This window comes from Crassostrea angulata, chromosome 4, assembly GCF_025612915.1.
Source record: "Crassostrea angulata isolate pt1a10 chromosome 4, ASM2561291v2, whole genome shotgun sequence".
In the NCBI taxonomy this organism is placed as follows: Eukaryota; Metazoa; Mollusca; class Bivalvia; order Ostreida; family Ostreidae; genus Magallana; species Magallana angulata.
The window spans coordinates 7781928-7854016 of NC_069114.1; the positions used below are offsets into that span (position 1 = coordinate 7781928).

Genomic DNA, 72089 nt, shown 5'->3' on the forward strand with positions numbered 1-72089 from the left:
GTTCATTCCTTATAATTTAATTTTCTGGAATTTGCTGTACAAATTGAGTCCGTTTTACTTTTAAAAATGATATAAATCTGTTCAAAATTCAAACGTAACGTCAAGTGAATTAGTACGTTGGTGCATTGTGACGTGTCTTGTGACGTGCAAACCAGGTTATAAAAATTAACTAAATTTTTCTATCCAATCAAATGCCGCGTTACAACCAGAATTAAATTATACAAATTTATCTAAATGTTTCTATCCAATCAAATGCGTTACAACCAGAATTAAATAATTGACATGACTGTATTAGAATACGGTAAATGAATAAAGAACAAGTGCACTTAAGCTATAGAGAATGGGCCCTTTTTCAGTGCCGTTTATATGTAGAAAATATCATCAAATTGCTTTTTTCTCATAATAGTTAAGCACTCATGGATACTTCTGATTTATATGCACGCTTAAATTTACCAAAATTAGAATACAATTTAAAAAATTGAGGATTTTTAAATGCCTATAAATAATCTAAATCCGGAAAAATCGAACCGAACCTACTTGAATTGTGTCTATTTAAATCAGAGGGAGGAGACATTTAAATCAACATTGCTCTGTTGGTGGATCGATTGGCGCGTTTGCTGAATTATACTTTATGCATTATTTTACGTCTGAAAAAAAAATCGAATGAAGCTTTGAAGTTGCATATTACCATAGTGACAAACAAATATTCCTGACCATACAAAGATGAAGGAAAGCGATCTAAAACGTGTCAATGTTTGACAGTGAGCACATTTGACAAACGTTTACCTGGATAGAAACCACGTGATTGTTTGAAATAATTTATTCCATGCGTGAGTTCAAACATGGGTCACGCAGGTAATAGATTTCACTTGCTATAGGAAAAACCTTGAAATTTTCATACGTTTTTCATTTTTTAGGTACCAGCCTAACCGAGTACAAACTTCTTACTTTCACAGGAGTTTACTAAATGTATAATGCGTATATTGTCTTTTCCACAAGTTTGTACTCGGTTAGGCTGACAGGAAACAAAGGCTTTAAAATGAATGCCTGTCCTCGATTTACTATACAAAATCACGAATGTCTGCTGACCCCTACTATGTTTTAAAGCTTCGTGCTTTTCATAAACAATAATTTCAGCGCTAAAACTTGTTAATTCTTATGGAATAGATATCAATAGATAATGTTAAGGAAAAAAATATGCTTAATTTGATTCTTCATTTTTTCACTTTTCACCGGGGCCCATAAGTGCACTCGTCCTTTAGATAAATAAAAGAATTTTAAAATTTTGTTAACGCAACCTTTTTTGTGGTTTGACAAGTCTCAAAAGACTTTTTAAACAACAGGTAGTCCCCAGTTATCGTTCCTGTACAGTTCATAGTATCATCGCCAATGTAAAGATCGCTGGCAATGAAATCCGGGTACTTTTTGCGCAGTTCCGGTAGGTAAACCGTTATATTCCATGCATTGTTCAGGCAAGCTGCATTTGTAATGTTTTCTAACGCAATTCCTAAAATGAATAAAATTAGGTCATTCGTTTGTTAATTTTTATAATGATTTCTTTATTAGGTTTTATTTGTTCGTTTATTTGGGTATATGAGTTTTTGGCGTTGCTGACGCTCACATTACTCTTTTCAGATATAATACATGTAATAAACAATTATTGTTTTTTATTGTTGTTGTTGGGGTTTTTTTTGGTTTTTTTTTAAATAAAAAGGATAATTATCTTTTCAAATTAAAGATGGTTTGGTTAAAGCAAGCATCAAGATGGTTTTTAAAAAACCAAAAAATATGAGTATGCGTTTCAACATAATAAAGCCAAGTGCAAAACAAATTTCCATAAAATGTTGCGGACCAATTAGTAGTATTAAAGTACAATCTCCACCCTAACACTGTAAACTGTACATACTAACCAGTGAACGTTTCACACTGTTCACAAGCATAGTCATCTAGACAACTACACGTGTAGTTATCATAGGGCGTGTTCCTGGTCACGTGATCCTCCGTTCAAACAGGGGTGATCAGGACAGCCAATCACTGGAGTCGTTAGTTCTGGACCTGGAAAAAACAACTTTTATCTAGAAGAAAAAGGCAATTATTTATATAGTTTTATGGATTTTGATTCATTATTTTTTAACTGTAATAGTCATAAACGTTTTCAGAAATTTCCTTTAACTCTAACTTGCTTGTTTGTTTATGATAATCAGTACACGTTGATCCCATAACATGTCAACAATACTGTGGAATCTAATTCGTGGGGGCCAAATTTCGTGGATTATGTGGTTTTGTTTATTCGGGGGTGATGTAATGTCGTGGATCCGTCGGTTTTCAGTTTCAGTAAGAAATCTTACTCTTTCAAAATTTGTGTTTCGTCGAGGATGTAAATTTGTGGAGGATGGCTACGAATACAACAAAAATTGAACCACCTCGAATTCCAATGACTTTATTAGAAGAGATAGTGAGTTTATGTGGAGGTTTATGATGTTGAAACATGTTGAAATAATTTGACAATAGATAATTTGAAATTGTTTTCCAAAATAGATATGGTCTTTCATATTCTAAAATATATTTTATTGCAAAATTTTAAGATAACTAAATATATAATTCTTACTGACGGTATAAATATTTGTGAAGAATTATAAATATGGGACAAAGTGTCTTCATAAAAGACAGACAAAGGAACTGTACTGTAACAGTTGAGTAAGTAAATGTAAGTAAAAATTTTGTTTAAACGATTAAAGTCTGTGTTGCAGCAAGAACTTATTGCAAGAGCAGAGTCACTTGAGAATGCACTCCATACAAATGCCAATGTTTTCACAAATTGTATGTCGAGTTTTATATGTGAATATATTGCACTAACCCTTGCAATGAATTACTACGACGTCAATGCAGATATCAGACCTGAAGAAACATGACGACAGCAACGCAGACACACACAGGAAACTCGCTGTCCGGTACCGGTCGTACGAAAACGATCGGCACCTAAATATAACCTCTCTCTCTCTCTCTCTCTCTCTCTCTCTCTCTCTCTCTCTCTCTCTCTCTCTCTCTCTCAGAACGTTTATCAATATTGTAAGAGACAAAATGGTAGTTAAGATTTTATGAAAAACGCAAATGATGCAATTTTAATGTATATCATTTTCAAAACATTACCATGATTTTAAATTCATTAAACAATTTTTTAATACATTACTATAACTTTAAATTCATGAACCTTGAATATGAATCATAATGTAGCCCCTTAGATCGACACAGAATCTCCCCAGCTCCTTTTGCAAATGTGACATAACAAATATCTACCCCCTTGACATGTCCTCCAAGTGGAAAGGCGAAAAATATGTCACGTACACCTGCAATCAATGCTATTTTATGTATGATCGTGTCCACTGAATAGGATATTGTAAATGAAGAATTAAAAGAAAATCAATACAGTTGAATATTCTTACTAGTTATATTTGCTATTCTGGACACGTGGTTTATATTGCCTTGCAATTGCGCATGAGTAGAAATATCTATAATCATAAAATTTTAAAAAGTAAGTGTGTTCAAAAATTAAGAATTAAAGTGAACGTTATTTAGAACTTCAACAAGATTATTCCTGCTCTAAACAAACTTGTGCTAAGGCACGGTGAATAATAAGTAGGTCCATGGCCAATATTTTAGCTTATAGCTGTTGTTTATCAAGCTAAACTGCTATGCATGTTACTGCTACTTCGAAAGCAAACAATACATTACATAATTTGATATATATATACAAGTTGACTAAATTATCTACAAAGCACTGTAACAAAAATTAAATCGTTCGAAATTGTATGTGTATTAAACAAAATGAAAAAGCTTTGAAGCTATACAAGCAAAGGGCACATTATATTTTAAAGGCTTAAGTGATTCTTTTTTTTTAATAGAATCTCTCTCTCTCTCTCTCTCTCTCTCTCTCTCTCTCTCTCTCTCTCTCTCTCTCTCTCTCTCTCTCCAATTTAAAGCGAAGAAAAGAGTATTTGTGATAAGGAAACTTAGTTGATACAGAGTGGTTCAGCATCTTGATAAAATAATGATAAGTTCAGGGTGAATAAAAGTTGACAGCGACTCCAAAAGCACTGACATTCATCCAGCATATGTAGGCCATAGGCGCAGGACCGTAACAAGTCTTTAACATACCTTGTTCTTTGCATTTGATAACGATTTAACATCTACAATACAACCTTCATATTTTTCTCTCTCAAAAGTTCTCATAATTATAAATGGACTTGATAAAATTAGAACTAGGCATACAATAAAACAACATCTTTTAAAAAAGGCTTAATAATGAGAACATTGAATAACAAAAACGATAGAATAACAATAACAGCAGCAACAACAATTATTTATAACAGAAACAACAACAATAAAAACAACAACGACAACAGAATAAACCAAGCCATAAAACTTAGATGAGTTTACTTTTGATCTCAGTTTCACTTTTACAAAAGGAATGTATGGTGGAAAAGTGAGACTGAGATCAAAAGTGAGCTCGTCTAAGTTTTATGGTCCCGGGGCCTGTTTGAACTTACACGCGCCGTCACAGTAAAGGTAAACCACGTGGGAGCAGGGACGTTGGTGCCCGGATACGTTGCAGTGCTGAACATCGGGAGCTGAGCACGTGATGTCCAGTGTACTGAGACTAGGCGTATGCAGTCTGTCTCTGAAAGCAAGATAAGTATATCATCAAAACAAAAAGGAAAGAATAAAGTTGTAATTTAAAAGGAATCTAAAAGGTACTTTTTTTGCCTGCCCAAAATGTTAAAATATGCATCAGCATCATTATCAATCAAACTTACTTATTTTTAGATAAATGTCAATAACATTATATCAAAAATCAAAACATTAAATATACATTTTTGTTTTAATCAACAACTCAAAAGTATTTTTCAATGTATATTTGTATTCATCTCTCCATAATTAGTATACGCACAGTACTCACTTTCCGATCACCCCGACCTTTAACCCCTTTGTCCCACAAAGCGCCTCTGATGTTACACCATCAGGACTTGAGTCGTCCGAGCAGATCTTCCGGTGGTGTATCCTAACACGGCCGTAGTTCCCGTACGGAAAATCCACGTCAGATTCCAGGAATCCACCTGGAGAACATTTTTTTTTTGGTTTTTTTTTTTTTTTTTTTTGGTTTATTTGTTTATTTTATTTATTTGGAAGGGGGAGCGGGTCAGGTATAGGAAAATTGAAATTTCGTGAACAAGGGTACCTTATGATTGCATTATTTCTGTATCGTTTCCTCCCACTCTTTTATATTGTAATTAATTCTATGAGTTGATTTGGGAAAATGAAAAAAGGGCGATATCGGGGTTTGTTTTTTAGCATCAATGGATGAAAAATTGAATTTCACCCACATGACCTAATTAATGATAAAAGGGAGAGAAGCAGTCACAAATGTCTTTCTATAGATGTGTATTATTTGCATCATGCATGTGTAAGTCGCCATGAAGAACGCGAGGAATCGCATGTATTTCATCCCAGTATGGACGATCCACACGCCAATGGTTTAAAATGCACTCTCATATAAGATGTAACGAACACCTGCTGAAGGTGCGTTTTATCATCCCTGTTTACAACACTAATCCTCCAAGGTTTTAAAGGAAATATTAAAACTCTATGTGCGCACCCGTGTTACTAACAATGACATGGCATTTGTGTTAATTGACCTTCATCTCACTGCTTATTGAATACGGGTCTCTATGGCCATATACTGTAAACTAATTTTTGTTCGCGGCGACTTTATTTCGCAATAAACTGCCGACAAACTGGTTTGCGATGACTTATGTTCGCGACAAAGCCATATCCAGACCTGTATTGTTATAAAAAAAACTATACACAAAGGATTGTTCGCAGCGAGAAATATTCGCGACGACAAGGGTCTGGCTAACCTCGCGAAAATTTATCGCACGCGAATAAAAGTTGATTACAGTACTAGTCATAGTTATAACTTTATTAACAGTAGATGGTTATTGATAAAATAATTATATCTCTTTGAGGGCGTAATTAATATCTGAATTGAATTGATGAATTCATCTACTTACTAAATTATATTTTATTTTTATATTTTTATATCAATGTGGAGAGTTTTAAATCATTTTACGATAAGATTATTTTAAACTTACTGAATTGTATTTCATTTTTATATTCAATGTAGAAAGTGTTTTTTATGATAATATAATCTTTATGAAATTAATAAAACTCGTATTAATTAACCAGTCTAGGTAAGTTCTATGATTGTCTGTGGACTTATTTTCTATAGATATCAAGTCAAGATGATATATTGACGGCCAATTGAAAGGTCACATGGGGTCAAAAAGCTTGTGCGATTTACTTCCTATATATAGGCCAAACATAAGTAGAACAAAGATAATTTTACCCTAAATAAATAAGAAATGATACAATATATTGAATATATATTAGATCATTGAATATGAGTCGAATAAATGTTTCTTGAAATACCTTAATTTTCCCTCTTTTCAACAAGCCTGCTTGCATTATGTTCTTTTTTAATGATTTTATAATAAGTAGAACTATTATTTTGAAACAGGTGTTTTAATATTATCAATACATGTACAGCTATTCAATTTTGCAATCAAATTTATTTTGAAATGTCGAGAGATTGTGAAAAAAATATTTATTAAAAAAAACCTACCGCTATTAAAACCAAGCGCACTCTCATTGTTGTATCGATGTTACACCTTTTTATCTGCGCATTCAACTTCGATGGATGATCAAATCTCAATCTCTCTCTCTCTCTCTCTCTCTCTCTCTCTCTCTCTCTCTCTCTCTCTCTCTCTCTCTCTCTCTCTCTCTCTCTCTCTATCTCTCTCTCTCTCTCTCTCTCTCTCTCTCTCTCTGTGGAATTTGTTTTGGACCAAGACCAAATAAACTAAAGAAATATTAAAATATTAATTTATCTTATTGTTGTTTTAGCTAGTAATGTAAACTCTAATCTTCATCTCTGTATACATGTAAAACCACTGTGTATGAGATTGTAATATCGGTTGTTAATGTAGCAGTGTACAGTAGCGGAGAAGACACTGCATTAACGCCTTTTTATTGATAAAACAACTACGTGTGTCCTACATTCGTACATGACACATGTACATTTATTATGTCTGTCCCCACATTAGGGTCGGACATGTTACAAGCAACATATATATAATCATTGTAATTGGAAAAAAAAAATACATCGTTAGAGCATAAAAAATTTACTCAGATATTAAAGTATCCAGTTGCTGCACTTTCTACAATTTCTACAAAAAGTAGATTTCGGTTTTTTTTTAAAACTTACATAATTTTTTTTAGGATTAAATAAAGTAATAATATACTAAATACGGAATTTTGAGACATGTACCTTGTCCTCAAAGAATGTAAGCAGACATACACATACTCGAGGATTTGGATAATAATAATGCACAAACCCCAAAGTGAAAATTTTAACACTAGGGAATGTTAACCTTTACTTCATCCTTTGTGAAATATAGATACCACGTAGATATGATACTGACAATAACACCTCATTTAGATCCGCACCTGGCAAAGATAACCCCCATTTGCGATGCACGCAACAGAGAGACCATGCAATGATATGTATGTACTTGTAAGAACATAACAAATATTAAGACTTAATGGCTTTGACTTTTTTAAAAATAACATATCGGTTTAATCAAGAAATGAATACGAATATATCTTAATATGTTTGTTTATAATTATAAACATCTGATCAACGATTTCATTTATTTACCCCAGCTACATTAATAAAACATATCATTTTCATAATACATGTATTATACCTTCGTATGTTAATAAATTGATGTATTTCAAAGAAGGTACGGTTTCCTGTATTATATCGGTGCATACATATTTATGCCACTTAATTCGAGAGCAGTTGTTACGTACAGGAATGAAAATAGCTGCAATAATGTAGCCCTCTCCCGATTTTTTTTTTTTGAGGGGGGGGGGGAAGAGAAAAAATCGGAGAGGGCTACATTATTGCAGCTAGAATGAAAATAACACACTTTTCATTGGAAACACCATAAAAAGTTCATTTCGTACGATTGCTGAGAACTTTTGCTTTTAGAAAAGGTTCTAAGCGTTTGTTAGTCAAAACAAAACACCATTTTTCTGAAAATCTAATGGATGACAATGTAAAATGTCTTAATTATCAGGTATTGTTCAAACAAGTAATCTCTTTGCATTTCCATGAATTTGTCATGAAACTTCAAAAAGTTCCCGAGCAAAACTCGCATTATTATACATGTCTGTCGAGAAGTCAGCCCGTACACGCGCGACAAAAAATCTGATCCATTATGACGTTACATACATTCAACGTCACAATCAAGATAACGTGACGTCGTCTTGGTTATATTGTAACAACATAGATGGCCGACAAAGGTGGCACAACGCGTCCGTTTTAGTAAAGTCTGTTTATCAATTTCGTGATGACAGCCCCTCTTGAAGAAACAGTTATTGCAGGAAAGAAACGGTAAGTCAGATATAAACGTTTCTGCATAAAACGAATACAGTGTATCTCTCCATATTTTACAATGTGAGTATATTCATTATAAAACAAACTTTGTATGTTGTTATTGATTACAATGTTTAAATGGTGCGATATCTATCATATAGATAATTAACCGGCCGAATTGTTTCTTTTTTCAATTCATGTTTAAATTTTCAAGTCAAAAGAAGTTTAATACATATTTACGACATGTTTGCATAATCAAGTTGTATTATGTAACCTTTTTGCACTCATAATTTCTATAAAATGCACGTCATTGACAAGTTAATTAACATTAATGTTTTACCTTTATGTATCAAGGTAAGAATGATATTTCCCAGCATCATATATCAAGAATCATCAATTAAATAAAAATGTATTTTACTTTGACAGTATAAAAAAAAACAAATTAAAGTCTGTCCCAAGATATCTTGGATTCACATTTTGCTTAATTGCTTGATATTTATAATCACCTCAGGGTTCAAACGATGTTCATTCAAAAGTAAAAAAAATTCCAAGATTTCTCAGTCGAAACGCCCCTGTTAGCTTATCAGGTTTCAATACAATGCTAAAAAATGTGATGTCTACGGAGATTTTGTATTGCAGCAAGCCCGGATGATAACGTTGAAAAATTGCGCGATGTATTCCGAGTGTATTCCGAATGGAGAAAATATGTAAACATTCCCCACTATAAATCTCCGTAAGGAATCTGTTTTCGTTCCTGTGAATTTTTCTGAGTGACAGTTGCAAATGTGTCAATGAAATTATCTTGGAAATTATCCCTTTCAACTATTACAATTGCACTTCTTTCACAGGTATGTGTATTTTTTTTTTTTAAATTGTCCAAATGTGCAGCATATATATTTTGGGACAGACTATAAGGTTGCATTTTCAGTCAAGAATTTACATGCAGATCTATACAATAATCCCTACCGTTATTTCTTTGTTTGCACATTGTGTTATGTTTAGATTGTAAGAAATGCATCTTACAATTTTTCTCCATTTGCTACGCAGCAGCCGTCTATCGCTTTTCCTCTGGATTAGCTTTTGAATTGAGGATTTTATTATGACAGTGATATGTCTTTACCATTGCGTAATCTAGTGATGTTACTTAATACATTTTGTCATTTTTACTAAACGTCTTGTGATCTTGTTTCCCTAATCAACTCCATCTCATCATTTATTTGATATTAATATAGTCCCCCCCCCCTTTTTTTTTTTTTTACATCGCCTCAAGTTACCATTGTCAACTCTTACTATAGTCTGTCCCAAGATATTTATGCAGCACATTTCCTTAAATTATTCGATATTTATAAATACCTCTTGGTTCAGACGATGTTAATTCAATAGTATGAAAAAATCCCAAGATTTGCCCTTTGAAACGCCCCCTCTAGCTTGTCGGGTATCAATACACGGCTAAAAATAAAAAGTCTACAGGGTTTTTCCATTGCCGAGGAGATGTAGACGCCCGGATGATAACGTTGAAAAATTGCGCGAGGCATCCCGAGTATTTCCGAATGGAGAAAAGATGTCAACATTCCCCATTATAAATCTCCGTAGGAAATCTGTTTTCGTTCCTGTGAATTTTTACGAAGGAAAAATGATAATGTGTGAATGAAGTTATCTTGGGAATTTTCCCTTTCATCGATTTTAATTGCACTTCTGTCACGAGTATGTGCAATTTTATGCAAAATCGTTCAAATATGCAGCATAAATATCTTGGGACAGACTATAAGTAACCTGTAAAGAGGGTGGTTTAAATAGGCAGAATACATAACTATAATGTTAAGTCACAGTCCAATCATTAATAATGTCAATATCGTTTAATTATAAAAAAGATTAAAGCAGTAGATTTGGTTTTGAGGACTGTTACACTCTTTGTACTTATTTTTTTCTGAAACTGAATCAAGGAGCACAAAAAGTACCTATTTCATCTGTACATTTATCATGACAAAACTTCATGCAAGAAGAACTAGTTCTTCGATCGTTTATTAAAAACGTTTTCATTAGATATTTGCCTTCTATCCCGATATTTTTAACACATTCATGGATAACTTTGAAACGTATGTATTATAGCCACCCTGGCCTTATATCAAACGGTCGTGATTTAGATTTTATATTGTTATAAAATAATGATTTGATAGATATATTGTAAAAATGGTCAACAACGTGACATGATTTTTCCTCCTAGTATTGTAAAACCAGAGCCCGGACCCCCCAAGTACAACCCAACAAACGCCATGGCGAGGCGGCTCTTTCAGATGAGAAAGACCGAGGGCATGTCCGAATACCAGGCCGTAAGTAGTCCACGCCTACGCAGTGGGTGTGTTGTGAGAATTTTAGGTTCGAACCATACATACAAACTCAAGACATTGTCCCGAATGAAAACGTGTTATCATTAATCATGAACAATATAGATCATCATACAAAGAAATCGAGCACTAATGATACAAAAGCAGTTTCAGAATTTACAGTTTTAATAAAGCAATACTTTACATTGTTATTGTAATGAAGGAGCATTGCACTCCAAATGAACACTATAGATATCTTAAGATTCTTTAAGATAAAAAAAAATGCACGTGTACAGTTTTGTGTTTAATTTCGTTTTTTCGAAATTATGTGATTTGTTTTGACAGGCGTACAGGAAGTACCCATTCCAGAAACCACGTGATTGCGTCAGGCCCACGTCCAAAAAGATCGAGACAGGAATGGCCTCCAGTCTGATGACAACTACCTACAAAAAGGACTTCGTCTACCACGAGGTCGGAAAATCTTTTATTTTGGAAAAGTTCAATCAAGTGTTACTTTCTTTTGTTGATTATATAATTTTTTATGAGCACAATAAATCAGTTTATCTTGCTGGACACGAGTGATATAATCAAAGAAATATAAGACTCGAGCTTTGTTTACATAACAATGTATTCTTACCTCTGTATCTCTCTTATAACTTGACTTGAAATATTCAAATAGTCGCATATCAATTTATATATAAATTATTTCTTTCTTTTTTAAAATCAATCTCAAATCGAGTGTAGGTCCCTTCAATATAGTATGGTGAAGTTCTACTTGTTATATTGTTAAGCGAAGGACGTTTGTAAAAAATAAAATACCGCTTTATTTGACTCACCTACCAGTTTATACATGTATTTTTTTGCCCTGCATACAGAGGCACAGCAATTATCCTGAAACTTACATTGGTTACAAATGGATTTTGTCGTCTACTAAAGATTGAAATAAACAGCATCGAATATTTGATATTCCTCTAACATGGAAAAATTATAAAAAAATCTTTCAGGATAAGGATGCTTTCAAGATGGACAGCTTCAAGCCACTGCAGGGTTACCGCCCGTCCAGTGCCAGACTGTCGGACCAGACCATCTACAGCCTCTCCTACCAGGTCATTGACAAAGAGGTGGCCAAGAAATGCCGACCCGCCATATCCAAGCCCCGGGAGGCCCCTCTCACCCAGTTCAAGCTGGTGCTGCCAGTGAGTTCTAGAAGATATTCTGTTTACCGATGGTTTGTGGCGTGCGAGGATTTTTTGCGATTTGTGCGATTTGCTTTCCTAATTCGCGAACATTTTTCGTGGCGAACCACCGCATCAAACCACAAGCAGCTGAAGTTATTTATTCGTAATAGAATATGTACCCCTATACACTTAACAAACTTCTAAGTATTACTCTGATAACAAGTGAATTTTTCAACATTTCGTAACCGATGGGTCTGTTTATAATTAGCACAAGACAATACCGATTGAAATCAATACCCTTGACGAAACATCATAACAAGAAATTACTATTTTTATGCGCGTGCTTAATGAAAATGATAACATTTTGCGATGGATATTAGTCTCTTAAGTAACATTTTAAAAGTAAAACAGTAAAAATGGGCACAATTACCATGCATTGAGGAAAGAGCCGTACGGACGTCGGTGTCTGGATTGTTTTTACAACAGATCGTACTCACGAACTCACACTAAGTCTACTATTTAATTCGCCTTCGACATTGTTTTGATCATAAAGCAGACCGAATAAAGAGTATTTTTGTTCATCTCTTTTATAAGTGTATCCTCATTGCTATCGGCAATCTAAAACAATCCGAAAGTTTCGGGCGAAATTCAACCAACCCGGTAGTGTTTGTGATATCCAGCAAAGGTTACGGTTTGGATCGCAACCAGAGGTCAAGATCGCTACGTAATGTTTAACTACTTGAAATTTAAGTGGAAAACAGTTACCTTAACGACAAGACAAAGAAATGTGTTTAGTTCAGTAAACTATTAATAACATATGCTAGTATTGGGTGAATACTTAGAACTTTGGTTCAGTGTATAAGAAGTACTTTCTGATGTTATTTAAGCATTGAATCATTATTTTTTGAAAGATCGATGTGGTCTCATAACTGCAACGGTGTGTGCATACAAATTGAATAACGCGCGCAAGCGCATTATAAAAATTTGTTTGCACACACCGTTGCAGTTATGAGACCACATCTTTCAAAAAATAATGATTCAATGCTTATATTTTAACATTTATTCTCTTTCCGAAAACATGATTTTTTACAAATATCTGCCTTATTCAACGAGTAATGTGAAATTAACGGAAGAGCCATTGGAACAGCCGAATCATGCTGACAAAAATAGTGCACAGAGATTTTATAACTTATAAGAGAATGTTATTTTCATTCTGTAATTTAATGAATTTACTTTTGGTATACTAAGAAATTAATCAATTGAATTCATTTTACTTTTAAAATATGTTTACATCAAGAAATATTAATCAGCGTAATAATATCAGGTCGTGATCTGGCTTGAAGTTGCGAGGAGAGTCAGTCAGGTTCTTCGAGAAATACTCGAGAAAGGCTGTATTCATATGCACCAGATTTGGTGATTGGGTCTTCTGTGTTATGCGTAAATATCACTCAAATAAATCAATGCAATTTGATAGGGGGAAAGAAAGTAAATGTAAATATTTATTTTTGAGTAATGAAAACATGTATATCCTACACCTATTTATAGACAAATAAATTTAATTACGAGAGAAATAAATAATGTCAGATGCTTGTGCACCAAACTTGAGTCAAACAAACGGACTCTTGAAACATTGCCATCGCGAACCTATTTTAAACAAGGGAGTTTTGTAAGAGGTGTATCTATATGAAAGAAAGATAACTCGATTGTATGGCATGCAATCTATTAGCAAAGAATGAATTGCATGCATAGTTTATATTGATTACATGTATTTATTGCCTAAGTACAAACCAAACTCTATTGTTCTTAACATGGTTACATCCAGAGCTGTACTGTTCATGCTAAAATAGTCAAATATACTAAATACAACTGTAAATGTTTTTATTACGTCAATGTTACATAATATTTTTTTAATATTACTTATCAGGAAAAGCCATCTGGAGGCGGTGATTCTAAATCGGCAGAAGAAGCACCCAAAACGGAAGTGGTAACTGAATCGAAGCCGTGCATCGAACAGACACCCGTTGTTGCAGAAGTTGCCGCGCCTGCTCCTGCTGACGTCACAGTACCGCAACCAACTTCCGGTCAGTGCTAATGTTAATAGTATCAACACAATAGTTTTCTTGTCAATGTTATACCATAAGAAGATACTATTTAGTACTTGTGATTATATAATTTTTATGTTCAACCAAATGGGTTTTGTTGCACTATTCTATACAGTCATGCACTTTTCTATGTAAAAGGGAATCTTCATTTTGTGAATTGAGAGCACTTCCTTGATCTAAAAATGCAAAGGTCATAGGTCATACTGATTTAGAAGAAGAAAAGTGTATTTGTTGTACATTACACGCTACCCAGTAATTCAATGTTAATATAAAAGATTTTATTCATCGTTAAATTAGATTCAACTGGAAATAAGTCAGCCTCCACGCATATCGTGATCCCGGGCCAGAAGCCCCAGAGGGCCCCTTTTAACGGCATGACCACTGCCATGGCAGATTTCGTGAGGCACCCGCTTACTGCCCGTCAGTCAATCTGTAAACCGCCCGCCTCCAGCACCCACTACGACCTGGGACCGTTTGATGGAAGAACTACCCAGAGCATGGCCTACCAAGCGTGGCCTGTGGCGCCCTTTGCAAAACCTTCTTGGGCAATAAAGCCTAAATATAAGAGGCCCAAGGGAGGGATGCCCTATGCTAGCACATACATGGTAAATATCTATGATTTTCCTAAACACTCAAGGTATTTACCTTTTTACTTATCTGTTTTTACGGTATTTTTCACTTTGGCTTTCTTTTAGACTGATTTTGTGAACCCCAAACACATCGTGGAGAGAGCCATGCCGATAAAACCCAAGCCCGGAAATGACATAATCAAACATGAGGGAGGGGACGGAAATCACCAGTCTTGTACCACATACCAGGGCCACTATGTGGCGTGGAAAGGCGCCCTTCCCGCGAAAACTTTCCAAATCAAGCAGCTCTATGTTCCAAACGCTGGCGAGATGGACTTTCAGTCCATTCAACGGCTCCACTTCAGAGGTACTTACTATTCAATCTATGGTCAAGATATTGATACCGCACATTTTCTTAAATTAGTATATATTCATCTACGTTCAAATGATGTTCATTCAATAGTATGAAAAAATCTCAAGATTTCCCATTTGAAACTTTCTCTCTAGCTTGTCCGGTTTTCAAAAGTCTGCGGTAATTTTCTATAGTTAAAGAAATGAACGTACCCGGATGATAACGTTGAAAAATTGTGCGAGGTGTTCAGAGTGACATTCCCATTATAAACCTCCTTTTGGTTTTTCTTCCTGTGAATTTTTCCGAGTAAAAAATAATTTATGATGTGTCAATGAAGATCTCTTGGAAATGTCCCCCTTCATTGATCTCAATTCCTTTTCTTTCACAGGATTGTGTATTTTTATTTTTTAAAAATCGTCAAAATGTCCTGCATAAATATCTTGGGACAGACTATTATACATGTAATAGTACTTTTACGAGAATTTGAACTAAATGCACTAGGCAGAACTAATATTATAACGATGTCGTTAAAAGGTGATAACAAGGCCGGCGATATCACAAGGCTCTGTTTCCGGTCAGATATATAAGATAATGGTAAAAGGTGTGGCACCATTAGTTAAGGTCGTAATGCAGACACCGAAACATAGTATTGTATGAAAACAATGAGTATTAGTTTAAGAAATATTTTATTCAAAAATATACATATAAGTATATACCGGTAAATGAATCTGGATTGAACAGCAGGCAAAAATAGCCTATATTAGTTCTCTCCATCTGAGATCAAGGTATAAATATTTATAATACTAATAGTATATACTTTCCAAATATTAAATGAGTATTGAAGGATAGACGTCCTTCATATTAACGTAAATACTACTTATCAACATTCTTGAAGCAATATAGGTATATGTAAGACAGGCATTCATAGATCGTTACAATGCAATCAACCAACTAACGGAAGATGAGCAACAGTGATGAGTTGGATATACTGTTTTTTTTCAGGCGTTCAAGCCGAGCGACCGAATCTATGTCACCAGTCGTCGGAGCACCGGAACCTTAACGACAATCCGAAGATGTACTTCAACACAACCTATCAAGACACCTTTGGAAGACCCAAAAGCTGCCCCGTTAATTAATCAACTAAAAATGATATCAATAAGTTATCTGACCCCAAGACCATAAATTGACTAAAGTCTTCAGTCAAAAGATTTGCCGTAAATTTTTCAAGTATTTTGAATAATTAAATGAAATTTAAGTTTTGGGTTAATATGTCTTATTTAACGAAACCATGTAATGACGTAATGTCATTTAAAATTAATCTATATCTAACATTCAATGTTATTTTAGGTTGAAGTCTTTTCTTAATTTATGGTCTTAGGGGTGGTTATTCTTAAGAATGATACTTTTCTATTCTTTTTTTTTTAAATATATTTTGAAAATCATTTTGAGCCTATTGCTTTTTATAACACATGATGTTTTGTAGAAGTATATATTTTTTAGAAGATTTTAGCTTTTATAAAAAGTTTACACAATAATATTGAATTATATTTATAGTTAAATCTGAAATTTATACAACATATGTATATACATAAGGTTTGAATTGTCAATAAAAATCTCAATCATATTTATTGTGTATTCATTTCTAGAAATTTCTGAAGCGGTAGGATTAAAATTTAAAGTAATAAAGTCATTGAAGTGAGTGTCTTGGTTCATTTTTTACGAAATGAAAGTTTTCATTGATTTTGACCTTTCCGTTTCAGTGAAAGATTTACACACCGGAAATATTCCGAATAAGGGGATTGGGGAATTAAAAACATATTTATTGAATCTATAGATAGATACAAATATAATTATCCATCGTACAGATATGCTGATATACAACACATTGGAAATAATGCGTGTATATTTAAATTATGAGTGTATTAATTATCCATTAAAAAATACCGTATCAGAATAAACACGAATATGTTTAAATCATTGTTCCTCTTCAACTAATGTTTAAAAAAGAAGATTCATTTTAATATGAAATGTTCAATTGACAATTGACAATTTCTTTATTCTCTAAACTGCACAATTACTACAGGTTTGAGAAAAACCCAACAAACAATAATACATATAATGCAATACATTGTGTGTAGAATATTATAATAAAGGTATGCATAAAACTCTCTTATCTTTAATTGTTATATCTGTACAATGAAATAAATAATGAAATTCGCCCCCTATCTCATTACAGTTACATATGTTACATACGAGGGTTGTTAGAAAAGTTCGCGGACAAGTTCGATTGTGAGCGGACTATTCGCACAATATCTCTTTAGATTTAAACTTAACGTATTTTCTAACAAATATGTAGAGATTTATGTTTTTTTTAAATGCACCATGAAAAAATGTACAGCTTAATTATTTTGATAAGATATGCTTCACTGAGCATGTCAGGTTTTTTTTTAATTATTGTTTTATATTTTGTACGCATTTTTCCTTATTAGAATCAAAGTACTGAAGTACTGAAAGCCGGGCTCTTTTGGTGTGTCTTTATGCATACTTTGTAAACTCTGTCCCGAGTTTTTGCTTCGACCACTTTTAGCTTGATATTTCGATAATCATAAATACTTTTATGCTCAAACTGCGTTAATCCACTAATATGAAAAATGTCCAGATTATCTCTTTTGAAACGCCCCCTCTACCGCTTCAGGTTTGAATAAACATCCCAAAATTGAAAGTCTACGGAGATTTTGCTTTGCATCAGCCATTAATAAGCCCGGATGATAACGTTAAAAAATTGTGCGATGTATTCCGAGTGTATTCCGAATGGAGAAAAGATGTAAATATTTTCCATTATAAATCTCCGTAAGAATTAAAATTGTTTTCGTTCCTGTGAAATTTTATGAGTGAAAAGGGATAATTGTTCAATGAAGATATCTTGGATATATTCCCTTTCATCGATTTCAACTGTATTTCTTTCGCGGGTATGTGTATTTTTATTAAAAATCATAAAAAAGTGTTGGAAGCAATAACTTGGGACAGACTATTTTTATAGCAAAGACTGAAAATCTCTCTCTCTCTCTCTCTCTCTCTCTCTCTCTCTCTCTCTCTCTCTCTCTCTCTCTCATGCTTTTAATATCGGCAAAGCGTCAGATAGCGACCAAATTTTGTAAGCGGCTATTAACAAAAATATGTTCAAGGCAGTTGCTGCCTTGAATTTTGCAACAAGCGTTATAAATTCAGTCCCCATTTAAATTCTCCTACGCGCAGCAAAGTAGTTAATTGAAATTCATGCGTTACGATATTGTATATGTCCAAAATGCATAGTCTCGTTTTTAAAACACGTAATTAATAAGAAAACTAAAAAAGATAGACAATTCTCTCAAAATTAAAAAAAATAGAAACAAAATGCCAACACTTTTGAAAAAACTGACTCTTTGTGTAACTATTTGGTATAGCGGAAGCTTTTACTTTGACGCTGTTTGGTTTTTTGTTTACTTTTGAAGTTGTGCTATTTATAGTAACATTGGCGATTTGCCTGCCTACAGCCAGGACTCTGCTTTCAGCAGAGCCCGGCTAAAAATGTACCGTTTTAGCGCATAAAAATGCACAATATTTCATACAGCATCACAATAATTTAGGATCGTTATTTTGTGAAAGTTTCAAATAAATTGAAGAATTTCTGACAGCTTTGTCGTCGAATATGGACGTCCAACGCTCGAAAATTGATTTAAAAACGTTAACGTCAATGGCACACCGGGTAGTTATTATTAATTTTGTGAGAAAGCCAGATAAATCTCCGATGGAGACCATAAGTTTGTTAGATGCTGCTGGAGATGGCCCACAAGTGTCTAGTAGGACAGAGGTTTAAAGATGGAGGGAGTGATATTTTGAGTTCTTGCTATGGGGGGGGGGGGGGGATATAGCCAAGATCTTGCACCTATGGATTTCGCTTTATTTCCTTATCTGAAGTCGAAACTGCGTGGATTGAAATTATTGGACCTATAATAAATGATCTACGATATGCCACAAAAGACATTATACAAAACCTTGACACATAATGGTATAAACTTGCATTTTATGAATGGGTTAAATGGCATGAAAAGTGTGTGAAACTGAAATTAAAGTGTTCACTTTGAGAAAGAGTGACAGGTTTGCCTTTCAATCGTTTGACGTCACCTGACGTCGTGGAAATATGAAATGGCGCTCCGTAACTCTAATATTCATACAAAGTAAAAATCGCTGTATATTGTGAAAAAAAAAATTATAAAAATCATATGATTTTTTGCATACTTATTTTCAATTGATAATCATTTAATAAAACGTAATTCTCCGTAAAACACTGTTTCTGCGAACTTTTTTAACAACTCTCGGTTTTCACGAGGTATACGATATGTACAATTTACCTCTTTCTGTATAAATGGTATAGGCAATTTAGCATTACCTGTTCTTAAAGAACAAACATATTCTGATATTTAATAGGCAGATCCAGTAAGTAATTTGCCTTTCAATATTTAAAAATAAATGTAAACCAGGGTATTTTCATTCTACCAGTTATTATTTTAAAAAAAATCAACTTTAAAATTCAGAAATGACGGAAAATAAAAATTCTATTATTTTATTTTTAGTAAGCGTAGTAATATGCTTATGATTTTTCAAACGCTCGTTCATTTCTTTTCTACAGTTAAATACCGGTAGAGCCTACTTCCTGTGTGGATGGTCATTGGATCAGTGGAGGTCTCGGCGGTGGTTGATGATTAAAGCCCTTCAGGCGAACAATCCTTTACCGGAGGTCACATCCCTTACATGGAAAAACCGCACGGGAAAACTCTATTTTTAGAATACTAGTAGTATATTTTGCTGTCAATACATCTTTATAAAGTAATGTGCACCTTTATGTTAATGAGATGAAAAAAATTAAATCTTTTCATAATAATATATCGAGATTTTTGTACAATGAATTACATATTATTATAATAACAAACCATTTTTTGACAGGGCGACCATCATGTAATTTTGCTTCAATCAGAGCCTCGTAAGAGGCATTTGTTATGTAGAATATTACATTTTTAATTTCAATATGACCTTAAAAAAATTTTACAATTTTTTATATATAAAAACATATTAAACCACAATAAGCTATATTGGGCGTTTTTCATGGTTTCTTTTATGAACATAGTGAGTCGGTGTAATACGGAATGGGATTAGAATGAGAGATCTAATTTCAAAAACCCTTAAAACTGTATATTTTAAAAAAAAAAAGATCACCAATAGATTCAATTTACAATACTCCGTAAACAACACTGAAGTAAATAACAATTGATAAATAAAAATATATATATATAAATAAATAATTACATGCGGATTATATTTGTATCATCTGCATCATCGCCATTTAGAAATTGCAAATATTTCAAAATAGAAAAAGACGTGTTTTTTTTAAACTTTGACATCATACACTGTATCTATTTATAGACTTGGATATTTATCAGAATTAATAGGTTTCACTTTTACGCTTTTACTGATATCTTTCTGTTTCGCACCGTAACAGTAAATTGGTCACAAACATGGAAATTTCGTTGATTTCAAAATGGGTTTAAAATTCTAATGACTTAATTTTGAAATCATTTTTTTATTCACGTATACTTGATAAGACATGCAAAAACATTTAAATGTATGTGTGTATTTATTAATGTAATACAGGGGACCGTTCATATTCTCGAATATCTGTTGTCATAACACGGTACAGTGCGCCCACGTTAGTTTTAAATGTCTATTGCCAAAACAGGGGGTCAAAGGTCAATTTACGCATTTATGACTCTCGACATTCCATAAATGGGCATCTTTAATATAGGAATTAATCTACGTCACAGATCGACATCGAGATATTCTGTATTATTATGTTAATGGGAGAATCTCTACCGTGTTTCACAGTGTTCACATGTACATGTATATACACTCCTAATACTATCACCAACTAGTACTGGGAATAATAATGGTTAACACGTGATTATCTTCACAACTGAGTCTCTCTCTTTCTCTCTCTCTCTCTCTTTCTCTCTCTCTCTCTAACACATGATATAAATAATCAGATGACAACCAATATCGGTAACACACATATATGATACAAACAAATCATTGAATTAAATTCTCCCCCCCCCCCCCCCCCCACAAACACACACACACACGCCCACTCGCTTAGTTCCATATATACCTGTATCAAATTATTATATATTTTAGAATATGAAATTGAATTAAATAAAAAGTCGCTTAGCTCCATATGCAACGTATATTCTCTATTCTCTATAGAAAATTGAACAAGTAGAGCTATAAGACTGTCGACTTCTCTAAAGAGGATGTAAGAAATAGCTATGCACGATACACACTGAATCCCAAACAATAACAGGAAAGTGATCAATACAATGAGATCACAATAACGCTGATGTAATCCCGTGGTTATGTATACACATGTATAATTCATCACGTATCTAAATATAATCTTTTCGTATTACAAATAAAATCAATTTTCTATGAATGGATTATAGATTTAACTATACATGTAACAGCGTTAATTACATGTACATGTATATACATGTATGTATGCATGTAGGCACTGACCTAGAAATTATGGAGAATACATGTATATATGTATTTATAATACTACACGTGCACATATAATAGAGTTCTTACTTAACGTTACACTTAAGCCATAGCCATTAAGTTAAGTCCCCAAATATTGATTCTTACCTCGGTTTTATAAAACGAACTACAAATGTTTTATACACCATGCAGACTTTGTCCAGTCTGATTAAAACCATCCCAACTTTTCCGTCAGGAGAATGGTGGTGGTGGGGGGGGGGGGGGATAACCAGACTGGACTTCGTCTTAATCGCTACTATAAATGTTGATCTTTATATAATATAGTCCTCTATGTTTGTGTGGAAAAGTAGAAGACATTCATCATTTTTTTTCCCAAGATAATGTAGGATTTTTTTCCAATTTTCTCAGATTTGTTTAAGTCCATACCCTTGATACTCACATTTTACTCCTGGAGAATCACTCAGTGTTGATGAAAATGAATATATCTTTTTTCATTTGTTCAAATTTATATTCAAGATTCAAACAGATTTGATTAAAATTTCTACCACTATGGCATTTGTTATGTTAAGATTCTTTTCTTAAATAAATAACTCCGGATTAAATTTTGATTTACAAACTGCGAAACGTATAACATGTTATTGATTTTTTTTTTTTTTTTTTTTGAATTTAAAAATTAATAAACAAAGGAACTCCCCTGTTGTGACCCCACATCACATCATGATTTGAACAGGCGTGAATCTATCCTACGAAAGAATTACCAAAAATATGCACCTGACCCTCCCCCCCCCCCCCCCCCCTTCGGGCAAATTCAAATAATCGCACCCCCCCCCCCTCCGGAAAAATTTACTTGCTCCGCGCATGTCATGCATACCATGTATTTGTTGACAATGGACAAGTGCGCAAAAATTGTAATTTATTTTGTTGTACACATAAGTACAAATGATGACACTGTTATATATATTTTTTACTCTCAGTACAAAAAAGTGAGATTAAATTGTGATCACATACAGTATAGAATGAGTCGTTTAGTAGATAAAGATGCTTATATCAGTGACGTATATATACGTCCCTGCTTTTATCTATCTTATTTCTAACACAGTGTATGATATATAAATTTTCAAAAAAATGAGATTCTTAATTTATCTATTTTGTTTCAATGGTTTCCTTATCTGTGATCACATAAACTGTGTGTTAGTTCACACATTCTAATGAGCGTGTGAGAATAAAGGCGTGGTTTGTCAGTCATGTGACCTCATTGAATGAAATTTGCTAACGAGTTTACGCACTACCATTCCTAAATACAAAGTGACGTCAGACGTAGCTATGCGGATGAATCTAAATTTCATGTTTATTAAGGGTTATAGATCAAACTTCCCCTTGAAAATTACAACTATAGAATCAAATAGATAAGGATTATGGTAAACACAAGCAAAAAATCGACAGGTTTTTACCACGGTCCCAAGAAAACCCCATTATTGATGAACTCTTTCACGTCGCGCATTTATAAAACGTTGTCACAACCCTTATCAATGGAAAGGTCATTCAACATCAAAACGACAATTCATTCATAAGTGTAGGGCTTAGCTGGTCGTTTGCATAATATAGACTTGTACTATTCTTGGCAGACACAAAGTCGTATTAAAATGGACACTCTAGCTGTGACGGGGATTACAGTGGACATGTTGGTAAAATGGCAGGAGAATGGTGCGGAAGAAATATTGATTCTGGATAGCAGACCATTTATTTCTTACAACGAAGGCCATATTGTCACTGCCACGAATGTCCATTGCCCCCCGATTCTGAAACGGCGCTCGGGGGGATTCGTGGCCCTCGAAAACATAGTCCCGTGTGCCGAGAAGAGGGAGAAACTGGAGAGCGGGGACTTCAAAAGGGTCGTGGTTTATGATGAGGACACTGTCGACCTGGAACTCTCGGCAAAAGACTCGAATCTGTACTCGGTGTTAAAAAGTCTACGACAACAAATAGATTCGATAGAAGTGGACGAGCTGTGTTATATTAAAGGTCTGTATTTAATATCTAAACTAAACAAACTTTTTAATTTTTTTACACTGTAATTTGGAGACCGACCCCCTCTGAGACTATTTGCCCATATCGCCTATCTTGCTAGGGCATCAAGACCTACTTTTTAAGGGGATTCGGCTAAAATCTGAAATGGATCAAATTATGTATTTTATTGATACCGGCATACTGAATACACATTTAGTATCACCGATATTGTAATGAATGCTTACACGTATCGTCAACAATACCAACCCAAACAGCCCCCCCCCCCCTTTTCAGTGATAAGTCACCCCTACATTGCCACCCCTTCCCCCTCCTACCTATTTTAGTTTATCCCACATGTTGGAACATTGGTACTGAACCCAGGTGTTTTCTGTTCAATAAAGGAAACAATGAACTTAATTTTACATTTGAAGTGAAAATAATATCCTGCATGTACATTTCATCAGTTCACGTGTGAATTCGGCCATGAATAACTATTCTATTATTCTCTTTTGAGAAGTGGACAGATGTAGAATAAGAATATCCTAGCTGTGTTTTAAATTATATTGTGGCTGGATGGAATGTCTGTCTGTACGTATGGTATAATTTATCATCTTGAAGCTTTTTCTCCAATCTTTTATCTCGTTAGATTAAAATTAATTTTTTTTTACGACTGTTTATAATATGAAATAACACCCATACTCCTCTGCCCCATTTCTTTAGTGAAATTTAATTTTTTTGAATTGAAAGTCTGACATGTCTTAATTAATAACAATTCATTAGCCATACCCTTTCTAATTTGATCACACTTCAACTTTTACTTTCTCTTTCTCCCCTACCCCTCCTCTTTCTTACACACTTTCTGTCAGTGCTTGAAATCCAGTATCTCTGAATATTTAAAAGTTTAACTATATGTATCCAGATGTTATTTATAAGTTAAGTGTCATCTCCGAAAATAGTTGTTGTAACCATTTATTAAGCAGTTGGGTAAACACCATTGATTTCTAAGTTTTTTTTTTTTAAAGAAAACCCCTTTTAAACATTTGGACCAAAATAGCGTTTTAAATTTTATTTGGACAGTATATATTTAAGTAATACTATAATTGATAACGATAAGTCTTGCACACATATGAAAGTGCAACTGAAACTTGAATATAATTAATTTATAATTGTTCAATCATTATTAACTCAAAATATAAATGATTAAAGGAAGGAAATATCTGAATACATTATAGCTGACTCATTTATTGCAATAATTTTCCCTTTTATAAATGTAAACCAGTGTTGATATTTCAAGTTAATATTTTTAAACCTGGTGTAAACATTGAATTTGCAACACATATTTTGTTTTTAAAAACTGCCCTACCGTAGTTGAATCATTGATACACCAATTTAAATGTTTTTGGTTGAAGAAAAGTGTTAGTAGTTCTAACTTGATGATATTTTTATACTAATTGAGGCATGAACTACTTTGATACCATTAGTGATTATTAAGTGGTTCAACATGCATGTTAGTGGGTTAATATTGGCATTGACAAAAAAAAATCTTATCCATTTAAATCTGGCTGGAGAATTACGCGTTAATTGAACATGGATTAAGAAATTGGATTCTAATTATACTGTTTTTATTAGCTATACACACGTATGAGTGTGTGTATTGACATTGTGACAAATTCATAAGTTATGCTGCCCTGTTCAACTTGAAAAGTCTGGGCCAATTTTTCATATAATGATTATCAAAGAGGATTTATATTTCATGTAAATTTCTAAATTACGTAGCCAGGCAAGTCAGCAGTTTATGCAAAGTTAGCGTGGTTAATACCTTCAAACCTTAAAAAAGGACATAATGATCCTCAGATTTTTGAAATTCCTAAACGTACAGATTTATGAATATATGCATGATAAATTAGGTCATTGATAAAACCAATTCTGACTAATACAACTTGGTTTTGTATAATTTGCATTTGACATGTATCAAATTACACTGTTCTTTCAGTTGTATGATTTAAAAAAAATTGAAATTGAATTCATAAATGAATCAATTTATTCATGTTGAAATTCATTCTTATTTATGATAAAAAAAAAAATGAAATCGGTAAATGTAAATTATGCCTATTAAAAATCTAAAATGTCACTGGATTGTAAGTTTTAAATCTGCATAATGCTTGCACATGCTCATGGTGTATAATTATGGAGAGTTGCATATAATCAAATAGTTTTCCGTTGCTTCTTTTTATTTATTGATTACTTTTTATTAATTTCATTTTTAAATTTTAATAGTATTACTAATAACTTAATATTGCTCCTGTCATAAATTCAAGATAAACAATTTTCACATACATGTACATCAAAATGATTACAATTTCAACCCCTCTCCAGTCAATTGAATTTTTGTTCATACATGACTGATGTATCTATAAATAGGATCATGCACAAACAATTTTGGGCAGATTGTGTATACGTTCTAAACCGTAGTACCCTTGACAATTTTTTTTTTACCTTTTCATAGCGTTACTCACATCTTGAATATCCTTTGTTTCTGGACTATGTGGCTTGATCTGTATTAATAAAGACACAATAACGTGTTAAGGTCAGACGACACGTTCCTCAATTTTAGATAACTTTTTCCAGGAATTTGTTAATGGTTTACTACTACTTATACAAGCTTTCTTGCAAAAAATTAGGGTACCTTACCAGGCATTTCTGCAAAATACTAGAGTATGCAATTTCCTATATAATCTTCTTGAAAATACACTTGAATTGCTGATATAAAATAAATACATCTACAGCAAAGCAAAATTCACTATATTAGAACTATATCTCCACCGGGGCGGGGCTTTGAACTCACGACCTCTAGAACCTATACGCTACTGGCAGTCAGCGTCCACGGTTCTAACCACTCTACCATCTAGACACATTTAATCAAATCCAAGTAAATTTTGATCATTTTAAAAGTAATTATAAAATTAATATTTTTTATTGGAACTCTTTATTACGAGGAGATACAAAAAAGATTCTCGAGGAACGTGTCGTCTAACCTTAAAATATTTATTTTGCACTACTTCAATAAAATTGCAGCCTTTTTCATCAAATTTAAAGTTTTTCATCAATTTTTCGCTCCTTACCATTCTCATTTAACAAAATTAAGTAACCTTACTAATACTTAGTTAAGATGAAATTGTTTCTATTTACTTTCATTTTGTTCCTGACAGCAAAATTATTCATAATTTATAAAACTAAAAGACGTTTAAAATATGCACATACAATATCTTAAATAATTGACCTAAATCTTTGAGCAGCTATTTAGCGGTTTCACACTTCTTCTGTTCATTAACTAAACCTCTAAATTCATTAACTCTGGTCTTAAGGTCTTCAAAACCAGAGGTTTTTTTAGACTATTAATGTCATTGCCTCTCTAGTGGAACCAATTAAACCCATGGTTGGACTTGGTTGATTCTGTTGCGAGTCTATTGTAAATAAAATTATTGTGCATCATTGAACTTCTTGATTTTAGATGAGCATGAAACTCAGTATGCAGCAGTATTAATATGTGTTACATCAAACAGCCAATGCTCTCAACATGCAGAATAGAGCCATGTTATTATGTAGCATACAATCATGCACTCAGCATGCAGTCATGCACTCTACAGCCAATGATCCATGCTCTCAACATGCAGTCATGTACTCCCCCAACAGTTAATGAGCCATGCTCTCAACATGCAGTCATGTACTCACCCGACAGTTAATGAGCCATGCTCTCAACATGCAGTCATGTACTCCCCCGACAGCCAATGACCCATGCTCTCAACATGCAGTCATGTACTCACCCGACAGTTAATGACCCATGCTCTCAACATGCAGTCATGTACTCCCCCGACAGTTATTGACCCATGCTCTCAACATGCAGTCATGTACTCACCCGACAGTTAATGAGCCATGCTCTCAACATGCAGTCATGTACTCACCCGACAGTTAATGACCCATACTCTCAACATGCAGTCATGTACTCACCCGACAGTTAATGACCCATGCTCTCAACATGCAGTCATGTACTCACCCGACAGCCAATGACCCATGCTCTCAACATGCAGTCATGTACTCACCCGACAGTTAATGAGCTATGCTCTCAACATGCAGTCATGTACTCCCCCGACAGCCAATGACCCATGCTCTCAACATGCAGTCATGTACTTACCCGACAGCCAATGACCCATGCTCTCAACATGCAGTCATGTACTCACCCGACAGTTAATGACCCATACTCTCAACATGCAGTCATGTACTCACCCGACAGTTAATGACCCATTCTCTCAACATGCAGTCATGTACTCACCCGACAGTTAATGACCCATTCTCTCAACATGCAGTCATGTACTCACCCGACAGTTAATGACCCATGCTCTCAACATGCAGTCATGTACTCACCCGACAGTTAATGACCCATGCTCCCAACATGCAGTCATGCACTCTACAGCTAATGAACCATGCTTTCGACATGCTGTCATGTACTCACCCGATAGCTAATGACCCATGTTCTCAACATGCAGTCATGCACTCACCTGACAGCTAATGAGTCATGTACCGACCCGGCAGCTAATGAGCCATGCTCTCAACATGCAGTCATGCACTCACCCTACAGCTATGGACTCTAGAAAACATACAGCATTCAGCTATGAACTCAACTCTTAAAGCAGCTTTTAACATTATATGTAGGATCTAAAATACATTTAGCATAGGACAATGCACTCAGAACATACTAGAACATAGTCATGGACAACTTAAATAGCACTCAATAACATAGCACAGAGACTTCCTCTCAACATACAGCATGCACAAGGCTTTAAGCAGTTACCATCCATGCAATTACCACCCTATGCACTTGGAATAGTTGGCAGAATTCTTTGTATTATAATGACGGTTCATTTGTCCAAAACAAAGTTTTAAAGAAAAAAAATTGTCGTTTTAGCTTCTTTTCAAATTAGGATAAAATAATCTGTGTTTCGATCTAGCTGGTACTGGTAGATGCATAATAATGCTAGTATATCAGTAACTTACTGAAGAAAAAAACAAACAAGAAATATTTCCGTGTGTGTTGTAATATGGGCGTAAGGCTGTTTGATTTAAGATGAGATAAATATACAGTGGTGTTCGGTACACCTGTCCTTGATTGTAGGTCCTATGGACCAGTCTATTATTAAGTTTATCTAATGACATTTTCATGCAGGTTTGCTGTCACAGCAGAATTTTGCCATCTAATCAGCTCTGCATGATGATGCACTGCAAAATTATCCATTTATATGAAATTAATGATGTTAAAGATGTGAAGATGCCATAAAAATAGCTGAGCAAATTTTCAGCTAATGTGCAATGCTTATCTATAGTGAACTCTAAGTCTCTAACTGTTAAATTTATTCTTTACAATGTATAAATATATTTGTGCAGATGTCAATATAATGTGTCCTTTACTAAGTAATTTTTCATTTTTTAAAAAAGTATACTGCATGGCAAATGAAATTTATCAACTAAGAAATTTCAACTTGAGATGAACCTCTAATGCAATGTGACAATTAACAAGTGCTGCAGCGAAATGCTAAAAAATGGAATTTATTCCGTAGTTTGAATTGAAATCGGTGCTGAACTAAAATTTCCAGTCCTGACAAAAAACTTCTGTTCTGAAAATCCTGGCATCTTGGAGTCAGTTATTTACTGGTGGCCAAGCTCTAATTATTGACTGGTGCCCGAACTCCAGCACAGAAGAAGGAAGTGCAGTTTATGGAGAGATAAACAATTTCCCGCTAGCATCGATTGATCCTTGCGTGGGAGTGCATCACTCATTATATCACTCATTATAGACATATTTCTCCCAGTTACATTGTTGCCTTCTGATTTTTATTCTCTCTCTCTCTCTCTCTCTCTCTCTCTCTCTCTCTCTCTCTCTCTCTCTCTCTCTCTCTCTCTATCTCTCTCTCTCTCTCTCTCTCTCTCTCTCTCTCTCTCTGTAGCAAGTCGGCTCTGAACTCCTGAACTCGCGTGCTGTAGAAAATTAATGCTGAGAAATAATTTCACATGATTTTCATGTACTGGGTAATTTTGGCTGGCATAATTTTACCAGGATCCGTAAACATGTTTTTAGAGACGTAATTAGCCCCCCCCCCCCCCCTCACCCATCCCCAAGACACACATATACATGTACATCAACCATCGTCTATTACAAAAGCTGTTTTTATATAAGGCTCGAATTTGACCGATTCCTGTATCTTAAAAAAAAAGATTTTTTTCGAAAAGGCTCGTTTTATATTCCGAAATTTATTTTTTATACAAAACTCAATATCCTAGACTCTATAGATTTTTCTGTTGTGAAAAGCCTATAAATGTACTCTCTGCACCGGCATACCAAATGTGTAAAACTGAAATTGATACTCAATGGTGAAACATGATAAACTGATGATTTCCCAAGTTAATGAAGGCGATAGACATACAATATAGGCGTCTCTATAGGCTGGCCATGGTGAAAATAGAAAATCACGGATTTTTGTGCTGATATAGAATAGTACCAAAAATATCTCTGAAGAACATAAATGGTCGAAAACTTAACATGCAGTCTCTGTCTGTCCGTCTTGTCAGCCTGGTTGTCTGCCTGTCTGTCTCCCCCCCCCCCCCTCCCTCTCTCTCTCTCTCTCTCTGTGCACACTGAACCCTCTTGTGAAGTTTTCCCCCATCTGCACTGCGTACCCTCAGCATGCGATCAATACATAAATAAATACATAGGGACAGAGTAATGTGTTTACTTGACTCGACCGAATTTTTCTTAATTTGTTCACAAAGAGTCTTTTAATTTATCACTAGAGACTTGGTTGTTCGCAGAAAATATTTATCCATATGTACTTTGATAAACGAACCGTTCCGCGTCCTTTATTATTATAGATGGAAACTATGTTTGTCCATTGACTAGATTTGCTTCGATCAAACGGGGTCGGGGAAATGCTGTTTTTTACAAATATTTTCACATTCTTAGTGTAAGAGAAATGGAGAGGAAGCAATAAGTGCCCGTGCTACAGTCTTTGGCCTCGTTTACGCCATGTTTGATTGGAATACGATTAGGACTAATTAATACATCGCAATGCACGAACTAAGTCCTGAGTCAGATACACATGGCGGTATTCCACGAAATCCGGTTGTAAATTTTTGAGTGGTGACCTATCGTAAAACGCTATAAAAACTCGATACGTATAAGAAGAAAAACAAAATTTAGATTACGTATGAAATTACTCTATCTGTTGATCGATCGATCGACGTTTATTTTTATATATATTGATACCACGCGTATCTTTTTGTTTTTTAAAGAAAACTTCTAAATCTGATTCTATTTCTGTAAAGTTACATGCATGAAATGCTCAACCTTTCATTCACAACATCCTGTCAGAACACTTCACATTTTTTATCAACGAAAACAACAGTTTATTTACAGATACTGATTAAATACATGTATGTTAATGTACACAAAGGGACCGTCTGTTCAAAATGTCTATATATAGTAACTGATGAAATCGGCCGCGGTTCCTGGCGATGTGAATTTTTAATTAACCCCTTCCTCCCTCAACTTCTCCCCCGCACCAGTAATGGGAACTAGTCATGGGTTATCTCAATATTCACTTGTTGTTTATTCGGCGTGCTTCAAAAGGAAACGATCCTCGATTTAAGAATGCATGAAACGGACTACTTTCAGGGGACTACCGGCCAGCTGATTGTGGGATCGGCTGCTCTCTGTTTATCTAGCGCGGGATAAATCCTCGGGGTTTTCCTGAAAAGGAAAATTATATGAAAACCACGATCAAAGTAAAGATAAAGGCATTACCCTCTACTAAAAAGAACAAAACAAAACCCCGCAACCATGCCCCCCCCCCCCCAAAAAAAAAAATTAATAAAAAAAAATAATTAGAAATGGGAAACAAAGACAAAATAGCATTAAACATGCAAAAAAAAAAACAACAACAACAAAACCAAACCAAAATATGATAAATCAACAGAATGTAATTACATGTATAATGTACAAACAATTGATTTAAATACTATTTTCATTACAGGAGGATTCAAAGAGTTCAGTTCATTATACCCCCAGCACTGCCGCTGTCAGTCCAAGCTTCCCACCAGCTGTACTCTGGAGACACCCGATAATGCACACAAACAGGTAATCACCCACCCAGGGGACTGAGAACAAGGGGGGGGGGGGGGGAGTCCCCCATACAATACCTATATATAAATATATACTTAAAATTTGATTATTATATAAGTTAATTTTAGTGGTCAAAAGTTATTTTATTGATATGAAATCATCAAGACTGAAATGATAACATATTTCAGATTTGCAAGCTGAAATTTGTTCAAAGTTGAAATATTTGCAAGGTGTTAGATATAAAATATATCTGCTAGAAATTGAAACATTTATCAAATAGTTGAAATAATTTTTTAAGAAGTAGAAACATTTCGTAAGAAGTTGATTGTTGTGTTTATAGGAGGCTCCGGTGGAAATCCTGCCATTCATGTACCTGGGGAATTTCCAGGACGCCTCCAATCTGGAACTCCTGCACCGCCTGGGGATCACCTCCCTCATGAACGTCTCCACCAAGTGTAAGAACCTGTTCGAGGACCAGTTTAGCTACATGAACATTCCCGTTGATGATAATCCCAATGCAGACCTGGCAGCCTGGTTTCCAGAGAGCAACGCTTTCATTGGTAGGTTTTGATTGAACAACTTTATTGTGTAAAACATAAATTATCTTCTGGTTTGAAAGCAAAATTTTATTGTGTAAAATTAAAGATCATTTAAAGGACTAGCTTTCATTTTAAGCTTTGTCGTGTAAAATGACTTAAATTGGTGTAACATGTACTTGTTTTTTCAGTCTTTTAAGCATATATAAAGTACTATTTATACTTTTTGGTCAGTTCTTCTGAAATCTTTTATACCGGTAATTAAGGTCAGGCGGGATCAATCAATTCATCCATTATATTCTGTATTTTAATATCTCCACACTGTGAAGATTTCCACTTCTGTAATTTCAAAATTCCTGGTTTATTATCATGTGGTATGATATGATATTAAAAGTAAAATTCAAAATATTCTAACTCCAAAATTAGCCTGGTAATGCACCCTGAATTTTTTAATCATGAACATGTTTAAATGCAAAGAAATAATACCGTATGTAATATATCAAGGAAAATTTATCTAAAACTGAGGAACATCATGTGTCCTTAACAATTGACATTTATGAATGGTTGTAACAGCAGATAATTAATATTTGATTTAATCAAATCAAATTTTGAAATGAAATGAATTTTCTGTGAAAAGTTGAGGACAATTTACATGTATGTGTGCTGGAATGGGAGAGGGGATGGGTTTTATGATCCATTTGAACTTAGAGAGATCCACGGTTAGATATACTCAGTAAGGTACACTGTAGAACCTATCTTTATCTATCTACCTACATGTACCTAGACTATACTAATAAATCAGACAGGCTTTGGAGAGCTTTGTTGATTTGTTCAATCCCGGCAGTTATTGGCACCTCGTGATTATCAGTGGATGCAGTAGTTAAGCAGGTCATCAGAGAATGTGTCAAAAACATGGGTGGGACGCATAGCTGGGTTGTTTGAACTTGGAGTACACTTCACTTTCGGGATATTTCTCTTTTATTTTGACCCCTTTCTGACCCATTAGTGTGATTACAGAGACATCACTGCTAGTACAGAACATCAAAGGGCCGGTACTACACAGTGACATTCCTTAAGTACTGATGAAGTCAACTACGTGGTGAATCAAACGTCGTGTTGTCAGTGTGTCATCATCCCTCTGTATGATGTAGTTAGAGAAGAAATGCTTAATAATAAGAGACCCACACCTTTATTCAATGCAAGACAATGCATACTGAATCATTAATTTATAATCTCTTAACTACTCTTTGTCAATGAATTGGTCATGATGAAGTTGTAGTAGAGAAACGATGGAATAAATAGGTTGTACTGATTGTATGGTTGAAAAATTATTTCTTTTTTTATTTTAATTTTTAATATAATTAAACCAAATAGAGGATATAAGAATTTATGTTGAAATAGCTCAGGCTTTCTTTTATTTCATTTGCAGATACAGTACGAGAGAATCATGGCAAAGTACTGGTTCATTGTCAGGCGGGAGTCAGTCGCAGCGCCACCATATGTCTTGCTTATCTCATGTACACCGCCAAGGTGGGGCTCGAGACAGCCTTTGAGCACATCAAATCTCGCCGCAGTGTCATATCCCCGAATCTGAACTTCATGCGACAGCTGGAGAATTACGAAAAAGAAATCAAATCCCACGATGGGACTCTGAATACCTCAGTGTCTGATTCCTCGATGGACAGTTCAATGGACACTTCGTCCAATGAGACGGCTAGCAGTTCTAGTTCAGGGTTACAGTCCAATAGCAGCTCTAGTCTCTCCCAGGGACAAGTGTTCGGGGGCGGAGCTTTTGACTTTACGTTCAGCCCCACATTTTCATCACCAAATACCCCACTTCTTTCTCCAAGTTAGCTCCTTCCTATCTCTTTCCCACTCCCCCCCCCCCCCCCCCCCCCCCCCCCCTCCCATTTCAAATCCCTCCCTTAGTTCAGTTGTCATACAGCCAAAGTGTTGTTTGGTTGTACGTGTAGTTTGATGTATTTTTTCGTACTAATACTTGTGCCAAATGCCACAACATATTATGTTTATTTAGTCATGCGACTTTCAACAGTGCAACTTGTTGTCGATGTTTTCTTTTTTTGTTCTTTGTTTTCTCCTTTAAAAGGCCAAAACTTTACCACTGGATGGTGCTATTTCTGATTTCAAAAGATAAACATATAAGTAAGAGATCTACCGTCCAACTAGTGTAACCAAAACTTAAATATTAAAAAAACCACTGTATTTCACAAGTATCAGTAAATATTTTTTAAGTTACTAAAGAAACACATTTAGTTTAAAGCATGTTAATGCCGGTAAAATATTTGTCAAGAATATACTTTTTATATAAGCTTCAATTATACAAGTAGAAGGTTTGATCTTTTATTTGATGCCACATGATATTTTTCTGGTGTGACATTTTGTTGTTCACAGAAACCAAAAAGATCTGATCATTTCTGTAAGGAGTTTTTTCTTGTCATTTTTGATTTCTTATAAAAATAGATCTCGTGTGAAATAATTAGTAATTTTCATTTAGATTTTGATATTGGTTGATATTTGATTATAATTTTAGGAAGTCTGTCAGGTAGCCGTCGAGGGACCAGTTGAATTTCTCAGGCATGTTTAATATACGTAATTCCAATGAATATTTTCTTTTTTTTTCTCGAAAAGTCTCTTTTTTTAATCCAGGGAAATCACTTTTTTGTAAACATTTACAAAGAAATCATAATTATCAAATCAAAAATTTTAAACCGTGAATTGTAAATAATTTTCATATAGTAAATTGTTTAACATTTCATTGACACCAATGTATTTTTTGTTCTACTTTTTTCTTTTTTTAAATGGATAAAAAACACATATATGTAAAACATATCCACTCCAACAAGTCTATAAATAAGCTTTTATGTTTAAAAGTTTAAGTTAAATTTTATACTTCAATTTTTTGTCATTGAATGCAATCATTTTCTGCCTTTTGTTTTGGGTGAAGATCGAGACACCTATAATAAAACCGGATGTTTGACACCATCTGAAATATTTTAAATCATCTATATTTCCTGTCATAAATTTTTGATCTTAATATTGATATATATATATATATATATATCCAGATCACAATGCGGATAAATGAATTAATGTTACTGTAATACATGCACAGTACGTTTAACCAAATTTGAGCAGTCTTAATCTATGAAATTATCTGTTTGGAATGGTTTGTAAAGGTTAGAATAAAAAAGGATTAAATTTGCGCCTAATTAAGGACCCTCTCTTCGCTGCACACAGTGTACCGAAGATCATATAATTAAGGTGGAATGGGACACCTCCATGCTATAATGTACTAATAATCAAATAAACAATAAAATCAAGTTTAATTTTATGAATAGTTCTTTCCCCCTAACGCCCCTCCTGAAGTTGTCACCTAACAGCATAACGCAGTGGGTTAGAGGGTTTACTACAAATCTTCAAGTCATGAGCTCGAAACGCATATGGAATTTGAAAATTTTTACCTTTTCAAAAAGTTTTAAAACTTTTTTTTGTTAAATATTGCAAAATTTGAAAATTCTAAATTGATAAAAGTTTTTTTTTTAATATACTTTAATTTACATTAAAAATATAGATAGATATGCAGACATACCACCTTAGTGATAAATACTGTGTGATGTTTTGCTTTTAGTGATCTGTTCTTTGATGTAAAATAAAACTGCTATTTACCGTGTATGATTTCTAACCAATTCATGTTGTGAAACAAATTGTTTTCAATAGGTACTTTATCAATTTAATTTTCTCAAAATTTTTGCACAGAATCACTTTATTTTCACTGAATATCTTTCCTCATTGGTTAATGATACATTCCCTATGTTTAAGACAATTAGAGGGTCCTTAATTTTGATATTTTTGTGATAAGGTACATATTGGTCAGAATTAATGACATAATTTACTACAAAAATGGGCAGTTAAAAGTTATGAGTACATACAATACCATCCTCAGATAACGGAAACAGTATATACAATCATTGTTAATCTTAAAATCATTTTTCTAAATATCAGTATGTAGCAATTAAAATAAAAGATGCATAATATTTTTTCAAATCATACCTGACACAATTTTAAATCATTCAATGTTATCTGTATGACATCAGCAAAGTTGTGCATATACAAACAAGCAAGAAGAAATCCACTTGTGACAAAATGTTGTGTGTAAACCATTAGCAGAATTTCATGACAGTGTAAATAATGATTGTAATGTTGAATAGTGTATATGTTAGCTTTCTGTAATTTTGATTTATTTTGTTTACCCTTTTTTTCTGGGAATTATTATATTCTTTAAATCTTGTTTCTGTATCGCTTACATTCAGTTATTAGCTATTATTGTGTAAAAGCTTTAGAAGACTAAGAAGGCAGGAGAGGTTCCCCCCTTTGATGTTACATAAATATAAGCTTCATGGTTAATTTTTCCAGGATATAACATGAAACATTTTATGCAGAAGTTTATTTATTGTAATTTTTTTTTCATTTTTCATTTTATTTTAAACAAATTTTTGTGTTTATACATGTATATTATTATTCAGAGTTAAAACTTGATTTTTTTTTTCATGTATTCAGTTTTTTTTTCTTTGTTAAGAAAACTTGTGCAAGTTGATGTTTTAGTAGTTTCAAGGTTACAAGATGCATATCTTTAAACACTTTGTGAGATTGTTGTCAAAAATACTCTAGGAGAGAAATAATGTGTTGTATAGAACGGCCTGGATTCTTAGAAGAAGGCTTCAAAACAAATAACAGTACACAAAACTTCTTGTGAAAAGAATAATGATTTGTTTTACATGTATGTGATTTGCGAAATCCAAAGTAAAAATTTAAAACTGTTTATACTTGTTTGTAATTTATTTAGACATATGTATGTCTACAGAATGAAATTGAACACTACATATTTTAAAATAACACAAAATGCAAACGACTCTGTTAAATGACCTTGAAGTAAAATTAATTTCAACTTTTGAAATTTACAGTCAGTGGAGTTGAACTTATAAAGCGAATCAACGTTAACTCTTATGTTTTTTTGTTGATAGTGACCAATTTATGGATTTTTAAAACCATGTTAAAAGGATCATTGATGAATTTTAACAATGCATGTAATTGGTGTGGAATTAAAATAATAATTTAAAAACAACAATCTATCAATGGATTTAACTTTAATTTTTTTTAGCATATGTCAAATTTGTTCATTTGAACAAGTCTGAAGATGATATTAGTTGGGTCAACTGTTTACAATAATTTTCACTTATTACCCTAGCTGCAATAATGTAGCCCTCTCCGATTTTTTTTATATCTGATGTTTACTGGAGAGTTACTCTCCAAAAAAAAAAAATCAGGAGAGGGCTACATTATTGCAGCTATTATTACCCTAATGCACTTATACTGCCAAAAGAGAATGGCGAATTAACACTATATACAATACACACGCAGCTTCATTTTCAAAATTTATCAGAAACTGTAGAAGTAGAGCCATCGCTCGAAATTCCTGCGCTTTGGTGCATGAAAACATCCAGCCTTTTGTACACTTTCCCATCTCATGCAGGGATCTAGAAGAGATATTAATTTCCAATTGTAAAATTAACAAAATTACTCCCGGACACCCCCTCCCCCCCAAAAAATTGAAATCCGCACATGCGTCTTCCCAAATTAATGATTTCTGATCCGTTCCTCTCTACGAATGGTCATTATATTAGCGGAGCGAGAGAGAAACACTTGAATGGACCATGTACAATGCGAAGAGAGCCAAAAGCTGCAGATGTGGCGAAAACCTACCAGAAAATGTTTACCCAACTAGTTATTACCACCCCCCTGTTTCCGCCATTACTCCGACTGCCCCCCCCCCTTTATTATGTACATGTAACTGATGGTTGGTAGATGATTCACCTGTGTAAATTCACCACAACCATCCTGCGCGGACCCTGAATTTTTTTCCAGGGGGATTTCAGGGATTTTTGAGTTGGCCCTGGGGTAGCGGGGGGGGGGGGGGGGGTCCGAGGCATATTTCGATGTAAATTTAAGACATTTGAATATTCCAGACAACCCCCCTCCCCCAAACCACCAATCGCTTAGAGAATGTACTGTTTGGCAGTTTTGTTTCCAGAAAAGCCACATTTGATGATAAGAAAGATAACTCTTACTGTTAAAATTATATTCATATTTCTTTAAGGTGGTATGGGTCTAGGGGACATGGGTTGATATTACTTTTAGAGTTTTCAATATCTTAATTTACAATATTCAATCCAAAAAATACATTTAAATTTTTTTTGAAATGTTAAAATTTTGACGAGGAGAGTCAGTCATGTACTTCGAGAAATACTGAAGGAAGAATGTATTCATATGAACCAGAATTCGAGATTGGGTCTTCTATGTTATGCGTAAATATCAATCAAAACAATCAATACAATTTAATAGGGGGAAGAAAGTTAATGTGAATATTTGAAAATATCCCCTCTATAAACTAGTCTTATGAATGACACATATATTTTCATTATTGCATGAAAATGATTGGTTTTAAAAGCATATATTTACATTCACTTTCTTCCTTTTAAATTGCACCGATTGATTTGCTTTTAAACTCAGTAACTCCGTTTTGATGCATTCATGAAAATATATATTTCATTCATAAGACTAGTTTGTACTATGACAACCCCCAGATTAGTAACAGCATTAATAAAAATGCCTAGTATGATGCTGAGTCAAATCTAAACTGGGATTATATAGTCGTGAGAGTTCTTGACCCAAGGACCCCGAAAAACACAGTTTATTTATGTACCTGTAAGCATATTTGTAGCACAGTTAATGTTTTTCTTCCATACGTATGTAACATATACATACGCCTATATCCAGTAATTGTTCACTCGACGGGAAGGGATGAGGTGGGTGCATGCATATGGGTCCTATTATTCGGCAACTTTACAATGTGGGTTTGATAAATTTCCAGACGCCCAATGACCACCCTACCCCTCTCTAGAACCGCAGATGATACATCTGTACAAAATCTATTTAGGATTGGGTAACTATTTTCAGAAGAGAAGTTAAAATTGTCTACACGTATCTTATAGAATAACTTATAATGCACAACTGATGTCAGACATCCAACACAACAATGGAAGTAAATGATTTCTTAAACCTCCCAACAATGAGTGACCTAGATTCGTAACCAACGGAAATCCGAGCACAAGTTTGTACCTGGCGTTTAAGTCAATAAAAGCTGCCGACCAAGAACAATAAACACTTGAATCCCGCCATGTTGAATCATACATCTATGCAGTTTACCAATGGGGTAATATAAGGTAAGTAATGCAACGAACTTGCTGATTGTGTATTGATTTCTTAATAAACAAAAACTATTTAGACTAATGGATTTCGATAGTTAATCCTATATCTAATCTTAAATTCAGTCAATATTTTTTTTAATATCATGACCACATATATACTATTAATAAATTTAATGAAATCTTTGTATCCTACATATAAATATGTTACATGTCATTAAACCAAGATACCACGTGCATGCATCATAAGTACCTACTGGATTTTGCTTTCAAGGTTTGGTTTCCATATCTTTACTAGGGTTTTCTGACCATGGATCCTTGGAACAGCGCCCAGGATGTTGTACGCTGCACCCTGTGTCGGGATTCCGTGGCCCCCATGTACTGCGAAATTTGTCATATACATCTGTGTAAAGACTGTGTAGAGAAACATTTATCCGATTCCTCTAAGGTTCATAATGTGGTGTCACTTAAACAATACTGTACCACCCTTACCTATCCCAAGTGTTGTAAACACCCCACCAAACAATGTGAGCTCCACTGTGAGGATTGTGACATTCCTGTCTGTACAAAATGTATTTCTTCTGGGAAACATTTTGGACATAAATATGTTGACATTTTCAAACACTTTGTAGAGCAAAAAGAAGTTCTCCAACAAAAGTTAAAAGAACTAGAGCAATCCATATTTCCAAAATACATAGAGATTGCATCAAACATTCAAGTGCAGAAAGATGATTTAAGTATAAACTCAAAGAAATTGACGACAGCCATCAACGAACAAGGAGAAGTCTGGCACAGAGAAATAGACTCAATTGTCACAAACCTGAAATCTAACGTGGAAGAAATGGAATCCAAACACCGAGTCATCTTAAATAAACAGGGAGATGAAATCACACGCACTGTTTCTGAAATCAAAGAGAGTATAGTTGATCTGAAGAAAACACTAAACTCGAGAGATGTTTGTCTCATCTCTAAGTACATGTACAAATCCAGGAATGCAGAATTGAGAAAACTGCCTTCCATACTCAAAGTGTCTTTACCAAACTTTATGCCTGAGAAAATTGACAGAGATCAACTGATTAAAATGTTTGGTTCTTTATCAGCATTATTTTTTACAACAGAGGAACAGGACTACAGCATGTCGATGCAGGAAGCGGAGTCCGTTCCACCAGACTGGTCGCTGATTGATGTAGCCCGGGTCATCACAACTGTACACACAAGTTGTGAATATCTATACGGTGTGGCGTATTTGAATGATACAGAATTATGGACGCGTGGAGTTGATAACATGATGAACCTCTACAACCTCCAGGGGGAGCTAGTGAAGTCCATCCAAACCAAGTCAAAGAACGCTCCACAGGACATAGCAGTCACAAGGAGTGGGGATCTACTTTATACTGATGGAAAAGATAAAACCGTGAACATAATGAAGAATACACAGATACAGACAATGATCAGACTACAGGGGTGGAGTCCTCGTGGTATATGTAATACCTCCTTTGGTGACCTCCTGGTTGTCATGTACAGTGATTATGATAAACAAACAAAAGTTGTGCGATACTCTGGTTCTACAGAGAAACAAAGTATTCAGTTCAATGACAAAGGACACCCTATCTATTCATCTGTTGGATACAAATACATCAGTGAGAACAGGAACCTAGATATCTGTGTGTCAGATGGTGGAGCTCGTGCAGTTGTGGTGGTCAATCAGGCCGGGAAATTCCGGTTTACCTACACTGGTCCTCCCTCAAATACGAAGGGATCATTTGACCCAGTTGGCATTGCAACAGACAGTCAGAGTCAGATTCTGACAGCAGACCACAGCAACCACTGTATTCACATTCTTGATCAAGACGGACATTTCCTCTGCTTCATTGACAACTGTTGTTTAGAATATCCATGGGGTTTATGTGTAGACAACAGAGACAACCTTTTTGTGACTGAGTGTGACAAAGGTGTAGTTAAGAAAATACAATATTGCATGTAAATCAATCACCAGCATAAATAAATGTTAACAAATTTATTAAGTATACATAAATAACTAATGTGCGTAAATATAGCATACATGTAAAGAAACTACATGTCATCGTAGGGTATATATTAGGTGCATATGTACACATTGTGTATGTTGAAGATGATTCACGCATAATCCAACTTACTTTATTTATTATATGGTATACTATATACAGGTTCTTATGTGTTTAATCATTGCATGGCATCAATTTTTATTTGTTTAAATATGATAATTGTGTTTGTATGTAAACAACTTGTATCTTGATAATATACATGTAAAGTGAAAGAGACTATATATTAATATGTAAACAGTTGTTATGTTCATTTATAGCATCTTTATCAGGTGACACTATTTGTATGAATATTAGAAAGAAACTACTGTTTTCTGTTAGATGTAAATTGAGTGACTGTATATTTTTATGTGTATACAGTTTGCTGAGTTTTTTTGACAATTGAACACACTATATGCAAACTTCATCAAACTTCATGTTATATCTAATAATTACACAATGATTAAAGAACGTATCACGCTCAATTCGAGCAATGGAACCTTACCACAAAAAGACTAATGCAATTGCTTATAAAGAGAAGAGGTATAGGTATATTAACCGAATAAGAATGTACATTGACTGAACTGATTGTTATTACATACCTTTTAAATCTAGATTTAGATTTATGCCAACATCGTGTCCTCTGTTCTTACTTTATAACATCATCATCTGGAGTGTGTTGTACCTTATCATAAAGGTTGTAAACAAAGGATTCTGAAAACTTATTCAAATAATGAGAATTTTTCATATCTATAATTGATACTGCTTGTGAAAGTTTTATGAGGACTTTTTCAAAATAAAAACTTGGAATAAAAATCAATGTATTGTTTATGAGCAGGAAATCCTGGTGTTGATCTACAATGGCATCCGTACTTTGGCAAACGAGGCAGCTTTGTCATTTCAATTTAGTTTTTAAGTAAAAGAAAAGATAGATAGATAAAATAAAACCAGTGTTTTATATGCATAGAAAAATACTATATGTTTCTTCCAGCCCAGGCGACTGGTCTCTGTTATCCGAAACCTGGATTTAAAATGTACAGCTAATACCCCTTTTCCACGAGACTTCGATTTCCTAAAACGAACATTAATATATTGCAGTTGGAATTGGAAGTTGAAAAGTTCTGGTCCTCAGTGTGTGTGTGTGTGTGTGTGGGGGGGGGGGGTTGACTCCTGTCCAATGACTAAATGCTAAACTGGGTTAAAACCGAATACTGTAATGATTTAAACGACAAGAGAACCTCTGAAACTCTTTGATGGTCTGTAATTATCAACAAAGCCCTTTTTTTTTTTACCACCGGTTACATTATATTTCTCATTCATCTGTCCTTGAACAATTAAAAAAAATATTTTAATCACAAAAAGCCTTGCAGTGAAATATATCAATCGACAACCTTTGATAGTAGCAATTAATATTAACATTTACATTTTTGAAACAGTAAAAATGTACATAAACATGAGACAAAATAGTGATTTTCATAAAGACGGTATGATAACAAATATAAATATTTACCTTTGTCTGCAACTGAATTTTACATGAACTTGATTGGCACCGTAAATGCATCAGGAAATATATTTTATCAGAAAGGGTTATCGTTCGTATCATCAAGTGAAACTGCCTTAAAACTTGAAGTTGGGACTGAGGAGTAGTGTATTTTCGTTTGTGGGGAATTCACACAAGTGTGTACGCGTGAAACCACCATGCATGCACTGTCAGATACATGTTCAAAAGGAGCGGGGGCGGGGGGTGACAATCGAGGTTAATAACGACAACAGGGAGGTGGTAATTATTAGTCAGCAAAACATTTTCTGTTAGGTTTTCGCTAAATCTGCCGCTTTTTGGCTCCCTCCGCATTTTACAAGTACCAATCTCTTCCCCATCAATAGTGTAATGGTCTTTTGTAGAGAGGAACGGATCAGATATCATTGATTTACGAAGATACATGTGCGGAATGTAGAATGTAGGGGGTGTCTGAGGTATTTCTGTTAATTTTAAAATAGGAATTTAAAAGTTCTTGGTGTTTTTCGTGTCGCCCCCTCCCGTTTAGATCTTCGTATGAGATAGAGAAATCTACATATTGGTGGGTGTTTTTAAGCGCAGGAATTTTCAGCTACATGTACTGCTCTACTTCTAGAAATGTGAAATCATGAAAATTGAATACGGTTAATCTATTATTCGCATCCGCTTTTGGTAGTATAATGACGGGGGGGGGGGGGGGGGGGGGGGGGTAAATAAAATGATGGTTAACAGTTGACCCAACTGTTATCTCAAGACTTGCTCAAATGAACAGTTTTGACTTCTCTGTTAACATTGGATTGTTTTGTAATTGTTGAATTAATTACACAGCACTTACATGTATTGTTAGAATTCATCAGTGATCGATCCTTTTTTGCAAGGTAAAGAGATCCATAAATTGATCATCATCATTCAGAACAAAACATTAAAGTTAATTTGATTGCCTTTACTAGTTCAACTATAGCGATTGTAAATTTCAAAACTTAAGATTTACATTACTTCAAGGTAATTCAACAGAGTCGTTTGCATGTATTGTTGCTTGACAATATGTAGTGTATAATATTATTCTGTAGACATATATCTAAATGAATTACAAACAAGAATAAACAGTTTTAAATCTTTACATTGGATTTCGCAAATGCATGTAAAACAAATTATCATTCTTTTCACAAGAAGTTTTGTGTTATGTTATTTGTTTTGAAGCCTTCTTCTAAGAATACAGGCCGTTCTTAACAACACATTATTTCTCTCCTATGGTATTTTATTTACAACAATCTCACAAAGTGTTCAAAGATATGCATCTCGTAATATTAAATTGAATCTACTAAAACATCAAATCGCACAAGTTTTCTTAAACAGAAAAAATACATGAACATGCGAAAAATAATCAAGTTTTAACTCTGAATGATAATATTTAAACACAAAAATTGTTTTAAAATAAAATGAAAAAAAAAGTTTTTACACGATCATTATACTAATAACTGAATCTAAGCAATACAGAAACAATAGTTAAAGGGGCATGGTTACGATTTTGGGCAAATTAATTTTTTCTGTTTTTTTTTTATCTATAATGCTTTAGAGATGCATTTTTGATAGCGAGCGCAGCGTAGCGAGCTCCATAGACAACGTGTATGAACGGAGGAAATTCGAGTTGAAATTTGCACATTGTTCAAAGAAAATTTTGTGGACAGCTAAATTCAACAATTGTTATTTGCAATGTTAATTGTTTTGATGTGTAAACATTTTACTGTTGGACATTTATATAAACTAATCTCATATTTTGCTGTTTAAAGCCCCTCCAATCTAATGGATCTATTACACTTCTCAACCATTTAATCAACTAAGTAAAGCTTCTACTGCCCACTGATTAAAGTACCTTACTACACCTAGACATATACTTTTCAAGACACTACGTCACAAGATGGGAATTTAAATGTTTTGTTAAACTATTTGCATCAATCAGTTTGGTTTAATAGCGTCATAGCTCAGTGGTTAAGTATTGGGCTTGTGAATCGCGGATCATGAGTTCGAATCCACCTGGAGCATTTGTTCACATTTACTGAATTAAATTTTTATCCAAAATTGCACATTTTTTCACCTATTTGACACATATATTTCTTATCCATCATGCTATCTATCATAATCAAGTAATTTTCTACTGATTTGAGAAACTATTAGGTTAAGTGAGCCACCTTAAAGTTTTTTTTTTATCTTAATATACCTCTAAATGATGGAATGTTTAAGAAACACTGTCTTTTTTCAAGTAAGTCAGCTATCATGAAACCTTTGTCGGCCATTACGCTGTCATTTGGCTCAAGTAATTCTAAAAGGCCACATTCCTCTGTTAACTGACGGTCTGAAGTTTTTCCAGGCCATGCATCTGACACAAAAATAATGACCCCAGAAGGACTGATGCCAACCAGAAATTTAACAGTGGTGTGATGTTTGTAGCTAGAAAAGGTCAGGCTTTGGTTAATCAGGCTACTTGATGATTGTATGAAAAGTTCTGTACAGTCTATGATCACTCTGGTTGATGGATATTTGGCTTTAAAGATTTCTGGCATGGTTCTCATGATAATATCTTTGCGAGGAAATGGGTTTAAAAATTTAAGCTCTGCATGAATTAAACTTATCCAGATAGAAAAATACATAGAGAATGAGGCACTGCTGGTCTGAAATCTCTCTGATATGTCTTGCACGTACAGTCCAACTTTCAGACGCATGAGGACAGCAAAGAGTTGGTCGATCGGGCGTAAACATGATGGAGACATCCTAAGCCGGTCTGAACTCGATGTCTGCCCTTCCCCCCTCCAATATGTCATCCTAGAGCACTTGCTGGAAAGGTAGCTGTAATCAATGGAAATATTTTAGAAGTGAAATCAAATTGATTTAATTTTGCACAGTACTTTTAGATACTAAATCAAAGATAAAAAATTTTAAAAAAGGTAAACAATTACTTGTACAGCCACAGGAAGATGGCAAAAGAGGGTTGGCCTGTATAAAAGCGTGTCATGGCGTCATCATCTCTAATGCGTTCAGCACCCCATTTATGTTTCCGCAGCTCCTCTTGAAGTCTTCTAACTTCTTTATTGAGATGTCTGTTTTAAATAAGAAGGGGGTCTTCTTCACACTGCACACCTATAAAAAAAATTATGATCAGTAACAACCATTGTAAATCTATCATTTTTTACTGTATATAAATTAAGATTTTTCTATCTCGGTCATTTAAAATCTCTAGGTAAATTTGTAATTCATAAATTGATTTGCAAATCAATTAATCTATAAATGTATTTTAATAATGATATCATTTGAAAATTTGCCAAGTCTGATGTAATAGTCAGCAAAAAGGAAATCCATTTTTTAAATAATTTTATTGTATTTTTCATGAAATCACATTCATGATTTACCTGAATCACAAGTCATTATGGGGACATCAACATCATCTGTTATTTCATGATAAGCACAAGGTACTGCTGCAGCTATATCTTGATCATGGTCCCCCGAATCAGCCATCTTGCAGTAGGAGCCATGGACAAGCACAGAAAATTCCAAATGGGCTTTCTCTCTCTCCATATTAACCTTCTCTTTCCTGGTATAAAAAATGTATAGTGCAAAATATCAATATATATTACATATAAAAGTCGTCCAGATATGTTCATAATTTAATAACTTTATGTATTCTATTAAATTTGCAGAATATTAATGATATCGTCATTATTACATGCATATATTCTATCCTGATCAGTATTTAATACTGTTACATTGCAATGCTGCCACTACAGGCCTATTTATATAATAATGGGGGATTATGTTCATAAACATCATTAATTAATTCATTGATACCCTGATCGTTTCTCGGTCAAGTCGTCTCTGTTCTCTATCAAAATCATCTTCTGTCCGCTTCTTTTTGTAGGAAAAAAAATTCGGGGCATAGTTTTCGTCGCCCGGGTCATCTCCGTGCCATTCCTCAACAAAATGATCAGAGCAGATCCAAGAGTGTTCATTTGGCGTCCACCTATCTCTGTTCACGGCATTAGTCCATGCTCTTCTTTTCCTTTTGTCTTTAGGGAAACGAAAGAAACTGACCCCCTTTGCCCGTGATTCGCTGTTACACACGTTCCGACTCTTGTAGACACACTTAACCATTTCCGTATATGCGTAAAGCGTATATGGGTCTCTAATGACGCTATCCACTCGGAAGCGTTTGTGCGCATGTGCGAGTAACTGTCCCGCAGTTAAGTTAAAAGATCTTATAATCCTTTGCGTGGCATAGCAACATGGTGGAACAGGAAGCGTTTCTACGGAAAATTCTTACCTCTAAATTGCATACATCATTTTTTTTTTTACAATAAAAAAATCCTTTTAAAATATTGAAGTAAACAATACATATGCTTATGTAAAAAAAACCCACTGCACCTATCTGAACTTATGCTGACATATGACGTCATTTCCTTCCCCGAATTTGTCCGACAATTTACGAAAACTGTCGAGCACAAAAGAACGTTAACTATGACGTAACAGTTATCTCGCATTTTAATTTCCCGCGATACATTTAGAGGTGGATCAAGCATCTGTACTGGATGTAACGTGTAGGAAATACTCAGTATCAGTGTTAACGGTGACTCTTTGGCTGATTAGTTTTGTTTTGATAATGTTTTTGGCTTATTAAATACACATGCAAGTTCCATGCTAAATTTACTGTCATATTGATCCAATCATATATATGCATACGTTAGGTAGGTGACAAAAAATATTAAAAAAGAAAAGTCCAATCATTATTAGATCTACGTACAGCCACGTCATTTTGTAATGAATAAATAAAAGAGAGAAAAAAATTAAACTGTTAAAATATCTACATGTATTTGTTATAGATGCATATGTGATCAAACCTTTAAATAATATTGGATAACACACTAAAAAGGGTGAGGGCACATGTCTACAACGCTTATATAGCGTACAAAAAATAAAAATATTAAAAACAAAATTGATGTCACGGAGGAAAATAATTAAAACGCAGATAACAACAAGGAACAAAATGAGAAATAACACAGACACACAATTTATTGTTTGCTGATTTTAATGATCATTATTAAAAGGTAAAGGAATGATAAATCATAATTGTATTTACATAAAAAAACAAAACAAAACAAACGGCTTTGTGTTTATCAAAATATTTTGATAAGTCTGTTTAACATTTTCTGAATGCTCATTGGTAGTTTGTTTAAGTTTACAATAATTGGAATAAAAGTTTGATAACTTCGGGTTCCTTGCGGAGGTAAAAGTTTTCGAGACAAAGCCAAATATGTGGTTCTTTCTGCGCTCGCCCCAACGGTCACACTGTAAAACATATTATTAAATGAAATTTTAGAGTCTGTCGATCGTCGAATTATAAGCAAGATACAGAGCTCACAAATTTTTGTCAAGTAAGCAAGGCTCTTGCCCAGTTTTTGTTTACAAAGGTTCAATATACCAGTAAAAAATCTTTCTCAAGCTGATTTTTCTATCGTCTTATTCATTTAGTTATTTATTATTAATTTAATTCTAAAACTTGAATTTTCACTGCAACGATCAAAATGTAAACAGACGCTTTGTAAGCTCTGTATATCGATTTTAACTCAACAAATGACACTCAGATTTTGGTTGATTATTAAAAAAGACCTTACTAAAGCATTGTAAAAATAAAAATCGGAAAAATAATTGTTGATCAAAATCGTGACCATGTCCCTTTAAAGGAGTATGAAGATGCCCAAAAATTATTCAATTATACTTTTAAAGATAGCAGTCAATTTTTACACTGTCATGAAATTCTGCTAATAGTAAACACACAACAATTTCTCACAATTGGATTTCTTCTTGCTTGTTTATATATGCACAACTTTGTTGATGCCATACAGATAACATGGAATGATTCAAAATTGTGTCAGGTATGATTTGATAATTATGCATCTTTTGTTTGGATTCCTGCGTACTGATATTTAGAAAAACAATTTTAAGATTATCAATGGTTGTAAATTCTGGTAGATAACTCTATATGCATGATTTTGGGATTGTATTGTCTTTGCTCTTTATTTTTACTCTACCCATATTTGTAGCATTTTATAAAATTAATTATGACCGTTATGTAATTTATCACAAAAGTGACAAAATTAAGGACCCTCTAATAATATTCAACATAGGAAATGTATAATTTACTATTGACGATAGATATTCGGTGAAAATAAAGTGATTCAGGGCAAAACCTTGTGTAAATTAAATAGATAATGTACCGATTGGATACAATTGGTCTCACGGTTTAAATTGGTTAGAAATCATACACTGTAAATGATAATTTTATTTTACGTCAAAGCACAAATCATTTATTGCAAAACATCATACGAAATTATATTTTATCAGCAAGGTGGTATGGGACGTCTGTCGATATTTATGTAAATTGAAGTAGATTATAATTGAAATACTTACACCGGTTAAGAATTTTCAAATATTGCAATATTTAACATAAAAATGTTTTAAATTTTTGTAATTTTTTTTTATAAGTTCTGGGTTTTTTTTATCAGTACGATGATTTAGCCGCCCATTAGATGTCAAACATCCAGTTTTGACATAGGCTTTCCAATCCTCACCCGATCTGTTGGAGTGGATATGTTTTACATAGAGTGTGTAAAATGTATGTGTTTTATATCCCATTAAAAAAGAAAGAAAAATAAAACAAAAATAAATTGGTGGCATTGAAATGTTAAACAATTTGCCATAGAAAATTATATTAAATGAAAGGTTTCAAATTTTTGATTTGTTAACTATGATTTTTCTTGTTTATTGTTTACAAAAGGTGATTTCTCTGGATTTAAAAAAAGAGACTTTGCGAGAAAAAAATTCTGAATCATTAGAATTACGTGTATTTAACGTGCCTGTGAAATTCAACTTGTCCCTCTATGGCTAACCAACCGACTTCTTGAAATTATTTTCAAATATCAACCATTATCAAAATCTAAATGTAAAATTACTAACTATTTCACACATGAGATCTATTTTTAAGAGAAATCAAAACTGACAAATGAAAATCCTTACAGAAATGATTAGATCTTTTTGGTTGCGGCAAACAACAAAATGTCACTTCAGAAAAATATCAATTGGCATCAATTTAAGATCAAACCTTTAACATGTATAATTGAAGCTTTTGTAAAAAGTGTATACATGGAAAATAATAATTTACCGGTATAAACATGCTTTAAACTCCATGTGTGTCTTTAGTAACTTTAAAAAATATTTACTGATACTTGTTGAATACAGTGGTTTTTTTTAATATATAAGTTTTGGTTACATTAGTTTGACTGTAGATCTCAGATAACGCGGATTGTGTATTTTTCTACAATGTCGCTACCTTCATATCCCGATTTTACCATAATGCTACAATATAATTATAGTTTATACATTTAAAAGTCTCTGCAACTTGAATACCTGATTCGAAAGCAATCGACCGTAACTTTCTTAACTGGTATATTTACTGCAGTAGCAGTTGAGAAGCGACCGAAACTAATATGGCAACGAAATACCCTTCTCTATGAAGTCATGTCAGCTTTAACAAACATTAACACGTATGTAAACTCAATATCATATACCAATCTTTCGCCCAGATACGTAAAACAACCTCACAGTTGGGGTGCAGAACTGTTATCCTGAGGAACGAATTTCGAGAATTACGGGGAAATTTGATACTTTGACTGAGATGCAACTAGTGATGTATAAATAGCTTGCAAATTATAGTTAGAAGTGTGAAAGATTTTATTATATAGAGTTTCAGTTTCTGATATTTAAAGTTGTAAGGGACAACGCCATATTCTTAAGTATTTTCTATCAAAATACACAATAAAATCAAGCATAACTTTAACAGTGTTTTCCTTCCATACATGTTTATCTATCGGCGTAGCACAATAGGTTAGAGCAAGATCTACTTATCTTGAAGTCTTGAGTTTGAATCTCGCTTAGCTTTTATTTTTTTTTTTTTGAAAACAGTGTTAAATCATATGTTTAGTCAATTATTGTAAAACTAGTAAAATTATAAATTTATTATGTTCCAACCACCTTAATATTACCTGCTGATTCTTCTCCCTTAGCATGATGATTATTTTTCTCGATGTACTGATACTTTGCCTTTTTATGTTGATGCTTCTCTATTATATGCTGCTTCTTTATCGAACCCGATTGATCAGATGTTATCTAAAATATAAACCTAAATCGCCAAACTATAGGACTTGTGCCTCTCAGCTGAGACCAGATTATGGAAAGCAGGGGAGGGGATGACGTAGTCGTTAGAGCCCTCAAAGATTTGGAATTCCTATCCTAAATAACAATACTATGGCACGATATCTCACGCTTAAATCTTTTATTGCAATAAAAAAAAAGATATGCAAACGTCAAAGTCAAATTACTTTACCCAACGATTTTAATCAAAACCTTTTGTTTAAAATTTTACATATATTATTAAAAAGAGTAGTAAAGAGACGCATGCATATATGAACGATGAGATATAACTCTGGGGCCCGTTTCATCAACGGTCGTAAGTTTTGGACCTAATTTTAGTCTACTTCCGAGACATACGCCAAAACTTAGTCCGGCGTAAAGATACGCCCTTTGATGAAACGCAAAATAGCGCGCTAGTCCCGAACTTACACCGGCGTAGAGCTACGCCTGGGCGTACGACCTTTGATGAAATGGGCCCCTGGTATATTATGTTTTAATGCATCAACTGGAACTGAATCGCCTAGTCATGATTGTGATAAATATTTATATATAAGATAATATGATATAAAGCACGACCTCTCGAATCCATTCTCCTAGGGTATCTATTATCATATTTATTACATACTTAATGATAAATTAAAAAAAAAATCAACTCGAACAAATTAATTATTTATAATATTTGAAAAAGTCTGCACATGTACATGTATTTAATGAAAATATGAGTTCTTCTTGTTTTAACAAACATGACGCTACAGAACGGAATTTCATCAGGTTTTAAAAGTTGACTACTTTAAAACATTTGCTAGCATTTGATGTTTTCAACTGCACTTAAAAATGTCGACTGTAACTGAAAATATTTTATTTTTCGTCTGTAAACATGCAAAAATGCCGAAAAAAGGCAGAGGAGTTCCGTAAGGGGTGTGATACGGATCCGTATCAGCCCTGGAGGGCTGATAACCTATATCAGCCCCAGAGGCCGATACGGATTTTGTGATGTCATCTATATCACATATGCCAAAACCCTGTATTTATAACGACATGTAAGTATATAATAAATACATATATGATAAGTACAAACATTGCAATAACTCTCAAATTGACATATACTTGCCCATAGTGAATGATATAAATATATATAAAGCACAGGGAAATTAATTTTTTTGGAACTCCACCTCCGCCCCGACCGAGGCTTAATTGGGTTCCAGAGGTCGTGAGTTCAAGCCTTGGTCGGGACGCAGGTGGAGCTCCAAAACAAGAGGCCCAGGGGCCACATCGCTCACCTGAGCAACAATTGCCTTAATTCTGATCAAATTAGCATAACAGTATCAAAATATCTTGACAACTAAGTACAGTAGATCTTACTAAAAAAATTGAAAATCTGCCACTTTTTATCCACCTCTTTTTTTTGGTAAATACCAAGCCCCTTTTGTTGTTGTACCTGTAAGAAGATTTTTCTCTATTCCTATATACCCCCCCCCCCCATTTCGTGGCCCCACTTTTCTCTAGGGAGTCATGGTTTCATCAAACTTAAATCTGCATAACCTGCGCTTTCACACTTAGTACTGAGTTTTGGACCAAAACAAAATTTTCTCTATATATTCCTATGTAAAAATTCAAACCGCCATCACGGCCCTGTCCTACCACTAGGGACTGTGATTTTGCAAACTTGACTTTACACTACCCGAGATTGCCTCTACACAAGTGTCAGCTTTTCTGGCCAAATATTCTTTAAAAAGAAGACTTTTAAAGATTTTCTCTATATATTCCTATGTAAAAATTCACCCCCCATTGTGGCCTCACCCTACCCCTGGACTATTATTTAAACAAACTTGAATCCATACGATCCGGCGATGCTTCCACTAAAATTTGGGCTTTCCTGGCCTAATAGTTTTGAGAAGAAGATCTTTAAAGATTTTCTCTATATATAAAAATTCATCCCCCATTGTGGCCCCGCCCTACCCACAGAGACCATGATTTGAACAAACTTGAATCTACATTATCTGAGGATGGTTACACGCCAATTTGAGCTTTCTTGGCCAAATATTTAAAAAAATTTTTTTTTAAAAGATCTTCTCTATATATTCCTGTATAAAAATGTATTCCCAAATGGTGGCCTCACCCTACCCCCAGGGACCTATGTAAAAATCCATTCCCCCATTGTGACCCAACCATACCACCACGGACTATGAATTGAACAAACTTGAATCTACACTTCCTGAGGATGCTTCCACTTTAATTTGAGCTTGTCTGGCCTTATAGTTTTTGAGAAGATTTTTAAAGATTTTCTCTATATATTCCTATGTAAAACTTGATCCCCCAATTGTGGCCTCACCCCACCCACAGGGACCATGATTTGAACAAACTTGAATATACACTACCTGAGGATGCTCCCACTTTAATTTGAGTTTTCTTGGCCTAATAGTTTTTGAAAAGAAGATTTTTAAAAATTTTCTCTATATATTCCTATGTAAAACTTGGTCCCCCAATTGTGGCCCCACCCTACCCCCGGGGACCATGATTTGAACAAACTTGAATCTACACTATATGAGGATGCTCCCATTTTAATTTGAGCTTTTCTGGCCTGATAATTTTTGAGAAGATTTTTAAAGATGTTCTCTATATATCCCTATGTTAAACTTGATCCCCTCCCTAACCCTGGGGACCATGATTTGAACAAAACTGAATCTACACTACCTGAGGATGCCTCCACACAAGTTTAAGATTTTCCGGCCAAATAGTTTTTGAGATGAAGATTTTTTACCAACAAATTTTCAATAAATCTCAATTATCTCTCCTTTAAAGAGGGCGTGGCCCTTCATTTGATCAAACTTGAATTCCCTTCACCTAGTCGTGCTTTGTGCTAAATTTGGTTGAAATCTGCCCAGTGGTTCTTGAGCAGAAGATGAAAATTTGAATAGTTTACAACAACGACGACGACAACGACAGACAACAGACAAATTGTGATCAGAAAAGCTCACTTGAGCCTTTGGCTCAGGTGAGCAAAAAAGTGAATTTCCCTGTGCTTTATATATATCTATATCATTTACTATTGTAGGTATATGTCAATTTGAGAGTTATTGCAATGTTTGTGCTTATCATATATGGTAAAGTATCAGCCATGGTATGGTTAATTTAGTGGGTAACATTTGTGAATGTTTTAATCAGTGCATTAAATTATATCATTTTAAATTTGTGTGTATCGACCGTTAATCATTCCTTGTACTAGGTTATGTTTATTCACATTGAGATTATTTTACCGCCCAACACAGCTAGATGTTATAACTTGATTAAAGTACATGTTCGTATCCTACAGAAAAATAAGCAGCTAAAAAGACCAATTTATAGTTAATTGTTAATACAATTATATATAGAAATATAGGGTTTTAGTCGTCCATTCCATTGAAATAAAATATCAAAATGAGAGGGAGAGAGAGATACATATGATTTTACACATAAGCAACACTTTATGTGCAATTTGGGATTGAACTGTTGGCATGTGAATTTTAAGTTAATCTATAATTCTATCATTTCATGTCATAGAAAGCATTATGGTCTATATAATTATTACAAACAAAATTAATTTGTGTCCCCTCTCCGCCACGGTTGCCGGCTTTAAATTTGCTTATATGGGCCTACATGTACATAATCGGGTGCATGAATTTAGAAAAGGGGTTGGAGTGAGGGGTCCAGAACCCCCCCCCCCCCATGAAAGTCATTTATATCAATAGTAAAATTACCAAAAATACACCTCAGACTTCAATGCCCTTACAGACATGTAATTACTCTAACCCATTGCTCTTCAATGTAAGGTAACATTATTTTGGGGGGAAATATTATATTTATACTATTGTTTATTTCAATAGGAAGTATACATCACAATATGCAGGTGTCCTGCACCACCTTAAAGTTATTATTTAACTAATAAAATAGTGCAAGGGGTTTTGAAGAATAGGATATAAAAACACATTCAAGTTACAAATAACTAATCTTTGTCTGAAGTTACGTACACAACACGGGTCTACATGTCTCAATAGCGAGTACTAGTTTCACCCAGCTCTTCGATTTGATGGGTTTCACGTGGTGTTCATATTGTGCTCTAATTGGATTATTTTTATGATGTTGACCAATATAGGTAAGCATAATACATGTATAGTAGCACAATAGTATGAGACACCGGTATGTACATTAGTATTATTATTCTTCTTCTTTTTTTTCTTTCCCGCTCTGAACTTGTTTCTCAGAGATGGCTGAACAGATTTGTACAAAACTCTAAGATACAATAGACCTGCATATCTAGTTGTGCACCTTAGTTTGATTTCTCTCATTTGAGGTTAGACAACCACTTTTCGGGGGGAGGTGTGGGGTTGACCCCAGGGGTCAGATCTAATAAATTCTATATATTGCCAGTAACAGTCAATATATGATTATAAAAATCCTATTTTATTATCTTAAAGTTACCATTTACAATAGAGTCTACAATTCTTCCCATATGGTTCAATGTTAAACCCTACACCCTTTTGACCCCCCTCTCCCCCCCCAGGAATTAGAATTAACATATATCTCAGAAACAGTTATAATCATGACTCCTAAACAATATATATTCTTGTTCCTTATATCAAGGGGCAACAAATGTTACATGTATGTAGGTCATCGGTCCTGTGGGTGGTCCTGACCCCCCTTGAACAGCAAGCCCCTTAATATCTTCAAAACAATTGAGATCCCCACCCTTAAACCACATATATTCTTGTTGCTTGTGTCAAGGGGCATCAAACGGTATATAGGTCATGGACCCTGGAGGTGGTCGTGACCCCCTTCGAAAAGGAAGTGCACGAATAGCTCATAACGGCTGAGATCCCCATCCCTTAACCATATATATTCCTGATCCTTAAAGGGCATCAAACGGTATGTACTACGCAGCACTGTTAAGGCTTACTATGAAAATATCAGCGGAATTAAACGTTCATAAAACGATGACTATTATAACAAAATATCTAGTTAAAGTTATTTAATCATCATAAAAATGTAATATTAAATGAAACAGTACAGTATACGCGTAAATGCTACTTTGAATGTCACTTAGTGTGGTCCCCTGAATTGATAGTCACGTGATATGTGTTGATAATTATTCCAAATGGAGGTCATAAACAAATTTCAATATTACAAGGGCAAACCCTTATTTGAATTAAAATTTTAAATGCTAAATATATTCTCCTTTTCTGATAGATTCTGTAAGGTGCTGCTGCTTTGTGTAGAGTTCATCTTTTATTAGAATAAATATCAAAGAAATGATCTCCGGTTGGAATTTATATGACCTTCGCTTAATATTTTACGTATTTATTAATTCATTCTGTAGATTTCATTGAAGCAGCAGCACTTTGTGATAAATTTAACATTCCCTTTAAGTGTATGCCCTTGTAAAAAGCAAATTTAGATATGCTTCCCGATGTCAAACACATCGAACTTGTACATAAAACACTCTAGTTAAGAAATAATACACGCCTTAAAAAAATAATTACATGCCGAATCAAAGCAAGCATAATAGATAGGATTTAATGATAAACGTTTTAAGATTATGCTCCGTTCATTTATAAAGTGCATTTTCTCATGTTAAACAATTTATGGATCTGCCTCTCTCTACACATAATATGCGTCAAAATGTACAAGATGACGTCACATCAACAAGTGCACCGCAATCAGTCTGATATTTATATTTATCACTGTTGGACTTATTTGAATACAAAGTTGCACGCATAGGTAACGATTAATGTAGTTTAATGTTTTTGTACCCATAACAATAGGAAATTACTTTATTTATTAGAATTTTTGATGAGTTGTTGTTTTGTGTGATGTCATAGTTAACATTCCCCGTATTTTCTGGTCGGCGCGACCACAAAATAAACCTTAACAGTGCTGCGTAGATAATGAGCCTCAGGGTAAAATCTAATTTTTCAAAACTGTAATCCACATCTATAGAACAGTCCCTATCATATCCCAAGATATGATGTGTCTATCAATTAAATCATAAGTGGAATTCTGGTATTTATGTTTTTTTTTAGTGATAAACGTCAATTTTCTGCTAATATTGACTCCCTGGATGGAATTTAAATTATCAAAACCTTATTGCACATCTATAAGACAGCCCCAATTTTACCCAAGAGATGACGTAGCAACTCCAAAAAGTGTTAGAGGAGTTCTGGGAACAATACCTTTTTTGCAAAAAAACGTCATTTTTTCTCGCCCACTGATCCCCTTAATAAAACATAATTTCTGGAACCTGATTATACTTCAATATGACACCCACAATCATATTCTTGAAGATCATTTGGCTACTGCAAAAAAATGACGTATTTGAAACCAGTTTATTGTTAAAAAAAAATAAAAAAAAAATTTCAGCAATTTAATGACCCCCATAACAAAATTGAAAATTCCGAAACCTTATTGTGCATCTATAGGATACCCTTAAACATATTCCAAGAGATGATTTATCTACTGTTGAAAATGTAGTATGAGTTCGAGGAAGAAGGTTTAATTTTGTGAAAAAACGTCATTTTTTACCAATTATTTAACCCCTAGGACTACCAGTGATTTTTGAAACCTTTTTACAAACAACATGACACCCCAATCAAACTCCAAGTGTTCAGTTTGCTGGATTATAAGATGTATGAGCATTTTGAGAAAGTAAAAGTGACAGACGGACAGACGGACGGACAGACGGAACAATATACCCGAACTTTCTTTAGAAAGTGCGGGTATGATAATAAACAAGAGGGGTATGATTATAAACAAGAGGCCTTCATAAGGATATTACAACAATTGGAATATTAATTTTTGAGAAAGACAATTTATACATTGTTTTCCACTTGATGAAGATGATAAATTTGGCATCCTCTCAAATTCATTTATGCTGCCAGTATATGGAATCTTGTACCTATAGTAGGGCCCCAATATTGATCCGAGGTCAATACAAGGGTGTTAAAGAGGATAGTTTGTACTATATTTACCTACAGTATTAGTTCTTTAGCGCTATTCTGAACACGGTATAACTTATTTAGAATCGAACATTTCTAATGTAATTTGTAATAAAGAACTATATATGATATGAGTTTAATTTTGCCCTCACAATTCGCCATTTTTTAAAGTGTTTCGGGTACAATAAAATGTTATGTTATATTTTGAAAGAGTTGATGTAAAATATATTTTTCACCTATTTATTTGATTTATTTGCACTCACTGGCAGTATATGACGTCAGAAGTGACGCTATTTCTATAACTCAATCAAAATCAGTCAAAAATTGACATTTTTCTTATCTTTTTATGAATGGGAAATATAGAGCGCATGCTTAAACAAGGAAAATATTTTTGTCATTTATTAGTCTTGGCTAGATACATCTCAGATTAAAATATTGTGTTTGTTCAAGCTTGCGCTCTATGTTTTCTGAAAGAAAAACTGCTTAAAAACAAGCTGTTTTATGCATAAAAAGCAAATATGGAAGGAAAAAGTTGTCTTTATAAATTGTGGGCATTTAAATCAAAATTGACATATAAAAACATTACATATATATCTGTACAAAGAATTACAATAAAAGTATGATGTTCATTTAAGGGGGCCATTTTAGGCCCATATCATATATAGTCCTTTCTAACTCAACATCTTTCTACCAATTTAATTCAACGCAAATAATTCAGTTAAAGAGATTACTAAAAAAAATTCTTGAAAATCGATATTAATGTACACTCAAATTTGTAAAAAAATATACATATATAACCTGTTATTACGGGTTATGTATTTTTTCTGCAATGTCGCCACTTTCATATCCCGCATAATAATGATTGCTAAAATAGAAGCATTTCTAACATTGCCATTAATCTTTACAGTGAATACGTTTTTACATTTAAACATCTACACATAAGATATTCATCATTTTTTTTCTCTACATATTTATGCTGATGATGGGATTTGAACCAGGTTTCCATTCTCAATAGAATGTGTGCAACATTACACCATATCAGCTTTAAAAGGGAACATGGATTCAATAGGAAAATCTCATCTTAAAACAAAAATCAATAACCTACATTTTCAGCAGTGAAAACGAACACCAGACCTATTTAAACCTCCCAGCAATAGCTGACCTCGATTCCGGACCAACACATATACGGGCACAGGTTTGTGCTTGGCATCTAATTCAACCACGTGATATTGCACAGGTAGCCAAACAGGAAGAATAAATATTATCGTTTTACTAACAGTTTGCTTGCCGGGCCGTGCTAAAAATTCTGTACGCGGATTATCATATTCCTCACCGATTGGTTGTTCGATTTCATTGATGTGAAAGCTAATTTGCATATCAAACACAGAACCCAAAAACGCACTGACCAATGACATTGCATGATGTTTTGGTAGTGAATATCATATATATGCGATAGTTCCGTAATATTTGGTTTACTTCAAGACTGGTTATTTCATGCAAGAGCACTTCCGCTCTCAGTATAAATAGATTTACCGGGGAGTATTCGATTATTGCGACGTTCGTTAAACAAGTAAAAACGGTTGAGGACGTTTATTTCATTTGAATACACTGTCTATCTTCCCCTTTCTATCGTTTTGTTACGGATATGAAAATTAATGAAACAGTATGTAACTGTTTGTACCATATGCAGAAGACCCCGTCAAGGGGGTCCGAGTAAAATGGTGTAGGCATAATACTATAAATCACTTATCTCTAGGCATATATATTTAATACATTTAACATGTATAGGCATATATATTTAATACGTTTAACAAACAACAAGCTTTGGACTGTCCACATGTTGATATTCACTACCCAAAAAATCATGAAATGTCATTGGTCAGTGCGTTTCTGGGTTCTGTGCTTGATATGCAAATAAGTAACTTCAATGAAATCGAACAACCAATCGATGAGTAATATGATAATCAGCGTACAAAATTTTAGCACGGCCCGACAAGCAAACTGGCACGCTGTTAGTAAAACGATAATACCTGGAACCCGCCATGTTGAACCGTGAAGATTTGTAGTTTACAAATGGGGAAACATTATGTAAGTTTCATAAATCATTCTCTTATATTGCATATTATTCATATTATTCATAATAAAAATAATTCCTGCCAGTATCTTTTTATCATGATGAAATTCATCCCTTATTTTATAATCAGTTAGGAAAAATATTTTTAAAAAAGTAATTTGTAAATGTATGAAATAATTTTTTTTCTGCCATGACGCTACTTTCATGTTCTTTGTAAATCACCAAGTAAAATATTTTATTGTTTAAATGTTGGGTTGTTTACAGTGTGCTCTATGAATGAATCATATAACCCTATATATTTAAATTCCACATATTTTTTGCTTGTAAAGTGTGTTGAACGCTAAGGCAAATATAACACCGTAACACACACATGGATGTCAAAGGTTAAAGGAGCACGGTCACGATTTTGGTCAAATTCTTTTTTTATGTTTTTATTATATACAATGCTTTAAAAATGCATTTCTAATGATCAAATAATAAGCAAGATTCAGGGCTCACAATTCTATGTCATGTAGACAAGGCTCGTGCCCTGATTTTGTTTACGTAGGTTCAATATACCAGTAAAATATTTTTCTAGCTTGTTTGTCTATCTTTTCATTTATTTTAAACATTGATAAACAGTTTCTAACATTCGTTTTGGGTTTCAAACTTAATTTTTTACTTCAACGTTCAAAATGTAAACAAACACTTTGTTTACATAGCGAAAAACTCTGTAACTCGCTTATAACTCAACAAATGGCACTCAAATTTCGGTTGCCTATTAAAAATGCTTTTCTGAAGCATTGTAAATATTAAAATCGGAAAAAAAAAACATTTTGACTAAAATCATGACCATGTCCTTTTAAAATGACGAGTTTTATTATGGTGTCACAAACGTTGAACGCTGTAAACTGCTAAAAAAGCTACATACTTGTGGCTGTTACAGTGGCTCTTTCATTAATATGAATTTACCCTTAGGATAAAGTAGGAATTTTCAAGGTATAAATCACATTTGCAGACAAGGCAAGAAGTTTAAAAAAGTAAATATAAGCATTCAAGCATTATGTTTTGAAAGATACAGTCTCAAACTACAGCGGTGTGTGCATAAAATTGAGTAACGCGCTGCTTAAGTAATGTTTGTGTTGCAAGTCTATACTCTATTTTTAGTGATAAGGATTGCTATAGTAGAAGCATTCTATACATTGCCATTAATCATCTAAATAGATGTATCTACACATAAGACATTCATTTTTTTTATCAACATTTAAATGCTGGAGACTTTAACCCATTCTTCATTCTAAATAGAATTACACCACAGCTTTTATAGAGAATATGGATTCAGTAACACACTCCATGAACTAATAGATTAGAGTTATAAAGTCGTATTTCCTTTTATAATTACATGTATGAGATACATTATTCTCTTATATTGCATATTCTTTATTATAAAAAATAATCCCTACCAGTATCTTTTTATCATGATTTAATTCATTCGCAATTTTTAAATCATTTAGAAAATAAATTTGTAAATGTATGAAAAGAATATAGATTTGTTATAATCAAACTAAAAAAATACATGTACATGTATCTTAAATACACAGGTTTTTTTACCTGGCATTTAATTCAGTCATGTGATCTTGCACATGTAACCGACAAGGAAGAATAAATTGTCGGAGAGGATTTATATAGGCAATGCCTGCTATCCCATCCGTTTATGTAATATATTGCATAATAAAATATTGTTTAAACTAAACCATGAATACATAGTGAATTTTACTTTCCAGGTTTAGTTCCCCCTTATGGTTTCTTAAATGTTCCCTGACCATGGATCCCTGGAACAGCGCCCAGGATGTTCTACGCTGCACCCTGTGTCGGGACTCTGTGGCCCCAATGTTCTGTGAACTTTGTCGTATACATCTGTGTGAAAACTGTGTCGAGACACATTTATCAGAATTCACTAAGGTTCACAAAGTGGTATCTTTTATAGAATATCTTACCACTTATAGCGATTCTAAATGTAGGAAACACCCCACCAAACAATGTGAACTCCACTGTGAACAATGTGATATTCCTATTTGTGCACAGTGTATTTCATCTGAAACACATATAGGACATAAACAAGTTGAAATTATTCAAACTTTTCAAAGTAAATTTGATACTTTACAAAGAGATTTGCAAGAATTAGAGAAATTCATTTATCCTAAATACAAAGAGAATGCATCTAACATTAAAGTGCAAAAAGCAGATCTGAGTAAAAATTCCCAGAAACTGACAACAGCAATTGACAAACAAGGAGAAGTCTGGCACAGAGAAATAGACACCATTATCAGAAGCCTGAAATCTAACGTGGAGGAAATGGAATCCAAACACCTGGTCGTCCTGAATAAACAGGAAGATGAAATCACACACACCATTACTGAAATCACACAAACCATTTCTGACCTGATGAAGTTGCTGAACTCCAAAGATGTCTGTCTTTTCTCTGATTACAAGTCCAGGATTGCTGAATTCAGAATATTGCCTCCTAAACTCAAAGTGTCCCTACCATTCTTTAAGCCTCAGGAAATCCACACAGAACAGCTGATTGAACAGTTTGGTTCTCTGTCAGCATTATCTTTTACAACAAAGGAACAAGACTACAGCATGTCGCCCCAGGGAGCCGAGTCCTCTCCCCCAGACCGGTTACTGTTGGATGAACCCCAGGATATCACAGCTATAGACACAGACTATGGACTTCTATACGGTGTGACGTGTCTTAATGATACAGAGATCTGGACGTGTGGTAGTGATAACATGATGAACCTCTGCAACCTGCGAAGGGAACTTATGGAGTCCATCAGAACCAAGTCAGGGAACGCTCCAAAGGACATAGCAGTGACAAGGAGTGGGGATCTAGTTTATACTGATTACCATGATCGAACTGTGAACATAGTAAAAAATACACAGATACAAACAGTGATCAGACTACAAGGATGGAGACCTCGTGCTGTTTGTAGTACCTTCTCAGGTGACTTCCTTGTTGTTATTGACAGTGATGATAAACAATCAAAAGTTGTGCGGTACTCTGGCTCTGCAAAGAAACAAAGTATTCAGTACAATGATAAAAGACAACCTCTCTATTCATCCGATGGCCTTAAATACATCAGTGAGAACAGGAACCTAGATATCTGTGTGTCAGACCGTGGAACCCGTGCAGTAGTGGTGGTCAATCAGGCCGGGAATTTCCGGTTTACCTACACTGGTAATACTACCCAGGCATCATTTGATCCACGCGGCATCACCACAGACAGCCAGGGTCGGATCCTGACAGCAGACCGAATTAACAACTGTATCCACATCCTGGATCAGGACGGACAGTTCCTCCGCTACATTGACAACTGTAACTTGCAGCGTCCATATGGTTTATGTGTGGACACCAGAGACAACCTCTTTGTAGCTGAGAACATCACATGTAAAGTGAAGAAAATACAATATAACAAGTAAATCAATTAACTGTTTAAATAAGATGTAAACAGTTTCCCCTTGTATGCGTAATATGCACACAAAACAACATGTTGAACGTTATATTTATTGCTTTTGTATCTTTTGACAACAGCTTTAGCAAGTTTTGGACAGAAACAAACCAGTTTAAGAAATGTTAACTTTTTTCTTTTCAAATGTCAAAGATGGCCGCACATCCCCCTTAACTAGCTAACCATATGTATGAGATGTAAACAGACTGTTGAACTGTATTAATTTTTGTACTAGATTTGATGTGTTTAATCATTGCAAAGCATCATTTCTTAGTCTGTATAGATTCAATTCTTTTGTTTTTATCTAAATGAAAATGTTCTTTGATCACTTTAATACCATACATGTAAAATAATACATCATATATAAACTAAGTGGCTGCGCGTGCATTTGTATTACATGAATATCAAGAGACTCAGTATTAACATGTACATTATAAAGAAACACATTTTTCTATTAGATTTGTTATAATTAAGCCACTGTCTTTTTTATGTACATGCGTTTTTGATTTTTAACATTAGAATATACATCAATGGACTGTATTTGTTACATGTGCTTGTCAGCAACCCCAACATAGCCCCCCTCCACTTTTTTTGCAAAGTTAGAAGTTAGACCTAAGCATAAGGCACATAGCATCAAAGTGGATTCAGCCCCCCACTTTTTCTCGCAGGAAAGGTAATTGTTCCTAAAATTACCTTGAACGGATGGAAATTACCCCCCCCCCCCCCCCCCCCCCCCCCACGGATTAGGAATTTCAAGATAGGAATTTTTTTTTGAAATATAGGTAACTCCCCCCCCCCCCCCCCGGATTAGGATTTTGATGATTTTGGGAATTAGTTTTTCTTCTTTTTTTGCTTGTCAATATGTATGAGGATTAGTCTAGTCCCCCCCCCCCCCACTTTGAATTTGCTTCCGACGCCACTGCATTACATATATTAACAGGAGATCCACATCGCTTACCTTAGTCACAATAGCAATAACTGATCAAATGAGCATAACAGTATCAAATTTTACGAGGCCGAGTACAGATCGAGTACGCACGCTTTCGCACAGCGCTTCATTTGTATTGTGACGTCATCTTTTTGCTTGGTTGACGCCAAGGCGTAATAGTTTCAACTGCAGATTTTCAGCGAAATGGGTTGAAACTAGCTTGTTTGATGCTTAAATTGATATTATAGTGTGGAATAAACATAAATGTCTCAAAGTATAAGCTATATTTGGGCTCGAGTCGAAAACGTGAAAAGGGTTCAGCAAGCCTTGCCCTCTGTTATGTTTTCTTAATCCGCCTTAATATAGCTTTATTCATATATTTCAAGACAGTAATTAGATAACAATGTATTTTATAATAATGACCCTTAATATGTGATGTTATATATTTATTTATTTTTTAAATATGCCTGCATATTTTAATAATACTACAAAGATCACCATTTCCGCCTTTGTAAAAAAAAATATTATCTGACAAATCTTGGAAATTGGGCATACAAAAAAACAACTTTGATAAGACCCCTGGACAAACCAGGGGGTAAAAGGTTTTTTTTATTTGACCATTTGATGCCTTTTAGCAATAACATGTTGAACAGAAAAAGAAATCCCTAGGCCAAGAAATGTAAAAAATGTGCAAAAGTGATACATTTTAAGCAAAATCCAATAGGGTCCTATGTTAAAAATAAACCAACTTTGAGATGACCCCTTATACAAACGGTGTGATGAATGTCCTATTTTATTTTTTTATCTCAAAATAATAATTATATCAGAAGAAATTCGAGAAAAAAATGTCATTCAACAACCTAGGGCGGAACAAGTTAGACCCGGCTTCGTTAAAATATCCTGACAGTTTTATACATTGGAAATTGCTAAAAAAAAAATTAAGTAAAAAAAATATTATGTCTGTAATTAATCTTCATATTTTTTAAGTTAAATATCAAACCTTTTTTAGTTGTTTTTGTACTATATTTTTGAGAAGATTTTTCTCTATTTCTATATACCCCATCCCCCTTTTGTGGTCCAACCTTTTTCCAGGGAATCATTTTTTGAACAAACTTTAATCTGCACAATCTGTGCCTTCACACAATCTTTAGCATTCCTGGCTGATTAATTTACCAGATAAATATCTTAAATTTTTTTTTATTAACTTGTATTCCTATGTAATAACTTGACACCTCCCTTATTTTGGCCCTACCTTACCCCTTGGGATCATGATTTCAACGAACTTGAATCTATACTATTCAAATGGTTAGACACCATTACCGCTTTCTTGGTCTAAAGGTTTCGGAGAAGACTGTGGAAAAATACCAGCAATTTTCAATTATTCTAAATAATCTTCCTTTTAAAAAAAAGCATGCCCCTTCATTCAAATCACCCTATAATCTTTTGAGCCAGGTTTAGTTGAAATTGGCCCGGTGGTGTTTGAGAATATAAAAATTTGAAAAATATACTTAAACAACGTCGACATACAATGGACAATTTGATCAGAAAAGCTCGTCTAAGACTTCGGCTCAAGTGAGCTCATAAAAAGGGTTAATGGACCTCGAACACCCAATTCTTTACCAGCAATGGAGCGGGAACAAAAAGACTGAGGCCCATTACTTATTAACATCAATTCCGTGTAAAGACCAAAATATTACCATATGGTCATGGCACACACCATATCAGATTTTCATGAAAATTTCTCAGATGATTGATACTCATAAGGTATGACATTATCGACCATCAAAATAATTCCTATTCCCTTGGTTGCCATGGTAACCAATTTCAATCATTTAGGGCCCAAATACACAGTTTTTAAGTTGGAAAATAAAGTAATCTAAAAGTCACGAACGGGCTTATTTATAAATTTTCAAGATATTTCACATATTATATGCATAGTACAAATAAAGAATGATGTACATGATGCAAGAGAGAAGAACATCTCAATGTCCTTGTTCGTTTTAAAGCTGGTGGCTCAAAGATGGTAAAAATTTCTTAATTTTGATATTTCAATTTTCACCCTGTATTTTTGAAAGTCTTTCAAAACTTGCACGCAAATAAAAAAAAATCAATTGCAAATTTTAAAACATCATATTTATATTAAATATTATTTATAAAAACCAGAGCAGGTATCTTTTTCGTTTTTGTTTATTTTACGTCTAAATTTGTTAATTTGACATTTTCTCACCCCCGTAAAAAAATTACAAAATACTTTTTAAACAAAAAGTTGATCATAAAACTCCTTTAAAATACCTTTTCTGCTTAAAAAAATGAGAAACTGATTAAATATTTCAAAATATTTTAAATTCAATGAATCAGGATAATTCAATTTGGCTTTATAAGAATTGTTTCTATATATTTTTTGCAATGGGCAGATAACTCCAAGCAAGAAAACCCTATTAAATGAGTCTTAACAAATAATAATAGCATGAAATTCTGTATTTAGATATTTTCCATTAATGAAATAGGTTAACTGCTTGAATAGATAACAACATCTATGATTTTTACCACTTTAGAAGGCTTAAGGTAACTCCATACTCGTAAAATTCTCTGATGAAAGTTGAAAACCCGAACTGATTTCAACTTACTAGACATAAAATTCATCAATTGTTAGAAAAAATATACATGTCATCACACTTTTTAAGATGCCAGATAAACATAAACATATTTTAGCATCAGAAAACCGTATTTTTTGGTTAAAAGTAAAATTTTTGTGGACAGAAATTTGTTTATCTTGTTTATTTTAATTATCAACTTTTTCAGAAAACTTAAACTACAAAAATATTTTAAAATTAATCATTGGGATAAGAAAAACTATGACATTTAGGCATACAACTGATAGAAAAGTCAGAAAAAGAGTTATTTCCCCTTAGCATCGATAAAATGTATAAAAAATTGGAAATTTATGATAAAATTAAGCTGCGAAAATATCTTGAACTTTACAGTATTTCTAATTACATCCATGTGATTATATTCATTTAAAATAAATAAAACTATCTTGCACAAATTTTAAAGAACTCAAAGTTTTACAAAAAAGTATGACGTCACAGAACACTGGATCTACTTTAAATAAATTTTTTTGTATGATAAAGGGCAGATAACTCCAAATATCAGTACAAGGGGAAAATGTTATATCTTTTCAATGCAACTCTAGAAATAAAAATCAACGCTTACTTAAAAACTAGTAAATAATTCTTCAAATAAATATTCAAAATATATTCCAAATCATGAAAATAAAATTAATATACACAAGACAGTGACAATTAATTAATGTTGAATTGCTCAATATTTTAGCGTGTTCAGTTTGTTCATTATTTGTTCATCTAGCATTGTATGTCTGACTGTCTTGCTGGTCTGGGTATTCACTCGACTGTTCTGTTCATTTTACTCAATACCCTGCAATGTTAAAATAATACATGTATGGATCATTAAATAAAATCATTTTCATGTATGCATTTCGCTTAAAATACCACAACAGACATGTTCAAATGTGACTGAATGTTTTTACTTTCAAATAAGAAGCAAAATCCTGATGTTTTTATGTTTACATGTGTACAAAATTTAAAAAGTGAGAAATGGCTTTTAATTGATATCTCTGACTCAAGTTATATTGATCAATGTTATTTTCACTTGGAATATTAGTCTATAGCTGCATGCACTAAATAACAGCTGCAACTGAATTAGATGTAACATAACAGGGCTCAACATTAACTAAAATATTAACTTGTTCTTCGGGCATGTTGCTTACATGTGTAAATACTATCATAAATTGTAATTTGTCATTGAAAAGTATGAAAAATTTTAAATGATAGAAATTGATAAGAGTATGGAAGGTCTCCACATTATTTACTGTCACAAAATATTTCATTTCAAATTATCTTTATTGTTGTTGTTTTCAAATATAGTGTATATCAGTACTGGACAGTATAAAAGAGATCTTCTTACTATTTAAAATAAATTATTAAGGTTTAAAACATATCTTACTATTGTATATAATAACACTCAAGAGAAGAATATTCTACTTAATCTGCTGGTGTGCTCTAGTGATATGACACTGACAAATAGATTTAGTACATTTATTTCAGTAACTAAGCTACTATATAGTTTGGATGTAGGATTTCAACCTTCACTGTAATTTCATTTTTCTTTTTTTATATACTTAAAGTTTGATCTGTTCATTACAGTGAAATAAACAGTTTAATTTTTCATAATATTTTATGAGATGTATCATCATATCATAATTGTTAAGTTCTAGAAAAATAAATTGTAAACCAGACAAGTGTTTGTGTAGATTGACTTGTCCAAATACAAAATCAGCCGGACACAGCAACTGGAAAAGTGTTACTGTTTATCCCTGCATGATAGATAATAAACTTTCAGCTGATTTGAATATCTACATGTGACATCAATTTTTGATTAATTTTGTTTAAAATCATAAACTCACATTTTCTGTTCTCTGTCGTCCTTTTGACAGACTCTGCTGTGATGATTAGAGCCAAATTCATTTATTTTTCCAGCATACATATAATCCTACAATTGTATTTTAATTTATTAAAAGCAAATTTATAATAATTAAAATAAAACATTTCAAACATTCCCAAATTACCCTTTACCTTTACATTTACTTTAATGCTATTAACTTTACATGTATATAATATAATCTAAATTAAGTAGTCTGTTCTAAATTGTATTTCCATCGTTGTTTGCTTAATTTCGATGGCTCAAATCAGCAAAAACAAAAACAAAAAACAACCCAAACAAAAACAAAAAAAAACCAAAACAACTTACGTATGGAATATAACACGATGCAACAGAAGTGTACAATTCAACAAGAGGCCCAGGGGCCACATCGCTCACCTGAGCAAGAATTGCCTTAAATCTGATCAAATTAGCATTACAGTATCAAAATCAAAATATATTGACAACTCAGTACACTAGATCTTGCTAAATAAAAAAAACTGAAAATCTGCCAATATTTATCAACATATTTTTTGGTAAATACCAAGCCCCTTTTGTTGTTGTACCTCTAAGAAGATTTTTTCTCTATTCCTATATACCCCCAGGGACTATGATTTTGCAAACTTGACTTTACACTACTCGAGGATGCCTTTACACAAATTTAAGCTTTTCTGGTCAAATAGTTTTTAAAAAAGAAGATTTTTAAAGATTTTCTCTATATATAAAAATTTATCCTCCATTTTGGCCCTGCCCTACCGCCAGGGACTATGATTTAAACAAACTTGAATCTACACTATCTAAGGATGCTTACACACCAATTTGAGCTTTCCTGGCCTTATTGTTAAAAAAAATTAAAAAAGATTTTCTCTAAATATTCCTGTGTAAAAATATATCCCCCAATTTGGCCCCACCCTGTCCCCGGGGACCATAATTTGAACAAATTTGAATCTAAACTATCTAATGATGCTTCTACTCAAATTTGAGCTTTCCTGGCCTAATAATGTTTTAGAAAAAGATTTTATAAGATTTTCTCTATATATTCCTATGTAAAAATCCATTCACCCATTGTGGTCCCGCCATACCCCCGGCGACCATGATTTGTACAAACTTGAATCTACACTATCTGAGGATGCTTCAACTCAAATTTGAGCTTTCCTGGCCTAATAGTTTTTGAGAAGAATATTTTTATAGATTTTCTCTATATATTCCTATGTTAAACTTGATCCCCCTATTGTGGCCCCACCCTACTCCCAAGGACCATGATTTGGAATCTACACTACCTGAGGATGGTTCCATTTTAATTTGAGCTTTCCTGGCCTAATAGTTATTGTTTGCCAGGGGAATCTGATGCCTGTTTTTTAAAATTGACTCTGTACATTTAGACCTGAGGTGTATCCATTGAGAACATCAACAAGCGATGGAAGATGGAACAGACTATAAGACTGGTTGAAAATTATTTGATTTGGATGTGAATATACATACCTTGACCAATTGGAATAAGGATGCTATTGACTGCATCTTATCTCCATAAACTGCCTTTTTATGATCCTATTTTTACACTTGTTCATGAGGGTTCTCAAAATGAGTAAATCCTACTAATGGGGATATACATATAGGTCTGATATTTTAAACATATATATTCCAGAAATGTTGGGTCAATTTAATCAAACCACAACACTGACACCAGATCTGACTTTCACATAAAATGCATGGCAATAATGGATTTCTGAAATCGCTGTGGGTACGAAGAAGTATATCCTCAGAACTATGCTCATCATGGGTTGACAATCTTGAAGAGTCTTTCCATCTTGGACCACACCATCAATCCGAAGGGAGGGGGGGGGGGGTTATTGCATTGCATTCCTCTATAAGTGTTGCAGGTTGGTAACTCATTAGCTTTATTGGTTGAGTGCTGGATTCGTATGTCAGATTAGCAAAAACTTATGTAGAGGAAATATCTGTCCGTTTCACTTGATCAAGATTGTTTTAATTGTACACGACAGGCACGTGTTTTCAAAAGGTTTGAATACAGCACATATCGGTGATTAAGCTAAATCCCAATAGAGCATGGTTCATTTCATATTCACCAAATCATTAGAGACTTACTCTAAACACATTAAAACTTAAATCACATGCTTTCCCAACCCCATTTGATCTATGTTTTTTCAACGCCTGCACTTGCCATGGAATACAGAAAAGTCAACAAAGGGAAGTAACTTTAAGTTGGATTTTGTGGAAAAGCGATACTTCAAATAGTAGTATGTGAAAGCCAGTGAATATACCCAAGCCAAATTCGGTTGTATTTATTAGACCAAGGTCTTATCTTATTAAAAAAATGTTTATTCCATCTTTCAATTGCCTCCTTAAAATAAAATTGATATTATTTAATGTGCCTGTTTTTCACTATTTTATAAGCTAAATCTATAAAACACAAACCGATGGTATTGTTATCTGTACATTTAACTGAAATCAGTTTATGTGTACAAGTACATTGATTACTTGCTTATAAAATTGAACCAATTTCATGATCAAACCTCCATGCATTTAGGGAACATACGAGTTACTTATATAATAGTACTCTATATGTCATTTTGGCCAGAAGCAAAATCTCGTTGCTATGGAAACTGAGTTTGAACTATCAAAATTATACCAACAGAGAGTCTTTATATGGAACATTATTTCAAGTCAGAGAGATAAAATTCAATACCATGATAGTG

The 72089-nt window shown here is 33.8% G+C and overlaps 3 protein-coding genes and 1 pseudogene across 3 annotated transcripts; 3 read left to right on the forward strand and 1 right to left on the reverse strand.

The window, feature by feature from the left end:
• The first annotated feature begins 8357 nt into the window (after positions 1-8357).
• Positions 8358-16615, forward strand: LOC128181576 (uncharacterized). Its single transcript, XM_052850031.1, has 8 exons — positions 8358-8515; positions 10722-10827; positions 11167-11292; positions 11826-12017; positions 13924-14080; positions 14399-14706; positions 14797-15037; positions 16025-16615. Exons 1-8 carry the CDS (start codon positions 8472-8474, stop codon positions 16156-16158), a joined length of 1308 nt encoding a protein of 435 aa, XP_052705991.1. The 5' UTR covers positions 8358-8471; the 3' UTR covers positions 16159-16615.
• Positions 16616-23141: 6526 nt separating this feature from the next.
• Positions 23142-37160, forward strand: LOC128180098 (dual specificity protein phosphatase 4-like). The gene is made up of 4 exons (XM_052847939.1): positions 23142-23629; positions 31696-31799; positions 32125-32344; positions 33750-37160. The coding sequence occupies exons 1-4, from the start codon at positions 23251-23253 to the stop codon at positions 34172-34174; spliced, it is 1128 nt and encodes a 375-aa protein (XP_052703899.1). The 5' UTR covers positions 23142-23250; the 3' UTR covers positions 34175-37160.
• A 2327-nt stretch (positions 37161-39487) lies between these two features.
• On the forward strand, positions 39488-42497 carry LOC128180097 (uncharacterized). The gene is made up of 2 exons (XM_052847938.1): positions 39488-39621; positions 39902-42497. Exon 2 carries the CDS (start codon positions 39914-39916, stop codon positions 41585-41587), a length of 1674 nt encoding a protein of 557 aa, XP_052703898.1. The 5' UTR covers positions 39488-39621; positions 39902-39913; the 3' UTR covers positions 41588-42497.
• Positions 42498-44101: 1604 nt separating this feature from the next.
• LOC128180619 (uncharacterized) lies at positions 44102-51290 on the reverse strand (annotated as a pseudogene).
• Between the last annotated feature and the right edge of the window lie 20799 nt (positions 51291-72089).

Coding starts and splice junctions, on each gene's coding strand:
- LOC128181576 (XM_052850031.1), top strand. CDS start 8,472: ATGACAGCCCCTCTTGAAGAAACAGTTATTGCAGGAAAGAAACG. Junction 8,516..10,721: donor GTTATTGCAGGAAAGAAACG/GTAAGTCAGATA, acceptor TTTTCCTCCTAG/TATTGTAAAACCAGAGCCCG. Junction 15,038..16,024: donor TCAACGGCTCCACTTCAGAG/GTACTTACTATT, acceptor GTTTTTTTTCAG/GCGTTCAAGCCGAGCGACCG.
- LOC128180098 (XM_052847939.1), top strand. CDS start 23,251: ATGGACACTCTAGCTGTGACGGGGATTACAGTGGACATGTTGGTAAAA. Junction 23,630..31,695: donor CGAGCTGTGTTATATTAAAG/GTCTGTATTTAA, acceptor TTTTCATTACAG/GAGGATTCAAAGAGTTCAGT. Junction 32,345..33,749: donor AGAGAGCAACGCTTTCATTG/GTAGGTTTTGAT, acceptor TTTCATTTGCAG/ATACAGTACGAGAGAATCAT.
- LOC128180097 (XM_052847938.1), top strand. CDS start 39,914: ATGGATCCTTGGAACAGCGCCCAGGATGTTGTACGCTGCACCCTGTGT.